Source organism: Mirounga leonina, unplaced genomic scaffold (assembly GCF_011800145.1).
Source record: "Mirounga leonina isolate KUSES-001 unplaced genomic scaffold, KU_Mleo_1.0 Mir_108, whole genome shotgun sequence".
Classification (NCBI taxonomy): Eukaryota; Metazoa; Chordata; class Mammalia; order Carnivora; family Phocidae; genus Mirounga; species Mirounga leonina.
The window spans coordinates 5,528,159-5,593,927 of record NW_023270237.1 but is presented as its reverse complement, the minus strand read 5'-3'; the positions used below and the strand labels follow the sequence as shown (position 1 = coordinate 5,593,927).

The window sequence follows — 65,769 nt, the reverse complement described above, 5'->3', positions numbered from 1 at the left end:
CGGGGAGGGACGCGGCGCGGCTGCGGCAGGGCAGGTGCTGAGGTGGGGACGGGACCGAGCTGCCCCGGCGTCAGTGCCCCCAGCAAATTCCTGTCGAGTCGCCACCGCAGACGACACCAGCTTACCCCCGCGCCGGCCCGTGTTTGTGAGTCGGGCTCCAGGAACCTCTCTGGGAGCCACGAGCGCGTCTGGGGGCCGCCCCGGTCGTGGCAGGTGCCCGGGCTTCACCCGCTGCTCGTACTCGGTCATAGAGAGAAACACTGTGCCTCCTATATGTTGACCTTGTATATTGGGGCCTTGCTAAATTCACTTCTTACTTCTGGTAGTTTCTTTGTAAATTCCTTAGATTTTCTATATACACAATCATGTTTTCTATTAGTAAGTTTCACTTCTTCCTTTTTGATCTGTGTGCCTTTTATTTCTCCTTCCTACCTTCTGCATTTGCTAAGGCCTCCAGTAAAATGAATACCAGTGGAAAGAATGGTTAGCCTTTTCCTGTTCATTCAGTATTGTTTGGGAGAGGGTTTTTATGTAGAAGCCCTTCATCACACTAAGGAAATTCCCACCAGTTTCTACTTTACTGAGAGGTTCTTTGTTTTTTGTTTTTTGTTTTTTAAAAAGGGCAACATGAGAGTGGGTGTGTAAATGTGTACTAGGTGAGAATATAAATGAGGTTAAGAGGGCCTCTGTACCTATAGGCTAGGTGGTAATTTTTCAGTTGCTCATTTTTCTATTATCCTTTAAACTGTGCATATATGCAATCCATTCTCTTTGTATGTTTGCTGTATTTTACAATAAAAGCACTTTTTAAACAGTAAGATGTAAAATGTGAGATTGTACTCTAATTTTGAAATACAAATATGCAACATTTTCACTTAGACCCTAAGAGCTAACTAAATATTAGACTTCTATGGAAACCCAAACATAACATTGTTTCCATGGGAAAATAGATCTTGAAACTGTTTTAAAAAGCTACAGTAAGTTTATACACATATGTATACACACAAATACATATATGTGTGTATATACATATATATATTCATATTAGTAACAAAAAACATTTAAGTCTCTAAAACCTTTTTCTTGGTACTAGGGGGAAAAAAACAGTAGGTTTCACTTATTTTTGTTTTTGCACATGTGCTCTTTAATTCTTTAGAACTCAGAAGATAAAAGTGTAACTTAGCAAACAGAGAAATCTTGCTGATCTGTTGAAGTCTTCAGAAATTCAAATGAATTCTATCCTACCATCACCTGGAAGGAAAAATAACTAGAAAGTGGGGGAAAGAGAGCATGAAAGTTCTGGCAAGTCTGCACAAACCCTAGGGAAAGAAAAACCGCTCCCTCTAGAACACACACCAGGTTTTCTGTCTTTTCAAAGGTCTTGATTGTTCAGGGCCTGTGAGCCCCAGCACTGGGCCAGCAGGTAGCTTTCTTCAGAACCATGTGTCACAGTTCCATGGAAACTAGAGGAAGTTAAAGTCTATTAAAGTGACTTGATTTTAAAATAACTTAGTTGTTAAATGCCTTTTGTACTTGTCTCCCAAACCCAAGGACTGCCTTTTTCCCTCTCTCTCTGTTCAATATCCTCTCACTTATTTGCTAAATTATGGTATGGCACCAGAAGAAAATTCTGACTTAGAGAGAGGAAAATATAACGAAGCATATTTGCAAACAGCTTAGCCTATGATTCAACTGAGATTCTCCTAATTAATCTGGTTATTAATCTCAAACAGAAAATGCCCCTTGCATACATAGGGATGGGTTACTAAAACCTTTTCCTCCCAGTGCTATGCTTACTGGCTTTTTTCAGAGTGTAAGAGTAACACAAATTTATTTAGAGAAGAAAATCTGAAAAGTAAAATGAAAACAAGAAAACAAAAATTGCCCATAATTCCACTGTAAGAGATAACCCCATGATTTTTTAAATCTATTTCCTTTCCTTTCTCTATACATATGAATTTCTATTTTTACAAAATTCAGTAAAATGTGAAGTGTCATATCCTGGTTTTTTTTTTATTTTACATCATGTTTAACATCTTTAAAAGCACTTGAAAAGCATCATTTTCACTTACTACAAACATATTCTACCATTCCTCTTCATTTTTAAGTGGATTCCTTTTTTTCACCATGTTGGGTTACTTTCTTAGCGTTGATTTATGAAAGTAGAATTACTTGATTACAGGGTAAAAACAGTCCTCGGATACATATTTCTTTCCAGAATGATTATAACAAACTTTCTTTCCCACAAAATATGAGAGTTTGGGGCTATGTGTGGTCTTATTTGTGGAATTTTGTACTCAAAATATATTTTTTAATCTTTTTTTTTTACCAATTTCACTGGTGAAAATTATATCATTTGTTTCTTTAGTATTTATTATAATTACCATTAAGGTTTTTGAATACATCCAATGCAGATTTCATGTTTCTACCTCCCCTTCTGAATTCATACAATCTTTCACTTCTTTCCAATGTAAATTCCAGACACAGAACTCTACCTTTCCAATGACCCCATCTACTAATAAACTGCCCCCATACACAATCACTCAGGCAGAGAGTGGGGCCCTCAATACCTAGATATGGGAATGTCAGTGTACAGAATAAACAGCTGTTTTCACATATACTGGGGAGAATAGCCATTGGGATGGGATTACACCCCAGTAGTGTGCTACAGGCTGTCTGTAATAGCTCATGAGAGCCCTCGGTGCACTTCTTTGCTCAATTCTGTGTTCAATTATGTCACTTTGGTGGCTCAGAATCGGCCATGAGAGGATTTGCACCATGGAAATCAGCAAACACTACAAATTAAACCTGCCTCACCCACCCTCAGCCCCAAGAGCCAGCTGTTACATTTTCTGTTTGCACCAATGGCAGAAAAGCCAGTACCAGACTAACCTCCCTGCTGGTAACGATTAGAAAAGCTGTGTAAAATATTTTTTAAAGCATTTGCTTGGAGGGGCGCCTGGGTGGCTCAGTTGGTTAAACGGCTGCCTTCAGCTCAGGTCATGATCTCAGGGTCCTGGGATCAATCCCCATATCGGGCTCTCTACTCAGTGGGGAGTCTGCTTCTCCCTCTCCTTCTGCTGCTCTCTCGCTCGTGCTCTCTCTCAAATAAATGAATAAAATCTAAGAAAAACACATTTGCTTGAAGGAGTCAAGCAGGACCAAAGCAGCCAAGAATTGAGGGTCTAAGATCATAAAGAGAAAGAAGGTCAGGTGCTAAGAAGTGAATTTGATGTTAGGCCCCACTTTTCCCCTTGATGTGTTTGCTAATTCATAAATGGCTTGTTAAAAGCTAAGCAGAGGGGCGCCTGGGTGGCTCAGTTGGTTAAGCAGCTGCCTTCGGCTTGGGTCATGATCCCAGGGTGCTGGGATCGAGCCCCGCATCGGGCTCCCTGCTCAGCGGAGAGCCTGCTTCTCCCTCTCCCTCTGCCTGCCACTCTGCCTACTTGTGCTATCTCTCTGTCAAATAGATAAATAAAAGATATTTTAAAAAAAAAAAAAAAAGCTAAGCAGAAAATGGCTGGGAGAAGCTGGGAGCTGAGCTTTTAGCAGCCTCAGGAGCTGCAGGAAGAAAAATTCAAACTATTTCAGGAGTTACCAAAGAGGAGGGTCCCTGATAAACACTTGGGCTTTCATTTGGGACTTCCCAACAGTATCTTAGGTATCTTAGTTCAGGTATCTTAGTTCAGGCTGCTATTACAAATTACCATAGGCTGGGTGCTTTACACAACAAACGTTTATTTCTCTTCGTTCTAGAAGATGGAAGCCTGAGATCAGGGTGCCAGCATGGTCAGGTTCTTGGTGAGTGCCTTCTTCCTGGTTTACAGATAGCTGTCTTCTTGCTGTGTCTTCACGTAGCAGCAAGAAGAGCTAGCTAGCTCTCTCACCTCTGATTAGGGGGGCACCAATTCCATGTGTGAGGGTCCCATCCTCATGTCCTAATTACCTCCCAAAGGTACCACCTCAAATACCATCACATTGGGATCAGGGTTTCAACATACGATTTTCATAAGATCACAAGCATTTAGTCCATTGCAAAAGGGTAACTGGAGACACCCAGGTGTCAAAAAGAATGAAACACAGCTCTCATTTTTTTTTTTCATTTTATTTATTTATTTATTTATAATTTAAATTTTAGTTGACATACAGTGCAATACTGGTTTCAGGAGTAGAATTCAGTGATTCATCACTAATATACAACACCCAGTGCTCATCATTACAAGGGCCCTCCTTAATACCCATTGCCCATCTAGCCCCTCCTCTACCCACCTACCTCTGTCAACCCTCAGTTTGTTCTCTATCCTAGGAGTCTATGGTTTGTTTCCCTTTCTCTTCCACCCCCTTTCCCATACGCCCATCTGTTTTCTTTCTTAAATTCCACAAATGAGTGAGATCATATGGTATTTGTTTTTCTCTGACTGACTTATTTCACTTAACACAGCTCTGATTTAAATCAATCCCAGACTAGAGTAAGGCGAGCTGCCCCATCCTAATCGCCATCTAGTAGCAAAAGTAAATCCTTTCCTAAGGACTTACAGTAGCACCAATAAATATCAAATACCTAGGAATAAAGTTCCTAAGGATATACAAAATTGCAGGAGAATTGTAGATTTAAATATGAAAGGTTAGGCAAAAGCTTCTAGTAGATATCACTGAAAATCTTCATGATATTCAAAGTACCCCAAAACACATGTTCATGGTAGTATTATTTCTAATATCCAAAAACTGGGAACAACTCGAATATCCATAAACAATAGAATAGGTGAATAAAATATGGCATATTCATTCAATACAACTACATTGCAACATAAACACACAAACTACTGCTAAACACAACAACCTGGGTGGATTTCACACACGTGATATTGAATGAAAGAACCCAGACACAAAAGAATATATACTGTATGACTCCATTTACATAAGGTTTAAAAATTGGCAAAATGTAGTCATGATGTTAAAAGTTTAGAGGGCGAGTAACCAGGAGAGGGAGGCCACTTTCCAGGGTGCGAGCAATGTTTTGTTTCTTTTTTTTTTTTTTTTAAGATTTTATTTATCTATTCGAGAGAGAGAATGAGAGAGAGAGAGAGCATGAGAGGGGGGAGGGTCAGAGGGAGAAGCAGACTCCCCGCCGAGCAGGGAGCCCGATGCGGGACTCCATCCTGGGACTCCAGCATCATGACCTGAGCCGAAGGCAGTCACTTAACCAACTGAGCCACCCAGGAGCCCAATGTTTTGTTTCTTGATCTGGGTGATGGCTACATAGGTTTGTTCCCGGGAAAATATATTGAGCATTCTACTTCCCGCTTGTACACGTCTCTGAATTTTATATTTAAAGTTGATTAAAGGACAGCTGAGAGAGACAGAGAGCACTGAAACTCTTCCCCAGAGGGGGCACATACCTCCTTGAATCAGAGAGATAGTATCACTTCGCTGCAAGTGACGAATCTCTCACTCAAACTGACCTACGAAGTAAATTGAGTTCCAAGAAGATATACAAGTAGCCAGCAAGCATGTAAAAAATGCTCAACATCATTAGTCAATAAAGAAATGTGAATCGAGGGGCGCCTGGGTGGCTCAGTCGGTTAAGTGGCTACCTTCAGCTCAGGTCACGATCCCACAGTGCTGGGATCAAGCCCCACATCAGGCTCCCTGCTCAGCGGGGAGCCTGCTTCTCCCTCTCCCACTCCTCCTGCTTGTGTTCCCTCTCTCGCTGTCTCTCTCTGTCAAATAAATAAAATATTAAAAAAAAAAAAAAAGAAATGTGAATCGAAACCAATGAGATACGACTTCGCACCCACTAGGATGGCTATACTCAAGAAGTAGGACAATAACAAGGGTTGACAAGGATGTGGAAAAGTCACCATACACTACAACACGGATGATCCTTGAAAAGATTATGCCACGTAAAAGAAGCCAATCCTGAAAGACCACGGATTCATATTTATATGGAAAGTCTAGAACAGGTCACTCTATAGAGACAGGAAGTAGATTTGTGGTTATGGTGGCCGAGGGCTGGGAGGTAGGGGTAGGGGCTGCAGAAACGGGGTTGAGGGAGAAAGGAGAATAACTGCTCATCAGCATGGGGTTTCTTTTCGGAGGGATGAAAAGGTCCTACAATTGATCATGGTGAAGGTTCCACAATTCTGTGAAAATACTAAAAAACATTAAATTGTACACCATTTTAAAGCTATTTAACTACTTAAACTACTTTAAAAACATTAAGGGTGATTTTTATGATATTTAAATTATAAATCAATAAAACTGCTCTAAAAACTAATGAGAATTTAGGGGCTTATGTAACTGAAATATCTAGAGGTAAGTTGCTCCTGTGAGGGTGGTCCAACAGTCAAGACATTATCACCAGTACTTGATTTCATTCTCTCTCTGATATGCTTTCTGTGGTGTTGTCTTCAGCAGACCACCATGTCAGTACCCTAGCAGCTCCAGGCATGCCCACCTTGTCAGCAAAAAGGCAAGAACCATTCAAGATCTCATAATCTCTTCTCACACCATCCAGGGGACAAAGAAAGTTCCTCTTGCTCATAAATGTCTGCATATGTTTTACCAATGTCTCATTGATACTGCTCGAGTTATGTTCCCACCCCATGGCGGAGAACTGGGGCAAATGGTCATCTTAAATCAATCTGATGCCAGAGCCCCAGAGGTCAATCTTACCCAAACTACACGGCTGAAGGTTGTGTAAGGACAGCTTCCTAAACCAAATGTGGGATCTCGTCACCAGAAATTATGGAAACTAAAGTTGAGGAGTTAACGACATAACCCCAATTACACAGACAAAAAAAGGAGTCAGAGTTGCTGTGACTAAAGACTACAAGCATCATTTATTTCCAAATTGACTTCCCTCATTTGATGCAAGACAGAGATACTCGTGTTTGCAGAGAACCAAACACGCTACTGGCTCCATAACAAGTTCTCAAATTATTTTGAATGAATTAACAAACAAATTGAGCCAACACCAACAAATTAATAAACAAATGAAAAACTGGCTATCCTGATGGTAAAGAACCCAGACTCTTTTGGTTCTTTTTTCTTCTGTCTCCGGCTGCTCTCTGCTTGGTTCAGTAAAGCATTCAAAAGTTAGGAAGAACTGGTAAAGGAGAAGAGTTTCAAATCTCTGCATTTTTTTGTTTTTTGATCCTGAAAAGAGCTCTGATGACAAATGCACAGTTGAGGAAGTATATATGATTGGCTATGAAAAAGTTTGGAGATTCTTAGTTGATTTCAAGTTCCAGGTTAACACAGGGGAGATATTGGTACAATGTTAAGGCAACTATTGCCTCTCTTTACAATCCTCCTTCTAAAACCCACATAGGCATCAGTTTCAGAGATTTCTGAGTTACCTGTCATCCCACACTGCCTCCTAAGCCAGTCTTTAGTTTCTGACCTATTTGCTAGTTTATAAGTATCACTGAATACTCCCTTAAGCCTAAGAGAAATCGCCAAATGTGTAGCAAACAACATGAAGGACTGAAGATCAAAACCATGTCTATCCTTAGAATCCTAATCAAGAGTAGGTACTTACAATTTCTATTTTGACCTTCATCTCAAGCTGGAAGATAAATTGGGCAAGTATTATTAACTTCATTGTACTGATTAGAAAACCTAGGCTCAGAAAGTGTTTGCCTTATTTTTAATTGGTGACAAAGCAGGGACGGGAACAGGTACCTCCTGGTCCCTCTAAATACAATGTGTCACCACTAAACCAACATCCAGTGTACTGAGAATTAAGATGTTTTCCCTATACTTACAGATGAATTTGCAATAGCCCAACCACACTTTTGCTTGATTAATAACTAAAGAACACAGAATTACGTCGTAAAATCACATCAAACATTTCTGTGTGACAATGCTATGCATTCAGGAACTACTAACAAATTCATTCAGTAAGAAGTGATTGTAAGGTCATGAAACAGACAAAGCCAATTAGTTGTCAAAGCCAATTGGTTGTCTATGCACCATTCAAACCTGTGTCCTTGGACCTTTGAGTACCCCACTCAAGCCATCTGAGCTAATGTATGGTCTCTGCAATAAAAAGATACTGAAACACTTCTTTTTTTTTTTTTTTCAAATGACTTAGATTTAATCATTGGAAGTGAAAAACGTCTAAATCTACAGGTACACTGAGTGAACAACACTATATATGACAGATTGGGTTTTTTCCTCAAGTACTGAGCAAATTTGAGCTTACAGAAAGAACTCACTGTGTTACTGATAATCGAAAATGGATTTACTGAGCTGGGTAGCTTTAATTAGTTTGCTGGTGCTCCAAAGACTTTTGGGCAAATGGGATTTTTTTTCTAATACCTGTAATGCATACAAGCGTTAAATCAAAGCTGACTACAGCAAAATCTAATTCTAAAAGCCCCAGAGTAAAACCAAGATAAAATAATTTACACCACAACCACTTCATCAAAATAGAAAGAAGCCTATGAAAAGTCCAATAGCTATCAACACTATGATTTTTCCAAGAAAAAAAAAAACAGAGTTTAAATTTTCTAACAAATCCCACATTCCATAACTTTTAGTTTGTCCAAAGGGTTATCATTTCTAAAGCACATCAACTTAACAAGTGTATCATGAAAGAGTGGTGAGAAATATACAAAAATTAAGAGAGGCAACTGTTTCATGGAGAAACTATGGATTGTTTTCTTTCTCTTTTTAAAGTTGGATTTAGTGCTGTTATAAGATTGTTATTTAATAAATAAAAAGCAAAAACAATTAGCAGGCTTAAGAGGGACAATGTCTCAGCTTTGAGGTAGTACTGGATAGAGAGTCAGGACCATTGCCTGGAAGTGTCAACTCTGTACCCACCTATTCTTTGACCCAGGAGAATCTTCTCCATTTCCTTGCACCTGAACATCTCTAGCAATAAAATGATGAAAAAGAAATTAATTTGATATTAATACAAATATCAAATTTAGTCAAAGAAGCTTTGGGAAGTTGGAACTTACTTTTGGAACGTGAATAGGCAAAAGTGAGAGAGGGAGCAGGATTGAATAAACTCCATCAGACACACTGGACATGCTCCCATAATACCAATAGCAGGCAATATCCGGAGGTACAAGTGTTGATGCTCCCCCACTCTCTCCAAAAATGTAAATACTGAAACTTGTCAAATGCCAAATATGTTTACAACAGATAAATGAAAGTTGTATAAAAGTCAAAACTAAGATTTTAGGGGCACCTGGGTGGCTCAGTCGTTAGGCATCTGCCTTCGGCTCAGGTCATGATCCCAGCGTCCTGGGATCAAGCCCTGCATCGGGCTCACTGCTCAGCGGGAAGTCTGCTTCTCCCTCTCCCATTCCCCCTGCTTGTGTTCCCTCTCTCGCTGTGTCTCTCTGTGTCAAATAAATAAATAAAATCCTTAAAAAAAAAAAACTAAGATTTTAGAGGCTGGAGTCAGAAGACCTTGGTTCAGCAAACTATAAATAGAACCTCCTTAAACTGATATCAGGGTATCTACCAAAAAAAAGGAAGAAAGAAAGGAATGAAAAACCTACTGCAAATATTCACACTTAATGGTGAAATGTTGAAGGCTTCCCTCTAAGATTGGAAATAAGAAAAGAAAGACTCCTATCACTACTTATATTTAGAGATTCTATCCGGAGAAAGGAAGGAAGAAAGAAAGAAAGGAAGGGAGTGAGGAAGGGAGGGAAGAAGGAAATAAGTGATAATCTCATGGTGGTTTTAATTTGCATTTCCCTGATGATTAGTGATGTTGAGCATCTTTTCATGTGTCTGTATGTCTTCTTTGGAAAAATGTCTATTCAGGTCCTCTGCTCATTTTTTAATCAGACTATTTGTTTTTCTGGTGTTGAGTTGTATAACTTCTTTAAATATTTTGGATATTAACCTCTTATCAGATATATCATTTGCAAATATCTTTCCCATTTGGTAGGATAAAATATCATCTTTATACCTGTCAGAATAGCTAACATTAAAAACACAAGAAATAAAAAGTGTTGGTGAAGATGTGGAGAAAAAGGAACCCTTGTGCGCTGTTGGTGGGAATGCAAATTGGCGCAGCCACTGTGGATAATAGTGCTGAGGTTCCTCATAAAATTAAAAATAGAATTAATATATGATCCAGTAATTCCATTACTGGGTATTTACCCAAAGAAAACAAAAACACTAATTTGAAAAGATATATGAACCCTTATGTTTATCACAGCATTATGTACAATAGCCAAGATATGGAAGCAGCCCAAGCCCAAGTGTCCATTCATAGGTGAATGCATAAAGAAGATGAGGTATATAGATATACAATGGAGTATTACTCAATCATAAAAAAAGAATGAAATCTTGCGATTTGTTGGAAAAGCATTCCGTGCTCATGAATTGGAAGTACAAACACTGTTAAAATGTCTATACTACCCAAAGCAATCTACACATTTAATGCGATCCCTATCAAAATACCACCAGCATTTTTCACAGAGCTAGAACAAACAATCCTAAAATTTATATGGAACCACAAAAGACCCCAAATAGCCAAAGCAATCCTGAAAAATAAAAACAAAACTGGAGGCATCACAATTCCAGATTTTAAGCTACATTACAAAGCTGTAGTCATGAAGACAGTATGCTACTGGCCCAAAAACAGACGTATAGATCAATAGAAGACAACAGAAAACCCAGAAATGGACCCGACAAAGCAGGAAAGAATATCTGATGGAAAAAAGACCTTCTCTTCAACAAATGGTGCTGGGAAAACTGGACAGCCACATGCAGAAGAATGAAACTGGACTACTTTCTTACACCACACACAAAAATAAATTCAAAATGGAAGAAAGACCTACAGGTGAGACAGGAATCTATCAAAATCCTACTCCTTTACCCATCTGTAGCAACTTCTTACTAGACAAGTCTCCAGAGGTAAGGGAAATAAAAGCAAAAATGAACTATAGGGACTTGATCAAGATAAAAAGCTTTTGAACAGTGAAGGAAACAATCAGCAAAGTTAAAAGGAAGCCAACAGAATGGGAGAAGATATTTGCAAATGATATATCTGATAAAGAGTTAGTATCCAAAAATCTATAAAGAACTTATCAAACTCAACACCCAAAAAACAAAAAAATCAGTTAAGAAATGGGCAGAAGCCATGAAAAGACACTTTTCCAAAGAAGATATCCAGATGGCTAACAGACACATGAAAAGATGCTCAATATCACTCATCATCAGGGAAATACAAATCAAAACCATGATGAGATATCACCTTACGCCTGTCAGAATGGCTAAAATTAACAACACAGGAAACAACAGATGTTGGGGAGGATGCAGAGAAAAGGGAACCCTCTTGCACTGTTGGTGGTAATGCTAACTGGGGCAACCACTCTGGAAAACAGTATGGGGGTTCCTCAAAAAGTTAAAAATAGAACTACTCTATGAGCCAGTATTTTCACTACTAGGTATTTACCCAAAGGATACAAAAAATATGGATGCAAAGGGGTACATGGACCCCATATTCATAGCAGCATTATCAACAATAGCCAAACCATGGAAAGAACCCAGATGTCCATCGACAGATGAATGGGTAAAGAAGATGTGGTGTATATATATATATATATACAATGAAATACTACTCAGCCATCAAAGAAATGAAATCTTGCCATTTGCAATGACATGGATGGAACTAGAGGGTATTATGCTAAGCGAAATAAGTCAGTCAGAGAGAGACAAATACCATATGATTTCACTCATATGTGGAATTTAAGAAACAAAACAGATGAGCATAGGGGAAGGGAGGGAAAAATAAGACAAGATGAAATCAGAGAGGGAGACAAACCATAAGAGACTCTTAACCATAGGAAACAAACTGAGGGTTGCTGGGGGGGGAGGGATGGGGTAAGTGGGTGATGGGCATTAAGGAGGGTACAAGATGTAATGAGCACGGGGCGCCTGGGTGGCTCAGTTGGTTGAGCGACTGCCTTCGGCTCAGGTCATGCTCCTGGGGTCCCTGGATCGAGTCCCGCATCGGGCTCCCTGCTCGGCAGGGAGCCTGCTTCTCCCTCTGACCCTCCCCCCTCTCATGTGCTCTCTGTCTCTCTCATTCTCTCTGTCTCAAATAAATAAATAAAATCTTAAAAAAAAAAGATGTAATGAGCACTGGGTGTTATATACAACTGACGAATCACTGAACTCTACCTCTGAAATTAATAATACACTATATGTTAATTAACTGAATTTAATTTTTTTTAAATCAAAATTAAAAAAAATAATTTTTTTAAAAAACATCTCCCACCCTAATTAACTGTTCAGATGCTTCTTATGGGGAAAAAGAAGAAACAAAACAGATGAACATATGGGAGGGGGAAAAAAGAAAAAGAGGAAAACAAACAAGAGACTCTTAAAGATAGAGAATAATCTGAGGGGCGATAGAGGCAGGTAGGTGGGGGATGGACTAGATGGGTGATGGGTATTAAGAAGGGCACTTGTAATGAGTACAAGTAATGAGTACAGTGAAACTGGACTACTTTCTTACACCACACACAAAAATAAATTCAAAATGGAAGACAGACCTACAGGTGAGACAGGAATCTATCAAAATCCTACTCCTTTACCCAGCTGTAGCAACTTCTTACTAGACAAGTACCGTTAATCACTGAATTCTACTCCTGAAACCAACATTGTACTGTATGTTAACTAGCTAGAATTTAAATAAAAATTTGAAAAAAAAAAAATCTTGCCATTTGTAATAACATGGATGAAACTAGAGGGTATAATGCTAAGTGAAATAAAGCATTCAGAGAAAGACAAATACCATATAATTTCACTCGTATGTAGAGTTTAAGAAACAAAACAAAGAAAAAAAGGAGACAAAAAAACAAACTCTTTTTTTTAAATTTTTTATTGTTATGTTAATCACCATACATTACATCATTAGTTTTAGATGAAGTGTTCCATGATTCATTGTTTGTGCATAACACCCAGTGCTCCATGCAGAATGTGCCCTCCTCAATACCCATCACCAGGCTAACCCATCCTCCCACCCCCTCCCCTCTAGAACCCTCAGTTTGTTTTTCAGAGTCCATCGTCTCTCATGGTTCGTCTCCCCCTCCGATTTCCCCCCCTTCATCCTTCCCCTCCTGCTATCTTCTTCTTCTTTTTTTTTTTAAAAACAAACTCGTAAATAGAGAACAAATTGCTGGCTGCCAGAGGGAAGGTTGGTGGGGAGATGAGTGAAATAGAGGATTAAGAGTACATTTACCATGATGAGCACTGAGAAACATATAGAAATGTTGAATCATTATATGTACAATTAATACTAATATAACACTGTATGTTAATTATACTTCAATAAAAACAGAAAAAAGAAATGAATGGTAAAAGGACTAAAAAAAGAAAAAAAATTGCTGTCACTATTTGCAGATATTATTATGTGTAGACAGAAAATGCAAAAGAACCTACAGAAAATCTACTATAATTAATAAGTGTACTTACCAAGTTACCTAGATAAAAGATTAATATAAAAATTAATTGCAATATTAATTCTATGTACCAGCAAATAGAAAATAATATTTCAAATGATATCTGCATTTAAAAAAACTTAAAAACCTAGGAATTAATCCACTGGAAGATGTGTAAGACCTCTATATAGAAACCTATCCAACATAGATTGGAAGAGTTAAGGGTGTAAAGATGTCAGTTGTTTCCAAATCCCAGCAGGATTTTTTTTAATTATAGAAATTGACAACTGGATTCAAAATTTTATGTGGAAATGCAAAAGGCGAAGAATAACCAAGACAATCTTGAAGAAGATCAAAACTGGAGTTATAGCAAGAGTTATGAAGCTGTAGTAATTAAGACAGAATAAATAAATAGATCACTGAAGCAGAAGAGAAAGTCCAGAAACAGGCCCACAGTTTTGTGGAGAACTGACTTGTCAAGGGTGGCACTGCAGAGTAGCAGGGAACATTTTTTACTTTCAGTAATGTTGCTGAGATGCTTAGATATTTTTATGGGGTGTGTTGGCAGAAGATCTGACCCCTATCTCGTACCATAGGCAGAAACAGAAAGAATGTCTACACGTCAAAGAAAAAAATGCAGACAAACCAGTCGAAAACTGAGCAAAAGATATGAACAGGTACTTTTTAAATGAGGATATGTGAATTGCCAACAAATATTAGCAAAAGTGTTCAATTTTGAGTTACTGGGGAAAAGCAAATTTTAAAAGTGGTAGGACATCAGTACACCAAAGTGGCTAAGGTAAAAAGACATAATAATACCAAGTGCCATAAAAAATATAAAGAATGTGTAGCAATTAGGATGCTTATATGCTGGTGGTGTGAATATATAAAACTCAAAACAGGCAAAAGCTACCTATAATGTTAGCAATCAGGATATGGGTTACCTCTGGGGACAAGATGATGGGCTAGAGACCAGGAAAGAACACAGGTGGGAACGGTGGGAGCTTTTGGGGTGCAGTTCTATTCCTGGGTAATATATTTCCTGATCTACATGGTAATTATAAGTAATTATAAGTGTACCTATAAATATAAGTAATTTCTATAATTAAAACTTTGTTCACTTTGTGATACTTTATCAAGCTGTACACTTAGGACTTGTAAACACATCCCATATATATACTTCAACTATTAAAAGTTTATATAAAAATGGACTCAGGTGGAACCAGCCAGCCTATGGTGCAGGCTGACATGAATCTTCTCAAAATTCTGTGATCTTAAAGCATCATTTTAATATGAAGACAACAGCCCTTGGATCACCAGTTCCTTAAAAGCTTCTTCTAGCATCACATAGCCAAGACTTCTCCAAGTTGTTCTGCCTTTAACAAAGCTAAGAAGCCTGGCAACTGTGGAAGTCTGAAGCATTTCATCCTTTTCTCCAAATGCTCCTCCAGACCTTGAGCTGTAGATACAAGTAGGAGAGGAGAGAAGGCACTGAAAGACCATTAGATCTCAGCATGGGGAGGGACCCCAGAAGTCATTAGTCTAACCTGATTCCACACACAGGAGGCATCCTGCGGCACTGAGGCGTGTAGTCATTTAGCGTCTGTTTAAACATCTTCAAAGTCAGGAAGCTGAGGCAGTCTATTCCCTGGATGAAGAGCTTTCCACGTCTGCAAGTCAGTCTATGAAAAGCTCCTAATCCAGTCCTCTTTAACTCATACTCTTTAGATAAAGAAAGAACAAACCCCCTCTAAATAACAGCATTTCAAATATAAGCAGATCACATGTCTACCAGACAGTTTCTCTTTAGTACACTAAACATCCTCAGCCCCTTCCATCCTTCTCACACTGAATCAGAGGCTGTCGTGTTGAAGAGAAGAGACTTTCTTCTTGTTCCTCAAAGGAACAGCCACTTTATTTGCTGTCTCTGTAGATCACCATCCCAGCTGAATATCCAGGGACCACATTCATCAAAAGCATCATTTGGGCGGAAAGTGACTATTGTTCCAAACCTGGAAGGATGGCATCAGCAAGGAAAATTGGCAGTGTCTTTTCCATTTAGACTACTGGGCCATCTACCTACTATATAAGGTTGTTATGTTTCTAAAGAATATAAATTTCAAAGACACGGCCTAGGGTCAAATATTATGACTCAGCAAGATTTCTGGTTGGTTATAAATCAACAGATCTCATCAACATGAACTCAACATTGACAGCCAACTGGCCCTTTAAAAGAGGTGTTTTGCTGAAGAAACTCCTAAATTAGAACACTGTAATTGTTTCATTTCTAAAACAATTCCTGGGTCCCTATAACCATAATGACAGCAACTGGGCTTCTGGAAGAATATAGCCTCCCATGAGCTGTCTCCCTGTCCACTGTGGCCATGAAGAGAAATGATCAAGGCAAAGCTTTGTGGAGACAGAATGCCAAAGATCTAACAGTAACCAGGACACTGAGCCAAAAATAAATATGCTTCACTGGTCCCATTGAATGGAGTATGGAGTTCTCTGGAGTTGTCCCACTTATGTTGCTTATCCTTCTTCCTCTTTTCAAATAGGAATTTTTATTTTAGCTACTCTCTTTTTCCTGTATTGCTGTGTCTTGGATAGGTTAGGAACGGTTAAACTAGTCCACTGCCCACAAGATTTGAAATCTTGAAGTATCTGACCTGAGACAAAGGCATTTCTTCCAAAGATGCAGTAGTTGATGATACTTTGAAATACCATACTTGAAGGAGGAGTGAGTATATTCATGATTACACATGGATTCACTACTTTATGTAAACAGCAGTTGGGATTTTATATATTGAAAGAAGAGTGTATGTGGATGTATATACACTAGGGAGCCATGGGAAGACTGTGCTGTCTGCAGGGTCAATCATGAAACCTTACTCCCAACCATAGAAATCAATCCACGATGGAACCCAAGCCAGATCCATCAAAGTTACTGTCTAGGTTCTTTCTGCTGGAGCTTGAGGGGATGATTTCTCTTTCTTCTTTGGTTTTAATCAGGAAGAGCATAATCTCAGAGCTGCTGGAAGACGAGGTTCTCAGTACCCACAAAGGCACCCTTGTGCAAACAGAAAAATTACCTCCCTCAAATCATTTTACTGATTTTTGTTAGAAAAGACACTTGAGTGCCATCTGCTGGAAATCTGCCACAATGAACATGCAAATGTTAAGATGTCTGCGGTATGACCACAACCCTTGGATGGAGCACAATTGTACACTGCATCCAATACGTGAGAGCCCTAGTGACACTCATGTCCCTACTACATGGGGAAGTGTGACCCTATCGTATCAATACCCCAAAAGAAGCTATAAGGACTAAGAAATTCCTGCTGGCTTCACATTTCTATTCCCACTTCTGAAAGTCTCCAGAGTTGACCTGTTCCTGTATCTCTTTCAGTCTGTAAACTACTCCACTCTCTTTGAAATATATTCCTTTTTTCTTAAGCTTGTAGTTATACAATGGGTTTTTCTTCTTTACAACCAGAAAAGTCCTGGAAAATATATCCAGTTTCACTCATTATCTGGCCATACGAGCTTTTAGCTAAGATACTTGACTTCAGTGAGCCCACGATTCCTCAGCTAAATAAATTGCACAATGATTGGAAGAGAATCATTTGAAATAAACATAAAGTACAATATGCCAAGATGGCATTGAAAATGAAGGCAATAATGATGATCATTCAGACAGGGCAAGAGAAGATGCAAAATCTATTCCCATTATTTTTGGCTTCCCTGCCTTTCTTCACAGCACAGGGGAGATTTTTTTTAATGTAGAAGGGAGAGGGGGAGAAGAGTAGAACTTTACTAATTCAAGTCAGCATCAGTAGGCATAGGAGAATTTGTTTGTGACCTTCTGAACAAGAGGCACAGGATTCTGCCCTGCCTTCTTCCAACAGGAAGAATTAAAGATGGATAACTGTGGAGATAGTAAGTATGGTCTGTAGCCATGAAAACCAGCTCCCATCCAAAATCAATAACTTAAAAGATAAAACCTGAGACATCTGATTTCCATCATCACAATGTGTCTGATCAGCTACCTATTACAGGTGCTCCTCGGCATCTCAACAAGTTGATGAAAAATACCAATTACTTTCAGAAACAAAAGAGGAAAGACAATTAGCAGCTGTTACTAACCTAGGTCAAAGACCTTTACCCATGCTAACCAAACACTTAGTGGAGACAAAAACCATCAGTTAAACAAGCAATCAGGTTGAAAATAGAGGGCTCGATATAGGGCATAATCTACTAGATTGCTGATACTGGACATAAGCAGGGACCAATATATCATGGTTCTTTGAAACACCAGACTGCACTCTGTCATTAGAATGCCCCAATATATTTCATCCTGACCTTTTCCTTATTTTTCCACACCTTAAGTAATTCATCTGAGCTTGACAGGTCAATTAATTAACCAGCAATTCTTTACTGAGGTTCACTATTTGCAAAGCCCTGTGTTAGACAATTTAGACCCTATAAAAATGAGTAAAAATATGGCCCCTGCCTTCAGGCAATTTGAAGTCTAAATGGGGAAAGAAAATAGTCATATATGCAAGTGAAATCTGGTTATTCATTCAGAAACTATTATTCAACACTTAGTAGGTGCCAGAAGGAAAAAAAAAAATAAGGCAGACATGGCCCCTGCCTAATAGAGGTTACAGTCTCTCCAGGAAGAGAGACATTAAACAAATTGAATTTTAACCTGTAATAAGTGTTATAAAGCAAAACTACATGATGCCTTGAGTACAAAAACATTTTTTTCTGAGAAAGTCACATTTAGGTTGAAGATCTGAAGGATGAGTGGCAGTTGGCCAGGTGAAGAGAAAGGAAAAGCACATATGAAGAAACTATAGTGGGAGAGAGCTTAGACCATTAGAACTAACTAAAAGGAGACCAATATGGCTAAAGCACAGGGACAGAGAAGAACAGATCAAGATGCGGCTGAAGAGCTGGACAGGGGCCAGATCAATTCATAGGCCATGTTAAGGATCTTATCCTAATAGCAATTAGAAGCCATTCAAGGATTTTAAGAAGAGGAGTGGCATAATCACACTTGCATTTTTAAAGCTCAGTCTGGCTGCCTATGTCAAGAATGAAGTGAAGGATGGCAAGAGTGGATTTGGGAAGCCAGTCGGAAGAGGTGTACCAAGCTGTGAATACCCAGCTGCAGATGGCCAAGCACATAAACAGCCACCACCTCGTTGTCAGCACCAGTCGCTTTACATTCTCAACCCCTTAGGTTACAGCTCTCCAGGCATCCAGAAATGAAACTCAGAATACACTTTCCCATAGAAACAATGCTATAAAAGGCAGTTGGGTTCCATAGTTTAATTAATACTTTACTTTAACTTTTATGGTGACTTTGCTTTTCATTCTTGAGCAGCTTTATAATTGAGGACTTAGAGTACTTCAAAAGAGTCCCAGAAAAAGGCTATGAAGCTAATGAAAGGGTTTAAGTATTAGCTCTGTGGATAGGCAAGAGAAGCTAACACTGCCTTCAAGTATATCTAAAGGCTTTTATGTATATATCAAGTATATCTAAAGCATTCAAATGCTTCTCAGCAGGAAGTGTCTACCTGCTGCTGGAATACTCAGAGGATTAAGGAAGATTGTATGCATACACTAATGGCTACATTTACTCAACAGTTATGGGAGAAATGAGTATTTCAACACAAAACAACACTTCCGCCTTCCCATTACCAGTTGAATTATTCCCACACAAAACCACATACCCCGCTAGGAAAGATGACTACATTATCCTCACTGATCTATTTCAACAATTAAGGAAGACCCAGGCAACCAGCAAACACACATACCCCTCACCTATTGAAGCTATCCTCATCTGCCTTCTAACCCCAAGAAAGCTAAAGGGCAAGTGGGGGTTGGGGGAGCCCGGCTGTGCCTACAATCTCCAGTGACCTAAATCCTCTATACAACAGTGGTGACATGCACAGCAGGGAACATGTGGTCTAGCGAAAAGTCAATGCCACAATCGTGGCACTTAGTTCCCACATGTGCATGGTCTCTTCTTTGAAAGGGACCCTATTTCCATCCTCATTTTCATGTCAAACCTAAGATTAAGATTCTAGGAATAGGCCTTGGTTCAGGAGCCATTTTAATATAAACCGCTTGAAGGATCTAACAGTCAAGGTTCCACGCCTCACGTATAAAACACTCTAGGTATTTTGAGCAGGAAGGGCTTTAGTGCAGGAAATTCAAAAGTTTACAGAATTGAAGGATGAGCTAAAGAAGCAGGTTCTAAGATGAGCCTCCAGGAATGACTCCCAGAACAATGTAAAACTGATCCACCTCTGAGGCTGCCACTGGCGATATAAATATGAAATCAATCCCCTCCATGTGGCTGGAGCCCACGAATCAAGGAGTGGGATCAAGAAGACAGCGCTGCCACCCCAAAGATACAAATGTAGGGATCCAAAGGGGTACGTGCACTCCGATGTTTATAGCAGCAATGTCCACAATAGCCAAACTGTGGAAAGAGCCAAGATGTCCATTGACAGATGAATGGATAAAGAAGAAGTGGTATATATATACAATGGAATATTATGTAGCCATCAAAAGGAATGAGATCTTGCCATTTGCAATGACATAGATGGAACTGGAGGGTGTTATGCTGAGCGAAATAAGTCAATCAGAGAAAGACATGTATCATATGATCTCACTGATATGAGGAATTCTTAATCTCAGGAAACAAACTGAGGGTTGCTGGAGTGGTGGGGGATGGGAGGGATGGGGTGGCTGGGTGATAGACATTGGGGAGGGTATGTGCTATGGTGAGCACTGTGAATTGTGCAAGACTGTTGAATCACAGATCTGTACCTCTGAAACAAATAATACATTATATGTTAAAAAAAGAAGAAGAAGAAGATAGCAGGAAGAGAAGAATGAAGGGGGGGATATTGGAGGGGGAGACGAACCATGAGAGACGATGGACTCTGAAAAACAAACTGAGGGTTCTAGAGGGGAGGGGGGTGGGAGGACGGGTTACCCTGGTGATGGGTATTAAAGAGGGCACATTCTGCATGGAGCGCTGGGTGTTATGCACAAACAATGAATCATGGAACACTACATCAAAAACTAATGATGTACTGTATGGTGATTAACATAACAATAAAAATTAAAAAAAAAAAAAGAAGAAGAAGAAGACAGCGCTGCCGTAACTGGCCCTCAGTACTCAGGGAGCCCGAGATCAGACATCGGGATAGCGATGCAGAAACAACTCACGTTTCCCCTTCCTTGCTTGCGGGCAGAAACAGACAAAAGAGGCAGGAAGACGGCCTTTGCCTCCCTCCCACTGTCTATATCTCAGCACAAGTGCATCTATTTGGAAGAATCTATTTCACATCCGGAGCCACAGGTGTAAAGAGCTAGTGGAAATGTCATTTTTAGCTTTCTGACCTCTCCAGAAAGGAGGGTTAAATAAAAATGGAGGTTGGGTAAAGTCATCAACAGACTCTACCGTATGACCTCTCCAGACTTCCAATAACATATTCACTGCCCTCGTGCTAAAATATATGGAAATCGATGATCAGAGAGTATCCTTTTGCATTAAGCCTTAATCTTTCCATGAGGCAGAAGAACAACCGAAACAAGGACAACTTGAAGCCTTTAGCCCTTTTGTGCAGATGAGTATATTCAATTACTTACTAGAGTCCAGAAGATACCAAAGGCAGCGGTCTTTACACGGGGGAAAAAGAGAGACTTAGAACCAGAGGAGAATAAATGTGGATGTGGGGAGCGGGCAGGGATTGGACACTAAAGACATGGCTCATCTTCTTTACAATTGAGGATTAGGCCAGTGGGGCAAGAAATGCACTCTCTCTCACGTAGGCACTAGGGATTTATCAGGATCAGGAACGAGAGAAGAGAATCTTCGCACCCTCGTCATGGGACACTCCCTACCCACAACCATAGATGCCCCACCCACATCCTCACCCGAGGACTGGGCAGGCCCAGAGGACATTCCCACAAAAACATGGGGTTCGTCCCAAAAGTGGCAATCAATACCAGCAGTTATAGACTTGCAGGGCAAATGTATTCTCTAATATGTTCTATTTGTCCAGGCCATGCTGTGTATAGAAACCGTAATCGGATTATCTTTAGGTAGGACATGCACTCATTTCAAAGCATGCCCTCAGATTTCTCCCACTTTTTATCTAGCAGCTTCCCACATTGACATTCTCTTCCCGGCCACCCCTGGCCTATTCTTTTTCCTCCTTAAGGGAGAACTGAAGAGTCAAGATCTGATAAAAATCAATAAAATCATCAAGCCCAATGGGTAAGTGTGGGACCATAAATGAGAGACATAGAAACAAAAGGGGTAGCTGCATTCTGCCAGAAACACCATCCACTCTTTGCTAATGGGACCACTCTTTGCTAGTGGGACCACTCTTTGCATGGTGCCTGGGTATGTCACCTTGGCCTAGAGACCCTCTGAGCACCCAGGATCTGGGAGAGAACATTCTGCACATCAGGAAGGCCCTCGGAGGTCCTGGGCCATTTCCAGGTAAGACTACTCAGCGTTGCTCTCGCTTTCAAGAAGACAAGGGAGGAGCCCACTCTGGCAACTGGACAGGAGCCACTGCCTGGGTAGACCTGGCTGCCAGATATTAAGTTGTCTGTGAGGCTGGGGCAAATCCCAGGGCAAGCCACGGTAATTATCAAGCCTGGCTATTCACTGCCTGGGCTCCTCTTAGAGGTTCATCCTAGTCCCAGGGAACTATAAACCAGTTAACAACTCAACTCTAATTAATAAGCTCCTTAATGAAGATACAAATGCCCACATTTTTATCCTTTACAATGTACTTTGGGCTCTTTTTTCTCTTAAATAGCTTAACTGATGTCTCTGCTTCCTCCTTTTTCAAATCCCGATTTCACATTGGTTTCTGATCTCTAAATAACAGCCACTCTCTGTCTCACTCTTCAAATCCATCTCATTCACTGCCCCCTGCTCTCTGCTCCTTATTTTCCAAGGTGTTTTGTGTGCTCTGTAGAAGACCCATTGCCAAACTGTGAGAAAGGAAAACCCACTCAAGTTTTCAAATAGAAGCTGTGTGATTATCTACATACATGGAAACCAGAAGAAATGCCACAATATTCGAGAAGACAAATACGGTCACTGTCTTTAAGAGAAAATAGGAGAAATGTGACTGGCAACCACCATTGTGCCTCACCGTTCTCCGCTAAGGACAAAACTCTAGCAGGAGCAGTGAGACTAAATGCACGGGGGTCAGACAGGTCAAACATGAATACCTGAAATTCCTCTTCGTCAGACCTTTAATATTTAATTTAAAATATGTAACTATTAAGAAAATAAAATATATAACTCTATATATCCATTCACCAATCTTTCCGATATTATGTAAAATTTCAAACATACACAAAAGTAAAGAGAACAATACCATGACTTCCACATACCTTCCCCCAGTTTCACTAAGATTCGGTATGTGACCACACATTTTTTCCCCACCACCCAGATTAACATGAAGCACATCTCAGACATATTATCATTGTATGAACTCTTAGTAAGAACTCTTCAAGATCAGGGACCTTGTACTGACAGCTTCTAAGCATTGACCTTAGCGTGTAAGCTCTGGAGTGAGACACACCTGGGTCTGTATATATATTAGCCCAGCGCAGTAGCTATGTGATGTTGGTAAAGTAAAGCTAATAGTGTCTACCTCCTCAGGTTATTTGTGAAGAAAAATGAGATAATACAGGGGAACTGTCTGGCCCAGAGTAAACATTCAATAAATATTTTTGTTATCATTACTATTATATGGGAATTTTATTTTTTTTTATTTTTTCTTTAAGTTTGTTATATGGGGATTTTAAAAGAAAGAACTACTTATTTCTCTAAGGCAGTCTGAAGTTTCAACAGATGACTTTTAACCATCATGTTTTAACCACGCTAATATAGATACCTAAACGAGATTTTTCCATATTTCACTTTCACCCCTACACCTCCGATCACAAGCCTCATGCCACTCTGGGGATTTCATGACTGACTGAACTGTACAATAGTTGATGCATGTGGATCCTCCAAGCATCTTCCTCCAGGAAGCCTTCTCTGACTGTTTTTCCCTGAGCCTGAGTGAAGCACTCAACTATACAAAATGGACAGGATGCATTTGCTTATTTACTTTTACTTCACCCTATTCTAAAAGGGCATGGCATAACTTTTGAAAGCATAATAGGATTTTTTTTTAATTTTTTTTTTAAAGATTTTATTTATTTATTTGACAGAGAGAGACATAGCGAGAGAGGGGACACAAGCAGGGGGAGTGGCAGAGGGAGAAGCAGGCTTCCCGCAGAGCAGGGAGCCTGATGTGGGGCTCAATCCCAGGACCCTGAGATCATGACCTGAGCCGAAGGCAGACGCTTAATGCCTGAGCCACCCAGGTGCCCCATAATAGGATTTTTTTAATAAATAAATGAGAAATTTGAATGAGGGAAAAATAAAATGAGGAAAAGTAAAATGAACTCAGGGTAAAGACTAAGATTCAAATGCCTGCCACACAATCTTACTAGATGTGGGCCACAAAATTTGGCTCTCAGCTTTCCAGCTACCAAAGCGAGAGACGCACGATCAGTTAAGTAATCCATAGTGACCCTACTTTTGTTCATGTGTTTGTTTTTAAGAACACCTATTTCTGATGCTGTCATCCAAGGAATTTCTTACGTTGGTCTTCACTGAAAGAAGTCATGCAGAATTTAATAAGCAACTTAGAGGGAAGAATCTTGGTTTGAACATCTGCAAAATACCCTATTTACTTCATTTACTAGCAGAACAGGTGCACTGTTTAGGGTCATTTAATTCCCAAAATAGGTAAACACCATGGCAGTGTTTAGGAAGGAAGAAGTAGGAAGCGGGGACCAGAGAACATCAGACAGAGAAAGAAACATTCATACTGAAATGGTCAGTGAGTGCCAATTAAAGGAACCCCAAAAGGTAGGAAGAGGCAGGCACTGTTATTGGCAGGAAGTCTCCACCCAGGAGAAAGAGCAGACTGTAGAAAAAGCAGAGAAGTTCTTCAAGTCATAGGCAGACATTAAGAGGAAGAGGCACAGTGTCCCAAAACAGAACAGAGAACCATAGAGAAATATTTCCACCAGAGAGGGCTTCAGGGTGTCAAATTCCCTATGATCCCACCCTTCCTTTAAAGGTAAAGGAACTAAGACCCAAAGAGCACAAGCATCTTGCCCAAGGTCACAGAGCTGACACATAGCTAGCACCCTGTGACTCTATTTAACACTTCAGGTGGTGGGGAATGAACAGACTGGGAGGCCTTATACAATGGCCAACTTAGGTGTAGAGCCAGAAACACAAGTGGATGACCAATAAAGCAGTCACTTGGATAAAGTAACGCTTGCTTTCCCAGTTATTAAAACCCCAACCAGCACTGTGACATAGAAACATGTTCACGAGTAACCTAGGAGAATCACAGGGATCACTGGAATGCTTACTGCATATCAGGCAGTCACTAATCATCCTCCTTTGCAGGATCTCACTGAATCCCTGCACCATCCCAGGAGGTAAAATCCATTGCCGTCTACATTTCACAGATAAGAAAACAGCCTCGGCAAGGCTAAAGGATTTCCCCAGGGTCATGTAGATACAGAGTGGGGACGACGGGATTTGAACAGGGGTCCATTTGATTCCAAGATGTGGGTTCATTCCCCAGCCCGAAATAACATTTACCCTTCGATTCCAGTGAGCAAGAACAAAGGAGATGAGCATTTACCCAGCACCAGAACTGATTCATTCAACTCTAAGCGCTCCCCATAAAATGGAAAAGGCAGAACCAGGCTGTGTGATGCAAATGACCCTGCAGCAAATGCACTCCAGGTCAGGCCTGTAATTCATGTCCACGGTGCTCACTCTGTCTAACAGAGGAAATCTCCACCCCTGTGTGTATATACAGTGAAGAGAGCCCTTGGGGAAGCCGATGCCTTCCTGGTCTGCCCACAGCAGGAGCTCTGACCCAGGGCTCTATGCCCTGAGTGGTAAATGTACTTGCCTTGAGCTTCGCCTCTGCCCTGAGGGCAGTTCTTCTTGGACTTCGGTGCAGTTCCTATTTCACAAATCAGAGCTTAAACCTTCATAAGAGAGTATTGATTTGTGCTATCAAAGCAGTGAGATTCTAGAGTGGGGAGCTGAGGGAGTCTGGTCTTTTTAATCAATATTTTCTTACTCATCAAAGCAGATGTCTGATTCAGATTTTGATTTTCAGCCAGACTCCGGGACTGAGAATCAGTGTGCTGATGATGTAGTCTTTACTGGGCAACAAAAATCTGTCTCTCTCTCTCTCTGTGTCTCTGTCTCTGTCTCTGTCTCTCTCTCTCTCTCCTTCACCCTCTCTTTCCTCTGGTGTCTTTCCCAGCCTTGATGTTCGAATTCAAGCCCTGCCGACTTTCAGGGCAGAGGGGGATCCAGAGGATAACCTCCAACCCAGAGCCAAAGCTAGCCAGCCGCCCGGGGTTCCCTTGCTCTGGGATGCATTATCATCATCCCAGCAGATCATTTCTGCCCTAATGGGCTGCTTAGTCATCCTTTTCAGACGGAAGCCCTTAAGATTTAAAGATCTGAGCAGGTAAAGAGCAGCGAAGAAGATCCACAAACTTGTCAAAGGATAATTCACGAGGGGCGCCTGGGTGGCTCAGTCGGTCAGCATCTGCCTTCGGCTCAGGTCATGGTCCCAGGGTCCTGGGATCGAGCCCCGCATCGGGCTCCCTGCTCAGCAGGAAGCCTGCTTCTCCCTCTCCCACTCCCCCTGCTTGTGTTCCCTCTCTCGTTGTCTCTCTCTCTGTCAAATAAATAAATAAAAATCTTAAAAAAAAAAAAAAAAGGATAATTCATGAGTCATGGCCCAAATGCCCTCCTGGGAGTGATCTTAACCCAACATTCCTCGCAGACCTCCTGCCACTTAGGCAGCACTGCACGATGCACAGAGCACAGGATTTACAGCCGTCCAGACCTTGTGCGGATCTTCAGCTCAGCCCACTTACTGAAACTGTGACTTTGGGTGAATAATTGAACTCCAGGCCCGTTTTCCTCATCCTTTAGATGCTGAGAGTAATCACTACCTCAAGCAGTTGGTATAGAAGGGAAATTAGAAAGCATAAATAAATAAACTAAGTGCTTCTCATAATCACATAATCATAATCCTACCATCATAATCATTGGCACATAGTAGGTTCTCAATAAATGTGAGTCCTTCCATCTTTCTCTCTCAATACCCCCACTCACTCTTTCTCTTTCTCTTGGTCCATTTTTCTGTCCTCTTTCCACTGATCTACCTCACGCTCTCCTTCTCACCATCCCCCCTAACTGGACTTCACACCATAAACTGTCAGCACCAGAAGGATCTAAGGGAGTCATCCCTTCAAGCTGAATGACATGCCCCACATCCCAGCTACTCACCAGCACAGCCACGGGCAGCGCTCAGCCTTCTGACTCACACCGTCTAACGGCCTCATCCTTTTCTCTTTTCAGATTTGAAATTCTTGAAAGTGGCAGCTTCCTGGCCGTTTCAGTAAATTTTCCAGAGAACAACCCCCAAGAGCAGCACAAAAGGCATTGGTGGGATGTGTCCGAAAAGAATTTGTTTCACTGATATTAAAAACAAAAATAACTAAAACATTTCTCACTTAAAACTCTGATATGATGGCTCATCTCAGTTAAACTGTTTCAAATCTAACACACATTTTTTTATAAATGTAAGCTTTGGGGTGTCCTTCCTCTCCTGTCTAACATCACTAGCATGCTAAAGCCAGCTCGTATTGACCTGGAAGAACCAGTTATTAGCATCTCTCTCCAGTTCTGCATTCAGTATCACCGCATTGGTGGCTTTAAATTGAAATGGTGGGAATATTTACACCACAGAAATTGACAACCACTACAATTAGGCTGGGTTTTTTGTTTTGTTTTTTGTTTTGTTTCTTCAAGAGAACCAATTGTGAAACACTTACCAGCACACTATTAATAGGTTCTCATTTGAGCACTGATTCTTAGACAGCACCCCCTTTGCTTTAAGGAACATTCAAGTTTAATTTTGCAATAACGATTTTGTATAGTAATTCTACCTGTGTGCACATGGTCGTGAGTTTAGGTCTTCAGAAGTCTATGTTTCTCTAAAACACCGATATTTCTTATCTATCACTGGCTGGTCATGCCAGAGGCTCTATTAACAATCAATCATATAAATTTGTTCTGCCTTAGTTCTGTAAAGATGAAGGTACCTGCTGGGCCGCAGGCACATCAGCCTATTGATTCAAATAGAGAGTGTAAGATTGTGAGGGTTTTGTCCCCAAGAATCTCTGCAAGCTGCTATTGGCATCATTGAGCATTTCATTGTTCATACCCACATTCAGATAGAGCTCATTTTCTCCAAATATTATACTGTGCTAGCAGCCAAGAGGCCATACACTGGGCTCTGAAGCCAGACTATCTGGGATTGAATCCTAGCTCCCCCACTTACTAGAAATCTCCTTAACCTCTCAGGCTTCAGTTGTAAAACAGGGGTAATAACAGTACCACCTCCCTGAGTGTCACAAGGGATTCAATGAGTAAGGGATATCAGATGCTTAGAACAGTGACTGGTATACAGCAAGTGCTAAATAAATGTTCACTATGAGGAAAGAATGGAGATAGAACATTTACTGCAAGGTAAGATATTCAAGTACCAGACTTTAGCTGGGTGGCTGGGGATGAGGTTGGAAAGAACCTTTAGAGGAAAGGTTTAGACTCTTGCTGCTGGAAGCCTAAATCAGTAATGGAGGGGCTCCCAGAAGCTCTGTGTTAGGAGGTCCTCCTGTCCTTACTCCTCTTTCCCACTGACAAATCAGGGATCTGCCACAGCCAGAGAGAATGGAGCTTCCCTTCCTCTTCTGGGACAAGAGTTCATAGTCTTAGTCCTTAGGATGGACTTGAAGGGTGATGTCCATCTGTAGACACCACTACAGGTTATGACACAGTAGATGGCCTGTGGGTTAGATACAATTCCTGTCTAAAAGCCCCCACTTCCCTACTCTTGTGACCCTCGCAGAAGGCACGGTGGGAGATTCACAGTAGTTAAAGGATTCACCTCTATTGTAGTCATCCGGCTATTCCCCAAAATTCTAATTCTTCTCCTTCTAAGACATGGTGGGATCACACTTCCCCTCTTCTTCTAGTTAGGCCAGTCTCTATATCTCATTTTGGACAATGAAATGTGAACAGAAGTGATATGTCTCCTTCAAACTTCAAGAACCAATGAGTGATTTGTCTTTTTCCTTCTGCCTGCCATGGTGACTAGAAACACTCCATATGATAACTTTCCATCAATTTTCATGCCTGAGTGAGAATAATCCACAGCAGAGTCCCAAGATTACCCACAATAGATATACAGTAAGAACAAGATAAAATTTCATTATCTGAAGCAACTAAGACTTTGGGGGTTGTTTGTTACTGCACAGGGCCTATCCTATCCTGACTGATACAACCTTAATTCCACTCTAATTTATACTTTAAAATATTAATAAGGTCTTTGCAAACTTCTTTCATTTATTATTGGTAACAAATTCATTGTGATAACAGATCTCAAAAAAACAATAAAGTTTACAATCACTAATTTACAGAAATAAAATGTATTATCTACAAGTTTCGTGTTGAGGTTTTGCTATAAATTCCATTTATTTGGCAAGTTCATTAATCTTTGTTTTCTTTGTCCTTTACTGGACAAGGTGATCCATTTAACCTTAAAATTTCTATACTTTTATTCTGTTAAAGATGCATGCCTGAAAGAAATCAAACACACATCCTGTGAAGGCTGAACAAAGGAGAACTCTATAGAGGAAATTCAGTGGCAAAAGAAGAGCAGCTGCATCAGCAATGGCTGCCACCTTCCTCCTGAAAAGTCTCTTCCCTTGCATTATCCTTGTCTTTATCCCAAAACAACCACTCCAGTTCCCAAGGGTTCAAGTCCCCCCATCGGGGATTTTTTCTTGGGCCTACACCTTTTTTTCCTCAACAGAACTGATACAAACTGCATTTTCAAAATAAATTTTCACGAAGAAAGATTCTTAAAAAGTAAGTGAAAATAGGGGTGCCTGGGTGGCTCAGTCAGTTAAGCATCCGACTCTTAATTTCGGTTCAGGTCATGATCTCTGGGTCATGAGAGTGAGCCCCGCATGGAGCTGGGGAGACTGAGCTCCCCAGCGTGGAGCCTGCTTAAGATTCTCTCTCTCCCTCTCCCCCACTGCCCACTCTCTCCCTCTCTAAAACAAATAAATAAATAAACAAAAATAAAAAGTAAATGAAAATACAGTGTATACGTAAAATACAAACAGAATATAACTAACGAAATTTTTTGGTGGGTTTTTTGTTTTTTGTTTTTTGTTTTTAAATGCTCAGAGAATCACCACCACAAGTCATTAGCCTTTGGCTCTAGTTTAGCCGGCAGCGTTCACAGGCCCCTTGTTGAACTTAATTCTAGTTCTGGCTTCCTCACAGGGAGAACCATCCCATCTCTTACTACATGACCACACCCTAATAAATATCTTCCTACAATCAAGGACAAATGCCAGAACCACTTTCCTTGAATCAAATGTCTTTGGCCCTCTAACATTCTCCCCTTCAGACTTGATTTTTCTGATTCAGGGACACCACACTTACAATCCATTTGCAGGAGAGTGGGGAGAGGCATCCTTAACCGCACTGATGGATCTCGCCCTTCCAAACTCAGGTTAATAGCATTGTCCATCTCTATAACTTACCATGTCACCCATGCAGTGCAATAAAAACACATACACATGCACACCATATATGCTCATCACACTGAAGAAAACGATTTTGTCTAATCAATATAATTTTTCCAATATTGAATCAACATATATATTTACAGTTACTGTATTTTGATTTATTGTCTCAGTTAAGAATATGAGCTTTGAGCAAATATACAGGGCTTAAGTCTCTGCCCCAGCACTTCATGGCTTGGGATCCTCAGGCAATTACTTAATCTCTCTAAGCATCGGCTTCCTCAAGTGTAGACGAAAAATAATATAGTACCTATGTCATAAGACTGATGTGAGCTAATGAGCACAGAATGAGGGAATGTACATCAAGCAGTTTAGCACAGTGCCTAGAACATACGAAGTACCCAGCAACTTTTCGCTAGTGGTGGTAGTAACAGTAACAACATTACGATCTTAAATAAAATGAGGAGGATCATTGTCTCATATTCCATAATCCCCATATTTCTATTGTAGCTTCCCTAAATCTTCAGCTTTTTTCTAGTAAATGCCTGACAGAGTGGTTTTTAAGTTCTTTAGAAATTCAAAGCACTTAAGTAATTATCACCGATTCTGCAATATTGCCCACATCATAGACAAGACATTACCTATGCCCCAGTGCTCCAGAACTATTCAAATATGCTGATCCATTGGTGATGCTACCCTGGCATCTTCACAGAGTAAAAGGCTTCCCTTATTTTCTGCCAAGCCACACCATCCACTTGCTTGAAACTCATCCAGATTCGGTCCTGCATTAGGAAACACATAAGTGCCCCCAAGAGAATTCAAACACTTAAGCAAGGCACTGAGCAATTAAACTTTGTGGATTACTTTAGAAACAGAAAAAGGAAAGGAAAGGAGAGGAGTCATAGATAGGGAAAGAGAGAAAGGAGAAGCAAATTTAAGTGGCTCAGCTGGGTTTGGGGGAGATAGGAATGTGTCTACTCATTATGTGCTTCCGTTGGAAGGAAGTCAAATGTTTTCACTGAAAAGCAAGCAGAAAGCTTTCATGATTTAGTACACAGGAAAACTCATAAATTAAGGCAAAGAAGCTCCCAATGTAAACAGGTGCAAATCACATCCTACATATCACAGCTGTCATAAATCTGAGCTGGTCTGACTGCAAGAGGCAGGCGGCATGACAACTTTTAGGGTCTTCCTGGCCTAAAAGCTCTACTTCAAAGATCACATTTCCTGTTTGGCTCTCTTCTCTTCTGATCTAACCTGGAAGCCTCTGAACAGGGAATTGGATTGAACTTCCTCTTTGATGATTGGCTCATCCCCCAAAGATTCCTATCCCTGGCCCAGAAGCAGGGCCCCAAGAAGAGGTCCCTGGTCTTACATCTGCTGCATCTGATATACGGGCAGTAGGTCAGATAAGCAGACCAAACAAGCTCTTCAAGGCAACAAGTATCTGAGCATTTGCCAAGTGCTAAGCACTGTGGGAAATACATAGCTCCTGCTTTCCAGAGACCCACAGTCCAGCCACTCATGGGGAGGAAATTCCCCTCTTCACGCCCCAGGGCAGTCTCATGACTTCACTCTAAGTCCAGTCCATTCTAACCTGCACTGACTTGCATCTCTTTCTTGGGAACCAGAAAAGAATTTCCCTATTTAATTAAACACTAGGGTACAAGGGAACAAATTTAGTCATAGCCTAGAAATAAACCAACCAACCAAATCAGACTTCAAAAGAGGTAGATCCAGTAAGAAAGACACAGCTTCTTGACACAAGTTCAACTACAGCTCAAAATAGCAAAAACCATTTACTGAGAGGAAATGAGTACCAGTGATGGTGATCCTTTTTCTTATCAAAGTATCTTGTGCTTAAAGAATAAAAAGCTTACCTAAAGCCCAGCTAGGAGCCAGTGGGGTCCAGAAAAGAAAGGTGTGCAAAATCATAGGACTCTCATTGCCACCCTCCAGAAAGATCCATGTGTGCCCCCAAGCCTAAACAAGAGAAGAAAGGCCAACAGAAAGCCTTCAAATTAAGGAACCTGAGTCACTTTTGAAAATCTGCCCCAATAATTCATTCTGATGGTCATCTATAACTCTCTAAGAAATGTTTATATCCCATGTGCCTGGGACTTTAGGGCACCATTTGAAGATGCTTTTCATTATAGTATGGAACATTTTCCCTTTTGTGCAGTGGCATCCTTCTGATGTACTGAGATGGTCTCTAAAATTCTGATGAGGTGGTCTCTAAATTCTGATTTTCCTGAGACCTCCAGGAAAATCCACAGATGAGGTTTGGAACTGTCTTCTGAAATAATTAGGTCTTTCCTAGTCAACCATCAGCTACCATGAACCTAACTAACTAGAAAACTAATCAGAAGTGACCCAAACAACATCTTTCTCTTTGGGCTTGCAGTGAAATTCTTCAAGATCACTAACGATAAGAGCTAACATTCACTGAATATTTACCATGTCCCAGGGGTAAATTAAAGCAAAGTGTGGTTAAGCAACTTACAAGCTATGTGTAGCTTAGTGAAGTTTGGACAAGGGTTTAAACGTGGCTGGAAAATGGACCGAGCGTGCAGACCCAGCTGTCGAGCTTTTATACTGAGCCTTGCGCTCCAGGCTACACCCGCATAAACTGAATGACCATCATCAGCTGTCACGGTAGGCTTCTGTCAACCATTTTCTTTTATTCTGAGAGTTCACTACAGTCTAGTTAAAGATTAAAAGCCTGTTAAGCCTGCAATGATGATGTTTTTTCCCTTTTAAATGTTTATAAAGATAGGGCAATAACACACGAGAATCTGGCTCGGTTTTCCCATAGCATTGATTCCCATCTCTTTCTACATATCAAAATCATGTAGAGGCATTTAAAAAAGAAAAAAAAAGACTGATGTCCAGGAAATGAGCTCACAGATTCTGATTAAATGAGTCTGGGGTGGATGGGTCTTAAGAATCTATAAGTTTTTAAACATTTTCCAGGGGAGTCTAATGTGCAGCCAGGATGAGAAGAGCTTCACATTATAGGATGGAAAACCATGTTCCTCTGAACACAGAGGGAACTGTCAACTCCTTGATCCCCATTTAATCTCTTTCACCACTTCCCCCTCCAGTCAGTTCAGTACCCTGCTGCCAGATGGATCTGCTCAGACTTTATCATTCCTCTACTCTGAATCCATCTATAATCCCCACAGCATCAAAAACTACATTCCACATCCTTGCCCATGTCAAAGGTTCTCTACACTGTGACCCAAACCCATCATTCATCGTCATATCCATATCCCTAGGTGATCTTTCCACTCCTGCTAAATTGGTCTGCCCCCGAAACCCCGGCTTCTTATTCTCTGATGCAAAGCAATTCAGCTTTGCTTGCCCTATCCCTCACTCACTATCAGGTCCACCTTGTACACCAAGGAATTTTGATTACTCACTCCTCCTTTCTTTCTTTTGCCAGGATCCCCTCTCCTTAAGAGTCCTTGAACTGCCCAAAAGGCTGGCAGTCACTTTTTCCTCTGGCTCAGGAACTTCTCCAGATCTTGCCCTCCTTAGGGAGCCTTAGACTCCTCTGTCATTGTCTCTCCTTTGTTCTTGAATCCCTTGGTTTGGCACCCAGCTCCGTCTTCTAGGACAGTGCCCCTCGGTTCAGTCATTCTCCCTTGTTTCTAAACACAGCCAACATGGGCAAGAAGGGCCAGAGCCCTGCCGCTCACAAGAGGGACATATCAGGAAAAGCTCCATGAGGGCAGGGGTCTTTGTCTGTTGTGTTCATTTAGGTGTCCCTAAAACAGTACCTAGAACATAGAAGGCATAGCAGTAAATATCTGGTGAATGAATAAATGAATGAATGAGGACATCCATCATGACCTAACCTGATGATGATGAATCATTTCCACTTTGTAAAGCAAATCCACTTGTGTTGGGGGGAAGATCCCTGATTTCCACTTAAAACTATCTATCATGTGATTAATTATTTAACACACTCATACTAACCAGAACCCTGATTAATGCTACACAGCATTTGTATTACCCTTTGTGCTTTTCAGTGCATTGTCCCATTTATTATCTCAGTCCATCCTCATAATAATCTCATTTCCCTTTCACAGATGAGAAATGAGGCAGAAAGGTAGCAGGACTTGATCACAGTCACAGAGCTAGTTGAGAGCAGAGTCAGGATGGAAATCGGGACTCCACCTGCCGTCCCAGGCTCGCTCTCCTCCTGCCACTGCTGCAGCAGTGCTGGTGTCCCACTTTACCGAACACACAGTGACACACATCCCCACTGACGTCCTCACAAACCTGCTGTACTGGTCAGGGTTCTCCAGAGAAACAGATACAACGGGGTAGAGAGAGGGATAGATGGGTAGGAAGAGATTTATTCTGAAAGACTGGCGCACCTGATTCTGGAGGTTGAGAAGTCCCATGATCTGCCATCTGTAAGGTGGAGGGAGACCCAGGACAACAAGCAATACCATTTCAGTCCAAACCCAAAGGCCTGAGAACCAGGGGAGCCATTGGCGTAAGTCCTGGTCCGAGCAGAAAGCCTCACAACCAGGAGATTCAACGTCTGAGGGCAGGAGAAGACAGATGCCCAGCTGAAGCAGAGAGCAAAGTTTCCCTCTTTCCATCTTCTTGTTCCATTCAGGCCCTCAATGGATTGACGATGCCCACCCATATTGGGGAGGGCATCTTCTTTATCACTCAGGCTACCAATTCAAATGCTAATCTTTTCTAGAAACACCCTCATAGACTGGACAACAGATATCTTACCAGCGATCTGGGCACCCTGTGACCCAGTTAACTTGACACAGAAAATTAGCCATCACATCTGAAGGGATTGTGCAGATGTTGATGAGTTTCATTCAGAGAACAAATGTAAAACTTAGGTAACAGGTACTTTGTCTCTATACATTTGGGGTGTTCACAAACAAATTCCTATCAAATTAGGATAAGGGCGGAAAGCTATTATTACTGAAAACCACAACAGCCCCTCAAGGAGAGAGGACCCTGGTAAAAGAAAGGAGTGAGGAGTCACAGTCCTCTTATGTACCAAGGCGGATCCAATGGTGAGTTAGAAAGGGTTAGCAAGCTCTGAACTGCTTTGTCAGGAATCTGAAGGCAGCTTCACTGAGAGGTTCTGGCTCACGGAGCCCCACGAGAGCGCAGTAAACTACCAGCAGGAGCTGTGTTTATCTCAAGGCCCAACCGGAGCTGAGAAATCCACCTCCAAGCTCACTGCCACAGTCTTTGCCAGGCCTCAGCTCCCCACAGGCTGTTGACCCGAGGCCCCAGTTCCCAGGCACGCAGTCCTGCTGATCAGGCTGTGCACAACACATCAAACAACTAGACCCAGAGATGGGAGAGAGGAGATAAGGTGAGGCATGTAAGGTGGGAGGCTCGAACTGAAGGAGGTACTCATGAGATCTCCCCCAGTTGGGACCAACAGAGCGCCCATGTCAGAAGCTGCCGTCTTTTTTTTATAACTTCTTCTTGAAAAGGCAGTATGTCTTAGCGTGTCTTAGTGTGCTAAGCTGCCATCACAAAATACCATCACCTCTGCTGCAGGCTGCTGTCCGCACAGACCAGCTCTGGTACAACGGGTGAGGGCTCTCTACGAGGGGTGAATTCCAGGAGGTGGGCAGCATTGGGACTATCTTGGAGACTGGCTACCACCGAAGTTACTCAGTCTTCAGATCACGTACCTGCGGGTTCATTTCCAAAGTCCCACCTGGATTAGATCAGACGGGTGTGCATTACCAGGAATTCAGCTAAATAAATGGGCTCTGTCTTTACAATAGCCTTATCTACTTAACAAAATCCTTTTAACAAATGTCTCTGAGGCAAGCGCCTCCTTAATTAACTGATTTAGGAGGAAGATAATGTGGCAGTACATTCAGGAATTAGGGCTTTGAAGTCAAATATTTGCATTTGAATCCTGATTCTGCTGATCCCTGGCTGTCGGATCTTGGGTTAGCCACTTCCCCTCTCTGAGCTTTGTTCTTCACAAATGGAAAAATACTACCTCTTAAGGTACTTGCGAGAATTCCATGACAGAATTCATCCCTTCCACAAACATTTTCAAGTACTTGGCTCATCATCAGTGCCAAATTAAATGCTTGTCAAACCCATATCTAATGTAATCTAATTGCCAGTGGTCTTCCTCAAATAAAACAGGAGGGCATTAGGAATAATAATTGAGAAGCTTTTATAAAATGTTTTCTCCTTATTGCACCACCTCCTTTTAGTCAATTCATTTAACTGTCCTAGGAATTAGTTTCCTTATCTATAAACTATATATAATTAACTATAAGTGAAGTTAAATATGGGGCTCATTGAGGAACAAGGAGAGCATAGAGGGAGAATTTTTATTTTTTTTTTAAAGATTTTATTTGTTTATTTGACAGAGAGAGAGACAGCGAGAGAGGGAACACAAGCAGGGGGAGTGGGAGAGGGAGAAGCAGGCCTCTTGCCAAGCAGGGAGCCCGATGCGGGGCTCCATCCCAGGACCCTGGGATCATGACCTGAGCTGAAGGCAGACACTTAACGACTGAGCCACCCAGGCGCCCCTGTAGGATGTTTAGTAGTATTCCTGACCTTTACTCACCAGATGCCAGTAAGGTGCCCCCTGCTTCCCACCCCCAGCTCAACAACCAAAAATGTTGATTGCCAAATGCCCTGGGGAGGCTAAATGCCCATCTAAAACCATACCCCCAGGCCCATACCCTGGGATTTCAACTTTGCCTCAATGCCTTGTTTTTTTATTTATTTGTTTGTTTGTTTATTTATTTATTTATTTATTTATTTATTTATTTATAAAGATTTTATTTATTTATTTGACAGAGAGAGACAGCGAGAGAGGGAACATAAGCAGGGGTAGTGGGAGAGGGAGAAGCAGACCTCCCACTGAGCAGGGAGTCCGATGTAGGACTCGATCCCAGGACACTGGGTTCATGACCCGAGCTGAAGGCAGACACCGAACAACTGAGTCACCCAGGCGCCCCTCAATGCCTTGTTTTAAACAAAAGCTCTTCCTGCTCCAGAAAGGCATTCTAGGACCAGTTATTAAGATACCCTTTTTTCATCTTCCTGCTTAAGTAATACTTACTGATGAACACCGTGCCAGGCATTGTGGTAGGCATTTTATTTATACAGTATATCATTTAAGTATATGCAGTTATCAAAAGTCATTTCAAGCATATATGTGTGTATGTATATATGTACACACACACATATATTTTTTACTGTGTGCATTATACATACATGCATATGTAAACCAGATGTTCTGGAATTCTTTGGCTTTATGGAAACACCCTTTTTTGTGATAGACATTAAGTGTTTAAATAGACCCTGTCTCAAGTATCGTGGGGTCTGCCAGTGCTCTCCCTGATACCTCTGAGGATCCCAGAGGTAAGGATTATATCTTCCGAGTCATCCCCAGTGTAACCTGCTTCTTGGCGGTCACCTACTCCAGTCAGTGCTCCTGGATCTTGTGGTCACTGTCCTCGCTGCTTTTTTGGACACTGTCCCCCATTCTTCTTTGTAATTTCTAAAAGCAAAATCAATACAGTGCTGTTTGTGTTATGAATAGTAGGCTGTTTGTTTTTGAGTAGGGATAATGGAAAACACTGCCTGGGGAAGATTGGGGAAGAACTTAAAACTGAAAGTCATTCATCACTGATTTTTGCTATTTCTTGGACATGTTTTAGCATTTCTCCCTGGTTGCCTTTGCCCTCAGTCCTGGGTGTCCTGTCACCTTACCAGCCTCTCATTCTTCATCCTTCTCCTCCCCACCACCCCCCAGCCAAAGATGGCTCCTGCTGGTCCCCACTCAGCATCCTGAACTGGTTTCTTCTTTGTATTCGGAACTCATCTTCTAACCGTAGACAGTAATGGCTTGTTATGTCTTTGATTGCCCAATATCAGACACTAAAATATGTGTCTTCATTCCCTGTGTCTCTCTTGCTCTCACTGTTTCTGCCTACTGGATGCCGGCCCTGGAGGAGGCAGGGCTCTGAAATGCACACCTGCCAAGTGTTTCTAAATGATACAGTTTAGCCACAGCTGCAGGACCTCAAGGCAGAGAGGTTAGGGAGTTCTACAGATCCCCTTGGTTTTGGGGGGCAGACAATAGTGAGAAGTCTTTCTTCCTGTCGAAAAGCCATTATTCTGTTATTTTCCTTTCACAGATATTCTGGCAGAGGTAGGGGAATATCTGCTCTTTAAACATTCATGCTCATTTGTAACAATCTTAGGTTGTAGATGGAACAAATTATATATAGCATCATAACTGCAGAACAGTGAACTATTCTGGAATTGAGATAAAATAAAAAAATAACTTTACAGAACAAAAGAGGAGAGACAACAGAACATAAAATGTCTTGCGATATTAATCATTTAAAAATTCTCCCTTCCCGGGAGAGTGAAAGATGGCGAGGGGTAGGGGACACTATTTCAACTGGTCCCCGGAATTGAGCTGGATATCTACCAGACCACTCTGAGCACCCACGAAACCAGCCTGAGATGTAAGATCTGGATCTCTACAAACAGAATATCGCAGATGGTTGGTTTTGAGGTACAAAGCGGGGAGCCGTGATTCCACGGGCAGATATCGGAGGATAAACGGCATCGGGAAGGTGCCTGGCCGTGAGGATCCTACAGCGTCAGTGAGCGACAGCCTCGCGCACTGGGGATGGGCACAGACTCAGACCGGTAGCGGCAAGGAAAGGACTCTAGGGCAGCCCCCCAGGGTGGAAACCCAGAGCAGCAGGGTCACACGCAAGCAAACTGGGAGCGGCTGGTGGTTTTAGAAGCACAAAGGGCAGAGACGTGCCCCGACCTAGAGGCAGGACTGGGGGTGCTGCAGAGGGGCGCACAACCCAGGCCGCTGCAGTTTATAGCAGCACGGACAGAAACGGAGACGGTGTGGCCTGGAGAGCTCACTGAAGAACAGACTGAGGTCTCTCTGCTCTGAGGCAGAGGGTTGGAAACGGTCTCTTCTGCTCTGACTCGCGGAAGAGACGGGGAAAGCCGCCAGGGAGAGGCGCCAGAGAACAAAAGCCCCAAAGACTGATTCCCCCTAAGCCCATCCCCCGCCACAGGGGCGCAGGGCAACTCCGCCCAAACAGGGTTGCCTGAGTAACAGCGCGGCAGGCCCCTCCCGCAGAAGACAGGCTGGGAAAACAAGAGGCCAGCAACCCTAAGGTCCCAAGAAAACAGGTGCATCTTGCTTGGGTTCTGGTCAATAATTTGGACTCTATACATTCCCTCAAACACCCATCAACAGAATGACTAGGAGGAGGAGCCCCCAAAACAAAAAGACTCAGAGATTATGACTTATGCTGCAGATTTACAAATGGATGCAGATGTAATCAAGATGTCAGAGATGGAACTCAGGCTAGCAATTGTGAAGACAATGGCTAGAATGGAGAAATCAATTAATGGCAACATAGAGTCTCTAAGGGCAGAAATAAAAGATGAATTGGCAGAACTTAAAAATGCTATCAATGAGATCCAATCCAATCTAGATAATCTAACAGCTAGGGTAACTGAGACAGAAGAGAGAATAAGCGATCTAGAAGACAGTATAATAGATAAAAAGGGAAAAGAGGAGGCCAGGGAAAAACAACTCCAAATCCAGGAAAATAGAATCAGAGAAATAAGTGACACCATGAAGCGTTCCAATGTCAGAATAATTGGAATCCCGGAGGGAGTGGAGAGAGAGAGAGGACTAGAAGATGTATTTGAGCAAATCGTAGCTGAGAACTTCCCTAATCTGGGGAATGAAACAAACATTCGCGTCCTAGAGGCAGAGAGGACCCCTCCCAAGATCAAGGAAAACAGGCCAACACCCCGGCATATAGTAGTAAAACTTGCAAATCTTAGAACCAAGGAAACCATCTTAAGGGCAGTTAGGGGGAAGAGATTCCTTATGTACAGAGGGAGGAACATCAGAATAACATCAGACCTATCCACGGAGACCTGGCAAGCTAGAAAGGCTTGGCAAGACATATTCAGGGTACCAAATGAGAAGAACATGCAGCCAAGAATACTTTATCTGGCAAGGCTGTCATTTAGAATGGATGGAGAGATGCAGAGCTTCCACGACTGGCAGAAACTGAAAGAATATGTGACCACTAAGCCAGTGGTCACATATTGTATATCAAGAGTGATATACAACAGAAATTTACAGGGACAATCTATAAAAACAACGTCTTCACAGGCAACATGATGACAATTAATTCATATCTTTCAATAATCACTGGCAAGGTGAATGGCCTAAACGCTCCCATAAAACGGCACAGGGTTGCAGATTGGATAAAAAGACAGGACCCATCCATATGCTGCCTACAAGAGACTCATTTTGAACCTAAAGATACATCCAGACTGAAAGTGACGGGGTGCAGATCCATCTTCCATGCCAGCGGACCTCAAAAGAAAGCTGGGGTAGCAATTCTTATATCAGACAAATTAGATTTTAAACTAAAGTCTGTACTTAGAGACACAGAAGGACACTATATCATTCTTAAAGGGTCTATCCAACAAGTAGATCTACCAATTGTAAATATCTATGCCCCCAACATGGGAGCAGCCATCTACTAAAGCCAACTGTTAACCAAAATAAAAAGTCATATTGATAACAATACGTTAATTGTAGGAGACCTCAATACTCCACTCTTAGCAATGGACAGATCCTCTAAGCAGAAAATCAACAAGGAAACAAGAGCTCTGAATGATACATTGGACCAGATGGACCTCATAGATATTTACAGAACATTCCACCCTAAAACAACAGAATACCCATTCTTCTCAAGCGCACATGGAACTTTCTCCAGAATAGACCACATACTGGGTCACAAATCAGGTCTCAACTGATACCAAAAGACTGAGATTATTCCCTGCATATTCTCAGACCACAATGCTTTAAAACTGGAACTCAATCACAAGAAAAAAATTGGCAGAAATTCAAACACTTGGAAGCTAAAGACCACTCTGCTCAAGAATGTTTGGGTCAACCAGGAAATCAAAGAAGAACTTAAACAATTCATGGAAATCAATGAGAACAAAAACACATCAGTCCAAAACCTATGGGATACTGCAAAGGTGGTCCTAAGGGGGAAATACATAGCCATCCAAGCCTCACTCAAAAAAACAGAAAAATCCCGAATTCACCAACTAACTCTACACCTTAAAGAACTAGAGAAAAAGCAACAAACGATGCCTAAGACACACATTAGAAGAGAAATAATTAAAATTAGAGAAGAAATCAATGAATTAGAAACCAGAAACACAGTAGATCAGATCAACGAAACTAGAAGCTGGTTCTTTGAATTAATAAGATCGATAAACCACTGGCCAGACTTATCCAAAAGAAAAGAGAAAGGACCCAAATTAATAAAATTATGAATGAAATGGGAGAGACCACGACTAACACCAAGGAAATAGAAACAATTATTAGAAATTATTATCAACAACCAGATGCCAATAAACTGAGCAATCTGGATGAAATGGAGGCCTTCCTGGAAACCTATAAGCTGCCAAGACTGAAACAGGAAGAAATTGGCAACCTGAATAGGCCAATAACCAGTAACAAGATTGAAGCAGTGATCAAAAACCTCCCAAAAAACAAGAGTCCAGGGCCTGATGGATTCCCTGGGGAATTTTACCAAACATTCAAAGAAGAAATAATACCTATTCTCCTGAAGCTGTTTCAAAAAATAGAAACAGAAGGAAAACTTCCAAACTCATTCTATGAGGCCAGCATTACCTTAATCCCCAAACCAGGCAAAGACCCCATCAAAAAGGAGAATTTCAGACCGATATCCCTAATGAATATGGATTCCAAAATCCTCAACAAAATCCTAGCTAATAGGATCCATCAATACATTAAAAGGATCATCCACCACGACCAAGTGGGATTTATTCCTGGGATGCAAGGGTGGTTCAACATTCGCAAATCAATCAGTGTGATAGAACACATTAATAAGAGGAGGGAGAAGAACCATATGGTCCTCTCAATTGATGCAGAAAAAGCATTTGACAAAATACAACATCCTTTCCTGATTAAAACTCTTCAGAGTATAGGGATAGAGGGAACATTCCTCAAGTTCATAAAATCCATCTATGAAAAACCCACAGGGAATATCATCCTCAATGGGGAAAAGCTGAGAGCCTTTCCCTTAAGATCAGGAACACGTCAAGGATGCCCACTCTCGCCACTATTGTTCAACATAGTACTAGAAGTCCTAGCAACAGCAATCAGACAACAAAAAGAAATAAAAGGTATTCAAATTGGCAAAGAAGAAGTCAAATTCTCTCTTTTCACAGATGACATGACACTTTATGTGGAAAACCCAAAAGACTCCACCCCCAAATTACTAGAACTCATACAGCAATTCAGTAATGTGGCAGGATACAAAATCAATGCACAGAAATCAGTTGCCTTCTTATACACTAACAACTCAAGTGAGAAAGAGAAATTAGAGAAACGATTCCATTTACAATAGCACCCAAAACCATAAGATACCTCAGAATAAACCTAACCAAAGAGGTAAAGGATCTATACTCTAGGAACTACAGAACACTCATGAAAGAAATTGAAGAAGACACAAAAAGTTGGAAAAATATTCCATGCTCATGGATCGAAAGAATAAACATTGTTAAAATGTCTATGCTACCCAGAGCAATCTATACCTTCAATGCCATCCCAATCAAAATTCCAATGACACTTTTCAAAGTGCTGGAACAAACAATCCTAACATTTGTATAGAATCAGAAAAGACCCCGAATCGCCAAGGAGATGTTGAAAAAGAAAAACAAAGCTGGGGGCATCACGTTGCCTGATTTTAAGCTATATTACAAAGCTGTGATCACCAAGACAGCATGGTACTGGCACAAAAACAGACATATAGACAAAAACAGAATAGAGAGCCCAGATATGGACCCTCACCTCTATGGTCAAATAATCTTTAACAAAGCAGGAAAAAACATGCACTGGAAAAAAGACAGTCTCTTCAATAAATGGTGCTGGGAAAATTGGACAGCCACATGCAGAAGAATGAAACTCGACCATTCTCTAACACCATTCACAAAGATAAACTCAAAGTGGATGAAAGACCTCAATGTGAGACAGGAATCCATCCAAATCCTAGAGGAGAACATAGGCAGTAACCTCTTTGACATCGCCCACAGCAACTTCTTTCAAGATACATCTCCAAAAGCTAGTGAAAAAAAAGCAAAAATGAATTTTTGGGACCTCATCAAGATGAAAAGCTTCTGTATAGCAAAGGAAACAGTCAACAAAACAAAGAGGCAACCCACAGAATGGGAGAAGATATTTGCAAATGACACTACAGATAAAAGGCTGGTATCCAAGATCTATAAAGAACTTCTCAAACTCAACACCCAAAAAACAAATAATCAAGTCAAAAAGTGGGCAGAAGATATGAAAAGACACTTCTCTGAAGAAGACATACAAATGGCTAACAGACACATGAAAAAATGTCCATCATCATTAGCCATCAGGGAAATTCAAATCAAAACCACATCGAGATGCCACCTTAGAATGGCAAAAATGGGCAAGTCAAAAAACAACAAATGTTGGAGAGGTGTGGAGAAAGGGGAACCCTCTTACACTGTTGGTGGGAATGCAAGTTGGTATAGCCAGTTTGGAAAACAGTGTGGAGGTTCCTCAAAAATTTAAAAATGAGCTACCCAATGACCCAGCAATTACACTTCTGGGTATTTACTCCAAAGACACAGATGTAGTGAAAATAAGGGCCATATGCACCCCAATGTTCATAGCAGCAATGTCCGCAATAGCCAAACTGTGGAAAGAGCCGACATGCCCTTCAACAGATGAATGGATAAAGAAGATGTGGTCCATATATACAATGGAATATTACTCAGTCCTCAGAAAGGATGAATACCCAACTTTTACATCAACATGGATGCGACTGGAGGAGATTATGCGAAGTGAAATAAGTCAAGCAGAGAAAGTCAATTATCATATGGTTTCACTTGTTAGTGGAACATAAGGAATAGCATGGAGGACATTAGGAGAAGGAAGGGAAAAATGGGCAGGGGGGAATTGGAGGGAGAGATGAACCATGAGAGACTATGGACTCTGAGAGACAAACAGGGTTTTAGAGGGGAGGGGGGATTGGTTAGCCCGGTGATGGGTATTAAGGAGGGCACGTACTGCATGGAGCACTGGGTGTTATAAGAAAACAATGGATCATGGTTCACCACATCAAAAACTAATGATGTATTGTATGGCGACTAACATAACATAATAAAAAAAAAAATTCTCCCTTCCGGGGGAGAATAAAATAAAAATTAAAAAAAAATCCTACAATGCATTAAAAAAAAAAACCCACAACAAAGATTTATCCAGCCCAAAATGCCAACAATTCTGGAGTCAGCCAAGGAGACAAAGCAATAAGCGTGACCAATAAAGTATTATGCATTAGAAGTAAACAGAAACTAGTCAACAGAGAAGAAAGAGGTAAGGAAGCAAGATAGAACACAAGGAGGATGGCTGAATAACACACCAAAGATTCTAGAGGACTTATAAGAACAAAATGTCTAACCATTTGAAGCTGTTTTCTCTGTTGTCATCCAAATGCTCTTCTTGTCTCCCCAAACCTGCAGTAAAGGCTGCCACATGCAAAGACCTTGGGACAGCAGATTGCATAGGTGGTGGTGTGCATGAGCGTGCATGTGTGTGAGTGTGTGTGTGTGTGTGTGTGTGTGTAGTAAGGAAACCATCTGAGTCTCACCTCTAGGTCAGAGTAAAAAGACCAATGTCAGACCCAGAGAAGGAACTAGGAATTATGCAGGGACAGAAAGCCAGAACCAAAGGCGCCTATGATAATATGAAGAACCTAAGAATTGGAAAGAGCAGAATTCTGAACCAAACTATATGTGATCTTAAGGGACAAGGATTTCTTAGCTCCCATATAGATTATAGTTCTTCTAATTATATTTTTTTAATATCAATTCATTCCAAAAGGTCATCCTCAACCACCTTTCTTAGCTGTTGTATAAAGTCCCAAGCTACAAGCACCCCTTGATCTGAGAGATCCCAACTTGCATGCAGTCAAATGTCTGAGCGCACCGAAGGATCACCAACCAGGCAGCACTCCTTTCAAACTGGGGCCTGAACCTCCCTGAAGCCCTATGGGAACGTCACACATTAAAGAGCCACCGAATACGGTGCAAATACAGACATGAAACAAACTTTGAAAAGATAAGAGCATTTACAAGAAATACAGAGTTCTTGGGGCGCCTGGGTGGCTCAGTCGTTAAGCATCTGCCTTCGGCTCAGGTCATGATCCCAGGGTCCTGGGATCGAGCCCCACATCGGGCTCCCTGCTCGGTGGAAAGCCTGCTTCTCCCTCTCCCACTCCCCCTGCTTGTGTTCCCTCTCTCGCTGTGTCTCTCTCTGTCAAATAAATAAATAAAATCTTTAAAAAAAAAAAAGAAATACAGAGTTCTTATTAAGAGGCAAAGAGATGAAGTACTATTTCCTTTGGCACGGTGCCATAAATTCAAATCTGGTCTCTGGGAGGAGAAGGTGACAAGCATTGCTATACATTAAAAACATCAACCAAAAAAAAAAAAAAAAAGTGCAGAAGCAGCACGTAGAAAGCCCCTTTGGACAGTTACAGAGCCACTCCTAGGGAATGACAAACACTAACTCATGAGGAGCAGGAAGGTTTGGGGCCAAAGATCAGTGGGCTAACAACTAGGGGAACACAATAAAACCTTAAAATGATCTGCCCTGAGAGTTGTGACCAGTGTGTAATGGAATTTAGCAATAAGAAATAAGGAAAACAATAATAGCTTTCCATTTTCTGTGGTATGAAATTCCAGACAGCTTATCTAACCCGTTGGTGTCCAGATCTCTCGCAGTCACTTAATGAAACAGTGGTTGCCCAAGACCAGAAACACTCCGTAATAATAGCTTCCCTGTGAACCACGAGTCAAGAGAAATAGATACGGCCTGACACCCAGCCTCTCCTCCAAAGAGGTCTTAAAAAAACATAGTGAAGGCTAATACATCCTCCATCCGGGCTGTGCATATTATCCGGACAAGATCACAGGCCACTTATGGAGTGAAATGAGCTCCAATCAACAGAGAAGCCTCATCTGAGCGCCTGACAGTTTAATTTAGCTTAACAATTACATCCGCAATTTGATCGTGCAACCTCTCCATCTTGATGGCCAATAAAAGTGATGCTTCCCCTGAGATATGGAAACTTAACATGATTAAGGGAAAGGGAAAAAGAGTTTACATTCTCTGACTCAGCCCATCAGTTATCCACCCCAGTGGTCATTCCTCTTTGTTGTGACAGACTCACTGCCTCTTGATCATATTGACCACACAGAGAGACGGCAGTCAAGTTCTCTCTGAACTCCTCTGCAGGGCGGTGGAGGGAGGGTGTCCCACGTCTGCCCGTTCTATGGGACCACCGTAGGAAGTGAGACAGCTCAGGACAACCTCAAATAGCAGTCTCCAGGAACCATGGCAGGGCACTTGGAGAAAGCAACAACAAAACCAGATTTCCCAGGAACACAGTTCTAGTGCAGTGTGTGTTCTCTATTGCTGTTGTAACAAATTAACACAAATTTAGTAGCTTAAAAAAAAAAAACACCTACTTCCTGGTTTTGTAGGTCAGACACTTGAGGACCTCCAAGGTGCCCTGCATCACAGACTCTGATGGAGCTTCCTTCCTCAGGGCCAGAGAAGGTTTCCTTTTGCTAATGAATCTCTTAATCTCCAGTTAAACACTTACGCACCCAAAACCCCACTTAAAAAGTCCAAAACAGAGCCAGCCTCAGACTGCACAAATCACATTCTTATAAGAGTTCTGTGCAGCTGATGAAGCCACGTGGAAAACAGGCCCACCATCCTGTTTGCCCCTTCCCATTCTCTTTACCCATCCCTTGTCTTACTCCTCTTAGCAAATACTCATTTGTTGACTAAGTGAATCTCCCTCAACTCTTGCCCCCAAAACAGATTATCCAGTTGTTGTTATAAGAGTACCATTTTTCAGCCACCATGTATCGAACGCCTATAAATAAATATTAAATAAATATATAAGTATAAAATGAAGGTGCCGGTCATTAGGCCATTTTCCTAGCTCCAAATCTGTCTTTCTGTGCTCTGCCCTTTGATGTTGAGGCTGGGACTCTGAAAATGACCCGTTTCCTTTGGCAGCTCGCAGAAGCTATTGGGTTCTGCTAACAAGGCCCAGGAGGGAGCCTGGAGGACAGGAAGAGAACACTGCTTGCTATTCTCAGCACTGGAGCCCCACCAACGACCCCTCAGCCCCCAGCAGCAGCCAATCCCAGCCTCCACCCACTTTTGGCCCTTCCAGAACAGTGTCCTTGTGCCCTGTCAGAGGTGCTAGGATCTCCTCAGAAATCTGAGTCCCAGAATGAGAGGCTCCTCCTCCATGTTTCTAGGTTCTGGCAACCCTAACACCTTTCCTTTGTTACCACCTAAGTGACAGTGACTCCCTGCAGTTATCAACTCTGGATTACCTCAGCCTTCCCACCCAAACCTGTGTGACCAACTCCCTGTATTGAACTCCCTCCGTTGAGACAGCCAGTGTGGTTTCTGTTCTCTGATTGGATCCTGACAGATACAGCCCACGTTAGACATACAGAATTCAGATGAATAAAAAAAGGATCGAAAATTATAGGGTCATTCAAATATGAAAGGGTCTTCGAGATCACCTCCTTCACCTCTGACATCTTACCTGTGGGGAAGTCAAAATGCAAGAGAGGGTGACTCACTCAAGGTCATAGCTGGTGGTGACTAGCCCAGGACTGGAGTCCTGAGCTTCCTGACTCCACGTCCAGTAGCCTTTTTGACACATCGACAAAGTACCACATGCTTGCTCCTGAACTCAGAGGCAACAGAAGATGATGTTTGGGGCAAATTCTCAGTTTCAGACCATTGATCTGTTCTGTCCAACATGCCTCTCTTATCAAGCTATTTATTTATCTACAAAGAAAGAATGCTTAGGTGATAAGAAACCCAATGTGCTATCCTATGTCATATTTATTGGAGGATTCAAAAGAGCTAGCCAAATAAAGCCAAAGTTGGCAAAGGGAAAAGTTATTAGTTCTAGGAGCCTGCCCTAAAGAAAGAGAATCTACCCAGCGTTTATCCCTAATATCATTTACCCTCCATTGGGAAAGTCATCTAGCTCTGAAAATGGAAGAGGAGAGAAACAGGGACCAGGAAAAAAGGTAGAAAGATAAATTCTCCTGTCATTTCAGAACATCCAACTTGCCTTGAGTCATTTTGTTCATTAATCTACTATGTGTCTAACTCTGTGCTAGGTACTGTGGCAAAATCTAAAGAAATACAAGATTCTTTATACTCAAGAACTTAACTAGCTGTAGAGACATCACTACATACAAATAAAACCAGAAAATACTAAAAGATAGCATGTAAACAACATTGGAAATGGGCGGGGTGGGGGGGCCACCAACAGAAAGTACTTTGGAGAAGAAGAGAAAGAGCAAAGTATGCAGAGTACAGCTTGAGCTCAGAGGGAAGGAGAGCTCGGATTGCCTTGGTTCAAGGTCTCCTGAGCCAGGAGAGGAAAGGCCTGAAGGGGCCTCAGGGAGATGAAAAGAGGAGATTGGGTCTATAAAGAAGAACTTGATTTTCTGAATGAAAAATGGATCTTTGATACACAAATCGGCAGAGGAAATGCTATGTGGAGTGCTGTCACGAAAGCAATTTTAGGAAGTGTAACCTTTCCCTGGTGCATTCATTTCTTAAGGCTGCCATAAAGGTGGTAGCATAGAATAGAAATGCATTCCCTTGCAGAGTGGAGAGCGGAAGTCCTAAATCCCAGTGTCGGCAGGGCCACACTCCCTCGGAAGGCTCTAGGGGAGACTCCTTCTTTGTCTCTTCCAGCTTCTGGAGGTTCCAGGCACTCCTCTGTTTGAGGCAACGAAACTCCAGTCCCTGCCTCCCTCTGTGTACAGCCCTCTCCTCTTCGTGTCTAATGTCCCCCTGCTTTTCTCATTTCAGGACACCTGACACTGGATTTAGGACCCAACAGGATTTTCCAAGACCATCCCATCTCAGGATCTTTAACTTAATCACATATGCAAATGTGGGTTTCTACAGAAGGTCACGTTCAAGGTCGGGGTGGAGGTGGGGGGAGGGGGCAGGACATGGACATATCTTTTGGAGACCACTCTTCACTCCACTGCAACTGGTGTTACCTGAAACTGTTTGGTTACACTTTCACTTGCCCAGACCAGGATTAAAGAGTAGAAAACCAAACATCAGCCGATCCTTTCCTTCACTATCAGAGAAAATTCTTTCTCGCTAATACATATATGATAGTAGCTAACATTTCTTGCCTTCTTTCCATGTGTAGGGCACACTGTCAGCATTTTGATATACTCTATGTGAGGATTACATTAGTTCTTCATGAAAATCCCATGAGGCAGGTACCAGCTTTATCCTTATGCTACAGATGAGAAAAAAGCACAGAAATGTTAAGAAAATTTGGCCCGGGTCCCACAACTGATAAGCAAATTGAACCAGAATTTAAATTCAGTCAGCCTGCACTTTTTTTGACAGATTTACTGAGATATAATTCACACGCATAAGATTCGCTCACTTAAAATATACAAGTATATGGTTTTAGTATATTCACAGAGTCACGTAACTATCATCACAATCAATTTGGGGATGTTTTTATCACTCCAAACAGAAACCTGACACCCCTTTAGCTGTTACCTCCCAAACCCCCACTCTCCAGCCCTGGGCAACCACTAATCTACTTTCTGTCTCTATAGATTTGCTTCTTCTGGGCTTTTCATTTCCATCAGTGGAATCCCACAATGTGGTCTTATATGACCAGCTTCTTTCACTAAGTGCAATGTTCTCAAGCTTCCTCCATATTAAAGCACGTATCATACTTGACTACTTTATATGACCAAGTAATATCCATCATGTGTATATGCTACATTTTATATATCAATTCATCAGTAGATGGGTTATTTCTACTTTCTGTCTGCCTGTACTTTTAATTTCTATGCTATAGTTCCTTCTGTAATCACAAATAATTCTCTCCCCAGAAGGATCCATCACCATGAGCCAAGAAGCTAAAATTACTCCAGGGAAAAAGCTTTGGGGAGATAGTCACTCAGAGGTTCTCATCTAGAATACATGGAAATCAGTCATGAAGGATAATTCTCTCGTTTTGCCATCCTTCTTTAGTATGTTCCCATACTCCCACCCATACTTTTAGCTCATCCTTGTATTCACCTGATAGTCCTGAACAAACCTTTATTAAGTACAAGCTACGTTTTAGGCATGGCGAGACACAGAGGCCCTAACTGACTCCTCAGATCCCACAACTCATCGAAAGCAGAGCCCGTCAAGGAACTCATGTCCTTGTGATGATTGCTTTTTCTGTTGCACCACAGGGTCTTCATTACCTGTCTGATTCCCTCATCCTGCAACCTTCGTGTCTTCAAGAGATTACCTGAACAGGCACATTTCTTCAAATTTTTCAGTACAGACAATTTTAACATACATCAGGGTAGAGAGAATAATGAATGAGCCCCCACTTTCCTTTCACTCCATTGTAAGGCAATTATCAACTCATGAGGAGTCTTGTTTTACCCAAACCCTCCCACTTCTCCAGTGGGGTGGTGGTAGATGCATAACAACTGGCTCTCCCCAGAGAAATTCCGGATTTATAGTATTTTGAGATTTCTCTGATTTCAACTTACCAGCATAATGGCACTGAATGGGGAGTGGGAAGGCATGTGCAGGAGCACACAGTTACGCTGTATTCCCACCACACAGGTACAGTAGATGCAATCATTTCAAGAGCATCAGTAATAATAATTGCCATAAAGTACCCAGGAAGTGAAAAGTTGTATTTATTACCTCTCTAAAAATATTTTTTATTTAAATGGAGGTCTACAGAATCTAGTTCTTAACGATTCTACCAACTGGCTCGCAAAGTGCCTAAAAATTTGTCAGCTCTTGCCAGTGAGTACAAGCTGGATCTAGCCCACATTGGACACTGCCCTTCCCAGATTACTTTTTCAAAAATCCCAGACATGATGTCATCTTTTCCATAAACATTCTGACATGGATCTCTAAAAGATAAAGACTCTTAAAAAAAAAAAAAGAACCACAAAATCATTATCACACATAACAACTGTAATAATAATTCCTTACTATTCCCTAATATTCTCTAATTGGCATGTAAATTTATACTAGTTTGTTTAATTCAGGATCCGAATAAGGTCCACCAACATTTCACTGATGAATATGGCTCGGAAGACTTTTCATCCATAATCTCTCTCTGTTTCTCTCTTCCTCCTTCTCACTCTTTCCCTCTCTTCTTCCATGCAATTTATTTGGTTATCTGTTGAAGAAATGGGAGCGTGGGTTGCCCTTTTAGTTTTCTTCACTGGAAAAAGATCTAAGCTGGTAAGAGCTCAGGACATCTATACTATAAAGTACAGAACATGTGCTCTGGGAATTCCTTTCCTATGGGCCCTTTTGGCTTAGCTACTCCCGAGTGGGCCTCTGGGGGTTCATGCCCAACAGAGCCCTGGCCGTGAAAATCCTAGCCCTTTATTATCAAGATGGGGAGGCTTTAAAAAAAATGTATTTAAAAAATGAAAAGAAGAAAAACAAGTATGTGTTTGGATGGTTAAAATAAAGGGAGCAGCATCTAGCCCCCACCACCTGATGGGGAAGAAAATGCCCACCCCCACTCCCAATCCTGCCACCACCAAGCCCCTGTCACCTTCTATCACATTCCGAGAACAGGCAGCAGAAGCAGGGTTGGGAGGCAAAAGAGGGGGCTGGCTAGTTTGAGGAAGACTTTGGTCGGTGATGCTAGAAAGCTCGGTCTCGCGAAGATCTCGTTGGAAGACACCAACCTTGAACCATCAGCTCTCTCCTTTCCAGAGGAGTTCTGCGTGGGCTGCTGGCCTCTCGGCACCAGTTGTCACTTGCAAATGCCGCCTGGCAGAAAGCAAGACGCTCAGGAATCCCTGATGTGTTTCTGAAGGTTTTCAAAGAGGAACTAACTCTTCTGCATTTTTCATCCCAAATATAGCGCAAGGAGTGAAAACTTTGCTCATCCTATTTCCCAAACTTGGCAGCTATGACAGTTTTATTGCAGTGCCTTATTAAAGCATAGTCATAGATTTACATAATTAAGCGGAGGTCCGCTTTTCTCTCCCCTGCCTCAACATCTGTCACTCACTACAGTGTGGCATGGTAATTCCATCCCTTCTGTGTGAGTGAGAACCTGGAGGCTCAGGGTGGCATCACCGCCTGGCACCAATGAATATTCTCTGATGGAAACAGCAATGAGGAATTTCAATGATGAGTGAAGATAAATGGCTTCCCACCTTTCAGCAAGAAGCTACTGGGCTCTTTTGCATTTTAGAGCTGGAAGGGACCTTGAAAAATCATCTGATATAGGGGTGGCAGGCTTGGGCCTGGTCTACCCATATATTTTTTTTAATTTTTTTTTTTAAGATTTTATTTATTCATTTGAGACAAAGAGACAGAGAGAGAGAGAGAGAAAGAGAGAGAACATGAGCAGGGAGAGAGGCAGAGGGAGAGGGAGAAGCAGGCTCCCCACTGAGCCAGGAGCCTGATGTGGGGCTCGATCCCAGGACCCTGGGATCATGACCTGGGCTGAAGGCAGATGCTTAACCATCTGAGCCACCCAGGAGCCCCTACCCCATATATTTTTTAATTTGATCCTTGTGACTTGTTTGTTTGCTTTTAATTTGAATTAGTTATCAATACTTAAAATTGGGAGAGTCACATAAAAAGCCAAATTTGGGGCTTTTCTTAAAAAAAAATCATGAGATGGTGACTACACTTAGCACTGAGTGATATGTAGAATTGTTGAATCAATATATTATATACCTAAACTAATATACTATATACCTAAAACTAATATAACATTGTGTGTTAATTATATTTCAATAGAAATAAAATAAAATATCATAAGCTTTGGCCACTTTGGACCTCTCGCTCCTCGCTGCCAAACATCAGCTAGAACTGATCAGCAACTGCCCCCTTCAGGTGGAACCTGGATCTGCAATTGCTCACTTTTGTCCCCGTTCCCGTTTCTGGGCATCAGCCTGCTCTGCACAAGTATGTGACCTTCTCCAATCCCAGGAAAATCACTTTGTAATCCACTTCACGTTACAGGTGAAGGAGACAAACTCCACAGAAGTTAATGATCAATTACCACAGATCTCAGGTTTCTGAACACCAAAGCAGTATGGAAAACAATTTCTTTGTTGGAGGTGTCTGAAGACCTGAATTCTGAGTCGAGCTGCGTCACTTGGTCACTGCAGCACAGGATTGAACCTCGAAGCCACATGTTTCCTCATCCGTAAAATGGGGCCGTTTGTAGCAATGTTGTCCACCTCACAGGGTTTATGAGAATTAATGTATTTAGGAAAAGTGTTGAGACAGGTCAAAAACACTACACAATCTTGTTTATTATTATTATTGGCATTTTCATGGTAATACTTTCATTTGAAATTTCAAGCTCACTCATTTCTTCATTATCTCAAAATATTCAGTGCGCCCTCAATTCAACTCACTGAGGATTTATCAAACCTCTACCATCTAGTGTTTCATCCAGGCTTACATGTGATGCAAAGCAATCTATACAGGGAGAAGAAACAAAAAGAACACGATATAAAATGAAGTGTTGGGACGCCTGGGTGGCTCAGTCAGTTAAGCATCTGCCTTCCGTTCAGGTTATGATCTCAGGGTCCTGGGATTGAGCCCCGCATCAGGCTCCCTGCTCAGCGGGAAGCCTGCTTGTCCCTCTCCCTCTGCCCCCATCCCAGCTTGTGCTCTCTCTCTCTCTCAAATAAAATCTTTTTTTAAAAAATGAAGTGTCAACGGAAATATATAGCATATAATACATATTACAGACAATAATCTATATATTTCTTAAATCACATGGCTCCCATAATCACATTCCCACTTCCAAAAGGCGGTACAATCCCCTGAGAAGCCTGAAATGAGAACCTTTGCATTCTCTGTACTAGGATCTAGCTGCAGCAGCACAAGCCCTACCAGTTATACCCCCACATGGCACCAGGCACTGACCCTAGCTCTTTACAGGACTTTACCATCATATCCCTCAACAACCCCATGGGGTAGGTACTTTTTTTTTTAAGATTTATTTATTTTATTTGAGAAAGAGAGAGAGAGAGCAAGCATGAGTGGGATGGGCAGGGGGAGAGGGAGAGAGAATCCCAAGCAGAGCACGGAGCTTGATCTCACCGCCCCGAGACAGGACCAAGCGGAAACCAAGAGTTGGACGTGTAACCGACTGCCACCAAGGCGCCCCTGGAGAAGGTACTTTGTGATCATGCTTTTCCAGATCAGGAAATTGAGACACATGGAGGTCAAGTGATTTGCCCATGGTCCCACAGCCGATGAGCAGCAGAACCAGCAGTCTGACCCAAGCGCCCATCCTCACACACTCCAGGGTAACACCTCCCTCGCTCCTCGCTCTGAGCCAAGCTCTCGCTACACCGCGCTTCAGTCCTACGCACACCTTCCCCCCACATCCCAACTCTATGTTTCTTAAGCTCATTTCTTGAATAATTTCTAACCCCCCTAGCCCTTCCATTGCCTCCACCAGCTTCTGACTTCCCATCTCTTGTCACAGTCAAGCAAGCCCAGCCAGGAATATTTTCCCTCCTGCCTGGACCAAATTGTTATCATTACAAAGATGATCGTTTACTCATTGTCATCATCACACTAATGCTTATTAAGCTCATATTACTGCTGAAAGGCAGTGACTTGATCTTCAGTGAGTCATTAAGCACAACCAACACTCATCAAAGGGACTGTGAATGGATGGTTGTGATAATCCTCCTAATTATCAGTTTCTTTTTGATGACCTCCTTGTTATCAGCCAGTATGCTGACTAGTTACAGAAACTTTATAGTCCCGATGCTGGCAAGCCGACTCTGGCCTCCTGGAGAGTCCAAAATGCACTGTGTATATGAATGAGTTCTACATGCGGGCATATATGTTCCTTAAATTCTGCCTAGTTTCTGAGTATAGTAACATAAATTGCAACAAGATGCCATAAAATAAAAGCAGGTAAAAAAAAAAAAAAAGTAAGCAGAGAATCATAAAGTGGGAGCAAGAATAAAGCTAATAAAAGGCAATATGCTGCCCACTGGCCACAGATTTGGCTCTTAAACTTTCAAGGTAAAAATCATTTGCTTCGTTAAAGCCTCTATGAAAAACTAAAGTGATTGCTTTAAGTGATTATTAATATTAACAAGACCACAAAAGAATTCTACCTGAGAAGTCCTCAGAAAAGGGATAGTATAGAATGTAAATAAGCAATGACTTCGCCAATATCCATACAATACCCACAAGAGTCAGTTTCATACATCTTCACCTACTTTCATTGTGAAAAGTAGCCAAGTTTGTAGCCAAGAACAATTCAGAAAAAGTTAATTCTTGGTGCGGGGGGGGAGGCGGAATAAGGTACACAAAAGATGGAATTTGTATATATTAATATATGAGTGCAATATATATATATATATACACACACACACACACAGTGTGTGTTCATATGTAATATTTTTAAAATGTTCACCAAAATGCACTGATCAAAGTATATTTAGTATCTGCAAATGTAGTAAAAAAAAATACTAATCAGCAACCAAGATTCCTACAACTGGTAAATATAACTGACAAGTCTGTTTCCTGACTCTGCCTTTCTTAAAATCATTATTAGTAATAACCTAAAATCATTATTTGTTCCAATGTCAATGTTGCTGACTCTCATTTTCCCAGAGCTCACAGCTTTCCCTGTGAATAAATAGTTTGGGATTAAATGCTTGGGCTCTGGAACCAGGCAGCTTGAGCTCTGGATTCCTTACCAGTTTTATGACTCCGAGTGGGATGTTTAAGCTCTGTACTGTCTTATTTTCTCCAACTGTAAAATGGAGGCCTCCAATTCACCCCTACTGCACAGGACCATTGTGAATATTAAATGTCAATACCAGGGCGCCTGGGTGGCTCAGTCGGTTAAGCGTCCGCCTTCGGCTCAGGTCATGATCCTGGGCTCCTGGGATCGATCACATCGGGCTCCCTGCTCAGTGGGGAGTCTGCTTCTCCCTCTCCCTCTGCCCCTCCCCCCCCGTGCACTCGTGCATACTCTCTCTCTGTCAAATAAATAACATCTTTAAAAAAAAAAATAGTTAATACCTGTGAAGCCCATAGAATAGTACCTAGCACACAGTAAGCACTCAATGGATGTTGGCCATTGTTATTACAATTATTATTATAATTCCATGAAACTGTGCCTTAGACCATTTTTCTGTAGCTTCTTCTCACTAAAAAATAGCCATTAATTAGGAAGACTGTGGGTCTCTAGAGGCTTTCATCCATACAGCTCCTGAAAATACAATCATTAATCTCTGCTTATTTCATGGTTTTCCTCCCAATTAGACTGCAAGTCCTGTAGCATCACAGACACCATCTAGTCCAACTTCCTTATTTGCTGAGAAAACAGAATCTCAACATAGTGAAGTATTGTCTCCAAGGTTAAACAGCAAGCCAAAGCATAAAGTGAGGTCACTTGACTTCCAACCTAGTCCTTTTGCCATTAAAGCATCCTGTCTTCCCACCAAACCCATGACCCAGCAGTCTCTTCCACTCTTAATTATTCCCCTGCACAATGATGTCTCTTAAATGCTCCTTCCTCACACAGACCCTTCTCCGGTGCCTCCCAGCCAAACTCCTGTATAACACTGTCATGCGGCCATCCCACAGGCATTTCAGATTTTACTTGTCCTTATGGAACTCATCATCCCATTCTCTAATCTGGGAACTCCTCCTGCATTACCTCTGTTATGATGCCACCATCCATACAGTAACCCAAGCAAAACACTTAAGCTTACCCCTAATCGGCCCCCCCATTCCATACACCCAAATCCTGCTAGTTTTATTTAGAAATTATTTTTACAAATTTGTCCTTTCCTAATAATCCCTAAACTACTACTCTAATTTGGTTTAAACTTTTTTGTAGCCTCTGGCTTCTCTCCCTTAAGAAACCTTAAGCTCTTTTTTTTAATTTTTTTTTAAGATTTTTATTTATTTTTGAGAGAGAGAATGAGAGACAGAGAGCGCGAGAGGGAAGAGGGCAGAGGGAGAAGCAGACCCCCTGCTGAGCAGGGAGCCCGATGTGGGGCTCGATCCCGGGACCCCAGGATCATGACCTGAGCTGAAGGCAGTCGCTTAACTGACTGAGCCACCCAGGTGCCCAAGAAACCATAAGCTCTTAAGGAAAGCGGAAGATAAATAGCATTTGCTGAGCCCCTACTGCATGCCCAGACACTGTGTAGGAGCTTATATATTTTGTGATCACAACAACTCATATGATATCCTAATTTTACAGATGAGGAAGCTAAAGCTCACTTGAACTATTTATAAATGCTTAGATAATGTTAAAGAACCAATAAGGGTTATTGCAACAGCCTAAAGCCATTGACATTAGAGCCTATTGCAGCCCTCAGACCAAGGGAAAGAGGGAAGAGTAGTTATCAGTATCCAGCAGAAAGAGTAGCTGTATGGAAAAGGCCTTCCAACGGGAGCTGTGGCCTTCGGTAGAACCATGCAGCCAAGCATGACAAAGTGGCAAAGAGAGAAAGAGGAGAATAAATATCTTGGCTCCCGGGGCGCCTGGGTGGCTCAGATGGTTAAGCATCTGCCTTCGGCTCAGGTCATGATCTCAGGGTCCTGGGATAGAGTCCCACATCGGGCTCCTTGCTTAGCAAGGAGCCTGCTTCTCCCTCTGCCACTCCCCCCGCTTATACTCTCCCTCTCTCTCTCTCTCTCTCTCTGGCAAATAAATAAATAAAATCTTTTAAGAAAATAATAATAATAAAAATAAATAAATATCTTGACTCCCTTAGCTCCTACCATCTGATTTCTTGCTTGTACCTCCCATTGGCCAAAACCACCTGGAAGCTGAATGGCAAGGGAGTTCATTGCTATAATCCATGAAGCAACCTCCCCAGGCACAAATCAAGGCAGCAAAGAGAAGAAAAGCAAAAGGAAGATACCCAGCAGAGCATACAACTAGTAAATGATGGAGCCAGGATTTGAAATGAAATCCAGGTGATTCCACATCTCTGCCCATAATTCCATTAATTTATAACATTGTGATGCTTCCAAGGGCAGAGAATAATCCTTTGTACCCAGGGCAATGTCTTTCATATAGGGAGCATTCAGTAAGTATTCACTAAACTGAACTGAAAACTATAGACAGAATCTAATTCGTGACCCAAGTCAGCAGGGCCTCCCTTTGGAAGTTTTGTGAACTGAGTGTTGTATGTTTGAGTTTTCCTTCACCTCCCTTTCTTAAATCACTCTACCTTAGACCAAGGCAAACTTTTACTATGAACGGTTACAAAGAAATATTTTCAGCCTTGGGAGCCATACAATCTCCGTTGTTACTATTCAACTCATCCATCATAGAGTGAAAGCAACCATTGACAATGCATAAATAAGTTCGCATGGCTGTGTGCCAATAAAACTTTATTTATGGACCCTGAAATTTGAATTAATATAATTTTCATATATTTCACATAACAACATTCTTCTTTAGATTTTTTTCAACCATTTGGAGCTGAAAAGAACATTCTTAACTCACAGGTTATACAGAAACAGCCAGTGGGCTGGATTTGGCCCATGGGTCTTAATTTGCTGCTAAACTTTGCCTTAGTCCTTCAGATGCTCAGGATGTCCTCTGGGTACATGGTCATAGATATATCAGGCCCTTCCCCAATCCCTTCCCTGTTTGAAAACTTCTCCAACCTGTACCCCATCTCCCCAGTCTTGCCAGATGATACTCATCTGAATAACTAGTGCGGATTCAGGGCTTATTTTGTGATTCTAGGATATTCTCGACTCAGAATCATTATGGTAGCTATGATTTATTGAGCTCTGAAAATGTGCCAGTCACCGTACTAAGCACCTTATATGCACTCTTTTATTTAAACCTCACAACAACTCAAATCAAATTCCAAACAGAAGTAGCATAGATGATTGAAGCAAACTAGGGCTAATAGTGAGGATATTGGCAAGTAAGAGCAAAATGCCCTCTCTAAAAGGACCTTCAATGTCTAAAAACCAAGAAAAGCACTGAAAGTAGTGTAGAGATATATGGACTGGGGGCTTGAGACATTTGGTATGGTCACTCGATCACGAAATACAGATACTTCTGCCTGCAAAGAAGGGTATCCTTGTTTCCCGAGGCAGATGAACATTCAACCACCTTCATTAATAAGAGGAAATAGCAGTGGGGCTTAGGGCTTTAAAAGTCCCATTCCCAATATGGCAGATAGAGGAGACAGGCAATCCTGATCCTGCCCACACTCCCAGAAAGTATTAGCTCCAGCAGGGCCAAGCGATAGGGTAGAAACAGTCTAGATTCTGGTAGCCCTACAATCCTGACTCTAAGATTTACCCACAGAGCAATCATGGCTAAAGTAGCCTTTGGGCCTCAGTTTTCTTATCATACCTACTTTACAAGATAAAGATGAAGACTAAACAAGATCACATGTGCAAATGTTGGCAAAATGCATAACTTGTAGTACCCTAGGATGGCTATGGTAGGTTCTCAGTTCGTAGGAGGTAGGAATGATTTCCCCTGGCCTAAGCCCAGGGACTACTGAGCCAAACTTTGTCTTAAAACAGCTCAGAGAAAGGTGCCCAGTCACTCTCCCCAGGGCTTATGCTGTGAAGCCAGCTGGGCCCAGGACCGCCAGATTTCCACTGAGGGCTGAAGGTAACATTCTGAGGCAGGTGGTAAATATGTGAAGGTGGGTCTCAAACACACTGGCTCAACCACCCAGAATCAGGGCCTGGGCCTAGGAATCCATTGCTCTCAGCTCACCAAGATAAGTCAGGCGCAAAGGGACTTTACCCCCTGCCGTCCAATCCTGTTAGCGACACCAGCCTGCCCCACCCAACACCCCCATCACCTGCCTGTTTCCCACATTTGCTTCTTCTACATAATAATCATTACAAACATCTCTTCCACACCTTCACTACCCATTTTAAGCTACTTAAGAACAGAGGGGACCATAACTGTTCCTTCTGTGACACCCTATTCCATACAGTGGCTCAAGTGCAACCGGAGGGCCCCACATGCCCAGCTAGGGAGTGTGAATATAATCCTAGAAAGGAGAGAAAAGCCATTAACAGTTTTGGAGTAGAAGGCAATAGTGTGATAAAAGCAGTATTTTAGGGAACTTTCTCTGGCAGCACATACTTGAAACATTGGAAAGGGAAAATAAAAGAGGAAAGAAATTAAAATTCCATTGGAGTTACCAGTTAAGAGGTCATTGTAGTGGATAGAGTCTGAGACAGTGAGGGTCCAAACTATAGTCGTGGCATAGAGAGAAAGAGAAAAGGCTGTTTCTGAAATGCATTCTGAAGATGGTGAACTCCAGTCTCCTCTAGGGTAGGAAGCGTGGCCGGGTCATCTTTGTGACCCCGTCTACCCAGGGCTGATACACACCAGCGTCCACCAGTGCGGGCGCATCAGCTGCTAAAATACCGAAACACTTCTCTACTTGTGAGTAAGTAGCCCCTTACCTGAAAGCACCACTCACTCACCCTCATGCCCACTCTACCACCCTAGCCTTCTCCCAGAACTCCCCAAAAATACCCCCTTCCCCAACCCAGCAAATGGAGAGTTTACGCCTTTATGCCTGGCGCCGAAGGCTTTGAGACCACTGCTCCAACACCAAAGCCGCTATTCCTTCTGGTTGGCCGGTCCCCTTGCCAAATGGTACACATATTTAACACCATGCCTTCGTCTGCATAGTCAGCTTCTGGTACGGAGTGGGTGATGAGGGAAAGAAGAGAAGGAGAGAGGGAGGGAGGGAAGAAAGTTGGGAGAGAAGGAGGAGTGAGAGGAGGAGAAGACGAGAAAAGGAGAAAGGAGGAGATTTTGACAGCTGGTTGGCTATGAGAAGAAACAAGCAAAGGAGTCCTAGGAAGCTCGAATCATGCAGACTTACATAGCTGTAGGATTTTAGCTTTCTTTCAGAAAAAGAGAAGCAGAAGGGAGAGTTCATTTGGGAACAAGATGGATATGTTCTCTTAAAAATAAACTGCGTTTGAACAAACTCTGCTGAGAGAAGCCAAGTTTATGAAGGACTGATTGAAAGCTGCGCAGTCCATCCATGCCTCTCTATACTCAAAAATCTATCCCTCGGAGAGCCCGGGTCAGCAGAGAGCTGTGAGTCTCACCGATAGCCTTCGAGAAACTCCTTTAGGCTCTTAGGATCCAGTGGGGTGCTCCTCCTGAGATGCTGGCTTGCTTTCAGCACATGGACTGCGTAACCAGTCAGGTTTCCTGTTTAGTCTTGTAAAGCTACCTCTGCGATTCACCTGTAGCATGCATGCCTCATGGGGGCCGCATGTTATGGCCCTACCCTCTCTTCATGTTTCCCTATGTTTCTGTAATTTATGTTATCTTGATATATGCCATCCAAGGAAGCTGACTTAAATCCATTTTTTTTAAGATTTTACTTATTTATTTGAGAGAGAGAGAAAGAGAGCACAAGCACAGGGAGGGAGAGGGACCTCACCAGCGGGGCTCGATCTCACGACCCTGAGATCATGACCTGAACTGAAATCTTAGTATATGTGCTGCCGAAGCGAGCACGACCTGAACTGAAATCAAGAGTTAGACGCTTAACCGACTGAGCCACTCAGGCACCCCCGACTTAAGTCCATCTTAAAACAAAGAGGAGACTAACTTAACTAATACAGGGTTTGAACTGAAGGTGGAATATTCATATGGAAATATACAGGCATACCTTGGAGATATTGTGGGTTCAGTTCCAGACCACGGCAATAAAACACATATCACAATAAAGTGAGTCAAATGAAATCTTTGGTTTCCCAGTGCATATAAAAGTTATGTTTCTACCATGCTGTAGTCCATTAAGTGTGCAATAGCATTATGTCTAGAAAACACAACGTGCATACCTTAATAAAAAATACTTGATTGCTAAAAAAATGCTAACCATCATCTGAGCTTTCAGCAACTCATAGTCACTAGCCACAGATCACCATAACAAATACAATAATAATGGGAAATTTGAAATATTGCAAGAATTACCAAAATAGGGCACAGAGACACAAAGTGAGCAAGTGCTGCTGGGAAAATGGCACCGACAGACTTGCTCAACAAGACTTGTCATAAACCTAAAATCTGTGGGGGGACAAAAAAAGGCAACATCTGCGAAGCACAGTAAAGCAAAGTGCAATAAAATGAGGTATGTCTGCAAATACTCAAAACCAGCTCTTCACTGGGTTTCAGCCCATGAGAGGCACTGTGAGTGTTGTAGAGACATAGAAGACATGCCCTTACTCGGGGCGCCTGGGTGGCTCAGTCGGTGAAGCGTCTGCCTTCGGCTCAGGTCATGATCCCAGGGTCCTGGGATGGAGTCCCGCATTGGCTCCCTACTCAGCGGGGAGTCTGCTTCTCCCTCTGTCCCTCACCCCACTCGTGCTCTCTCTCTCTCTCAAATAAACAAAATCTTAAAAAAAAAAAAAAAAAAGACATGACCTCACAAGTTCTTACAGTTGTTAAGGACACCCAAGAAGAGATGGCCCCAAACCAGGTTTTGATTAATCGTGGGGTGAATGGTATTGCTAGTAAGTACTTTAAAAAGAAGGAAAAATCCACATTAGTTATTTCTAGTGTTCCATGCTCGTGAAAGGTCCCTCCGAGCAGCTGTGGAATAGAATGATGGGGCTTCTGAGCCTTGGAATTCAAAGCACCTCTGTGGTTGGATCCTCTCAAAACCTGCAGATAAACATCACCCTCATTTATTTTGTGGGGGTTTGGGTTTTTGTTTTTTTTTTAGGGAGATTCCTCACCAATTTGATTACCCAGCTATTCATTCTCAAAGGAAGGCATAGGAAATCCAAAGAGAGCTCAAAGGAAAGACAGGAATTGATTTATTACCAGAATATATGAACTATTTAAGTAGTCATGTATCGTCAATACAAATTATCAGCAAAGTGATTAGAAATAAATGGCATGGTGATAAAAGATTAAGAAAACCTGTACTTGGCTCTAAATAGCTGTTGCCTCCATAATACTCATTGCTTTATTCATAAAAATGGAAAAGCAAATGCTACCACCTACTCACTGAGGTTAGAAGTAGCCACACCTTCCAGGTAGCAGTGCTCAGGACAACAGAATAATAAAATACAGCTTTGCTCCCCCAAAAGAATTCTTTAAAAGCACTTGGGAAGGGGTACCTGAGTGGCTCAGTCGGTTAAGTGCCTGCCTTCGGCTCAGGTCATGATCCCAGGGTCCTGGGATCGAGCCCTGCATCAGGCTCCCTGCTCAGTGGGGAGTCTGCTTCTCCCTCTCCCACTCCCCCTGCTTGTGCGCTCTCTCTCTCTCTCTCTCTCTGTCAAATAAATAAATAAAATCTTAAAAAAAAAAAAAAAAAGCACTTGGGAAAGTACTGACTGCAACACATGCCCAGGGATTTATTATCTGGGTGGAAACAAATAGGTTGTCTAAGGTGATTTCAACAAGCTGAGGCAATTTCAGACCAGGAGAGGAAAATCATTTCGAAGTCACATGCCTTTTCTAAAAGTTCAGAGCCAAACATCACCTCAGAAGCCCTATGCAAAGACCCAGCACCCCAAGTATAGGTAGAGAGATACCATCCGACGAGAAGACCATTTAAACACAAAGGCCATTTGGACAAGCTCTTGAGAATGGAAGTTTCAATTCTGGATTGCCTCTCTCTAAGCCAAAGCATGCCAAGCTCTCCAGTCTCATTCCCACACCCAGAGAGCCTCCTCCTCTTGTATCTACACCCTCAGCAAGCCCGAAGGGGATGCCAGGAAGTGGCCCACTCCAAAACAGTCACTGAGAACCTATGAGGTGCCCAGCACTGTCAGAGCTGAAACAAAATCTTGATTGTCCAGGACCATGGAGACTAGTGGACTCTACAGGCCAGCAAATGAGCAGTTTCAAAACTGGAAGTGAGAGCTCTGGGAGGGCACATAAGGGTGAGAACTCCTGCCCTAACTAGACATTCATTTGTTTATCCTTCAACCGTTCCTCAGGACAAAACCCAGAGTCATCCTTAACTCCGTTCTTCCATACCCTGCATCCAGCCGTGATGAAAATCTGCTACCTCTACCATCAAAATACACCCACAGTCCAACCATTCTGCAGGACCTCCACTGTGAAACCCCACTCCGAGCCACCATCATCTCTCCCCAGATTACCCCCAAAGCCTCCTAACTGGTCACCCCTACTCTATCCCGACCCCTTCAGAGCATCTTCCACACAGCAGCCCAAGAGCCTTTTAACTCAAAGTCCGATCATGTCACTCCTCTGCTCCAAACCCTCCAGGGTCTCCTGAGGACTGAGGACTGAGCAACAGCCATGGCCATGACAGCCCAGAAGTCAGCCGGTCAGAGGACCCAGGCCAGTCAATGTGACCTTCGCCACTTGGCTGTGAGAAACCACATCATCTTCAAAAGCCATGTGGAGACACACAGCCCTGACCTACTAAAGAAAGATCTGGGGGTGCCTGGGTGGCTCAGTTGGTTAAGCGTCTGCCTTCAGCTCAGGTCATGATCCCAGGGTCCTGGGATCGAGTCCCACATTGGTCTCCCTGCTCAGTGGAGAGCCTGCTTCTCCCTCTCGCTCTGCCTGCCACTCTGCCTACTTGTGCTCTCTATCTGTCAAATAAATAAATAAAATCTTTAAAAAAAAAAGATCTGATCATTTCCTGTAAAAAGTACAAAAGATGTCAGCTCCAGGCTGAGCAGATGCTCAAGAGAAAGTCCAACTGTGTCGTCAACAGCAACACTGTCCCCTACCAGCCTCAAGCAGCCTCCCACTGGCCATAGCCCCACACTTTCATGATGGTCATTAACCACCTATGCGAATGCTTCACTGAATTAACCCCCCCACTGGAGCCCCATTAGGTGCTTCCCCTCCTTCAGAGCTCAAAAGGGAAAAAAAAGAGACACACACACAAAAATCTCACTTTCTGAATCCCCTTGGTGCTTCCCTCTGGTTCACCATGAATGAACAAGACAGACAGATTCCAGCCCCCTTTGAGTTAGGCCATGGCCAGAAAGGACCCATGAACACTAGAGAAAAAGATGTGAAATTTTCAGGCTAAACCCCCACTCCGAAATTCCTTTAAAGAGTAAGATACAGGGCAGGGGGATGGGTTACATGGGTGATGGGCATTAAGGAAGGCACTTGTGATGAGCACTGAGTGTTGTGTGTAAGTGATGAATCACTAAATCCTACTCCTGAAACCAATATTACACTGTATGTTAACTAACTGGAATTTAAATAAAAACTGGAAGGAAGGAAGGAAGGAAGGAAGGAAGGAAGGAAGGAAGGGAGGGAGGGAGGGAGGGAGGGAGGGAGGGAGGGAGGGAGGAAGGAAGGAAGGAAGGAAGGAAGGAAGGAAGGAAGGAAGGAAGGAAGGA

The 65,769-nt window shown here is 42.1% G+C and overlaps 1 long non-coding RNA gene across 1 annotated transcript; it reads right to left on the bottom strand.

Annotated features, from left to right (window-relative positions):
• Positions 1 to 13,985: 13,985 nt before the first annotated feature.
• On the bottom strand, positions 13,986 to 27,032 carry LOC118019720. Its single transcript, XR_004681733.1, has 2 exons — positions 26,875 to 27,032; positions 13,986 to 15,436 (listed from the first exon to the last, which is right to left on the bottom strand). It is a non-coding gene; the product is annotated as an uncharacterized LOC118019720 (long non-coding RNA).
• Between the last annotated feature and the right edge of the window lie 38,737 nt (positions 27,033 to 65,769).